Genomic DNA, 60,948 nt, shown 5'->3' with positions numbered 1-60,948 from the left:
GGTTTAAAGCAAATACACTCAGATGTTTTACTGCTACAGACTTACTGGAGGCTCTTTGGTTCGAACCAAACCCGACTTGTCTTGTGTCAGCGGACTTGAGATAGATTTGGCTGTGTGACCGTGTGAGTCAGGTTGCAGGCTGTATGCTCACCAGCCTCCAGCTGGTTGACCACCAGCTCCACCATGTTGCACTTGGATCTCAGAGCGGCTGCAGACATATTGGACACACGCTGTTTGACCTCACTTAATCAGTCAAAAAAGACACAACATGTTGGTATCCCGATTGGACCCGCAAGGAAACACACAGAAGACCTTGAAGCCTGTGTTCTACGACGCCGTTAGATTCATAAGGTCGATGCAAAGGTGGTTTCGCTCTTTTATTCTTCGACAGTACTTCATGAATACAATTGGACAGTCATTAACACAGTGATAACCTATGGTTAATAAGTTTCATATATTTACTTTTAAATCTTACATTTACACTTTGAAACATTACATTATATGATACAAAAATAAATAACTTAATAGATATATTTTTTTTTCATAGATTTACAATTAAACAATTTTTACATTACATCACACTTAACATTCTTTGATAAGCTAAACAGCATCCCTTTAAAATCTTGGTCAGCTGCTCTTTCCAGCGTATGGAATAGATCTAATGATTTTATAAGAGGATACGTTTGTTGCTAAATAGACATGTAAGTAATAGCACGTGTATTGTTGGTACATTAGACACAATGTATAACACAAATGGAAATTGCAGAGAAGGTTCTAGTTAAAACAAGTTCATATTCAGAAAATTATTAGATAGCAGCATATTAATTGCAAGTTGACATCTAGTGAGATGACAAACTAATTTAGCTCAACACCAAAAAATACATAAATATAAATACTCTTTTCTTTGGCTGATTCATGCCAGTTAAGTGCAAAACAACAATCAAAAGCTTAGCTTAATTTTTTTTTACCTGCACATTTTGACAGACGTTTGAATCACTGCTGTATGTTGGATATTACATGTGAAACTGAAAATGTCCGTCTATAATACCCAACCACTTCCAATATTCATTAAGAATAAGTAAATTAGATTATCATCAGCACGTCATACATTTTACAGTATACAACAACACAGATTTGTGTAACATTTTGTATCACAGTTACAGTTCATATCTCGACAGGACAAAAATACACTTAAAATCAAATCACCATTTTTTTTTCACTGGCACTGACGGTTCCCTCTGGGTTTCTTCCATTCTTTAAAACTTGTGCCTCTTCCTGTGAAGAAGTCTGGGTTTGAGCCTCCACTTTAGTCTGGTCTGGTGTCTTCAGCAGAACCTCCGGCAGTGTTTTCTGATTCTCGGTCAGGTCATTTGGTCTCTGAGGTGTTTTGTTTTGCCACTTTGTGTCTGTCTGTGTGTGCGTCTCCAGTGTCTCACCCTGTCTTTGCTGCGTCGGTTTGGAGCTGTGATTACATTTATTGCAGAGATCCCTCATGTCCAGGAGTCCCTGCTCCAGACTCTTGACAAATTCTGCTGAACTTGTCTGCGGGCTCTCGCGGAAACTGGACACAGAGAAGATAATGTGTTCTGACTGAGGGTTGTAACACACTCCATATCCGTTTGAAACCACCGGCCCGTAGCTGCAGAACATCTCAACAGTAGTAGGAACCTGAGGGAAGAGCGAATCCTTCAGTACTGAACTATTGACAGTTTAACGAGTGTGTTTGTCTTTCTGTTAAATATGTTACATCTCAACACTGATGATATATTTTCAGACTTCAGTGGAGTGGCCCTTTAAGACATTTTTGATTAAATATAGCTTCAGTCTAATGTTTTAATATCAGATGACAATACCTGACTTGTTGAGAGTATGAACTGATTACAGATGAGATGGGCTTCGTCTTTGAATATTTCTGGCATCTCCATCTTCAGTTCGTGTGCAATCTCACGTAGTCCCAGTAAGTGATTGTCTATTGCCATCCCTGTTAGGGCCTAAAAAAGGAGAATGAACACATGTGTTATGGCGTTTTCTTTGGCAAGTGAAGTCAATGTCGTCATAATAGATGTGTTTGAGGATCGAGAATAGTCACCCGAATAGTGTACTTTGTTTGTGCGGTTATGGCACTTCGTAACATCTCCATCTTCTCCGTATCCTGTGGTTGTAAACAAATGAGATTACTAGATTATTCAACCCCTCTACTTACTGTGAGCACAGTTATCATGTTGGTGTTCATCAACACGGACTGAAGTAGAACATCGAATGACACTCTCAAAGGCAAATTCAACCGACAATTTTATTTAACGTGGACAGTCTGACTATAACAGCTTACGTTTGTACTCAGTTTCCCATCAGTCATTGCTTTGACAAAGGCCAGAGCTTCTGCTGTGGCAGAGCGGATGTTGTCGACCCGTCCCTCCTGAAAACGCCGAATAGAAGCGCTCTCATAGGTAGACACCGGTCTGCCGTGACATCTGGAGAAACACACAAAGATAAAACGTCTTGGAGCTTGGAGCCCTGCGTCAATGTGACGCATAAGAATCAGCCCTGTTGTAGTCATCTCTTTCTTACCGGTAGTAGGCTAACTGAAGAGCAACCTGGATGTAGGCGTCGGGACTCATTTTCTGCTTCTTGATGAACTCTTTCCCGTGATCGTAGAATTTGTGGACATTCACGTCCAGGTTTTTCACCTGTCTGAGCAAGTAAGGATACATCGCGCTCCAGTAAAAGCTGAAATCATCTATTCATGTATTTGATTGTACAGAAACCAGAATGAACCCACACCTCTGTAGTTTATCAGCAGAACAGGCGAGGAGTTTGTGGATCTCTTGGGTACATTTCCAGCGGAGCCTGCGTGGTGCAGGCAGCTCGCTCACACTCGCAGCCCGGACCAGCTTTGATGGGCTGCCAATCCTAATCTCACATGAGTATATCATATCATTTGGCTTTTTTTTTCAGGATAGTCTTATTTGGATGTTCTAATCATATCACACACCTATTTCCCATTGAATGTCTTACATGTATTTGAGCAGATATTCTGTGCACTGCACAAGGACAATTCCTTCAAAAGGTGAGTGTTCACACACGACTCCGCAGCAGCCGTCAGCTCCTACAACAAACTGACACAGCCATGCTATTGTCAGTGGGATTTTCTAATTTCTCACAGACTGCAATGCTTGATTATCTAATATTCAATTCATTTGCAGGAAAGAAAGAATTTAAATGGGAAGCCTCCAATTTATCAAAACATCTCCATCAAAGTGTATGCTAATGGCTTCAGGCGGATGGCTTGTAATCCAATGGAGACGTCCACTCTGTCAGGATTTCTTTCAGTGTAAATTGTTAATTTGGCATGGGATTGGCTAATTATCTTCACTGGCACTGTGAGAAAGGAACATTCATATGTTCAGTTCTGATATTTGCATCATTTATTCAGGAGCTCCCTCGTTTATTTTCTCCGTTTATCCTTGTTTTCTGTAACTGTTGAACAAGTTCTTTAGTGTGCAACAAGTTAAGGGGGCCAGCATCATTAGTAGCCTCACTGTGCTCACTAACCTGCATTGGCTTGTCGTACCAGCGATTGCCCCCATTCTTAGCCACTCCTCCGCCGTGCAGCATCAACATGGATCGTGTTGTGTCATTTAGCTCCAGCCCATTGGCGTCATCCAGACAGACCAGACACAGACAGCGTTCTATCATGTCCAGAGAGTCCCTGTTAGTGGACTCTGGAGCAGATTCAAGGGACAAAAGTTAATTTGTTTGGGTAAATAGACTTGGAAACACTGAGATCCACCTGACTCGTACCTCTCATCAGCACACTGCGGGACTCTGCCCACTCTGCCCGTCCATCTGAAGTGAGGAGGCCAATAGGTGGGAGTAGTTCTTCTTCGCTGTCAGCCATCCTGGCGATCTTATCCAGCTGAGTCAGCAGGTCTCTTTCATTCAGTCGGCGGAAGTTGATAACCACATCCAGCACAAAGAACTGGACAGTTCAGATTGGACATAAGATGTTTCAGTGCACTCGTCCCCAAATAATAGCTGGGAAAACATAATGCAGACCCGAGCCTAGGAGAATTGTTTCTGATATCTGGTAGGATGTCGAAGGGCAGCAGAGACTTAAAGGATGATTCAGTTTTATTCAAATGACTAATTGTGAAACTTTGATAAACTGGTCTTTGACAACTTTGGATTTGTGTTTTCACTGTCTGACCTGATTTTTACAAGCAACGATGATGTGTTCAGGCTCAGGCATCACACTACTCTCCTGGGCCACCAGCGTGTCCCTCTCCGGCCCCGGTAGACGGTAGGACGAGAAGAGGCGATAGTACTGCTCCATGCAAAGAGGAGTTCCAGCCAGCTGGCCCCGAGCACAGTCCACCGGCAGAGAACGTCTACACACAGACATTACTTCATCATGCCTTTTAGTTACACATGAATCACATGTGAAAATTGATTATGTTGTGATTTAAGTTAATTTGTTCTCTTATTGTAAATTAACTTACGAATCAAGAAGAATCTTGTACTCCAAAACCCCAGAAATTAAGTGAGCAGCAAACCTAAGAAAGAAAAACTTTTAAATTGTAAAACACTTGCAAACACACACACACACACACACACACACACACACACACACACACACACACACACACACACACACAAACACACACACATATTGTACTGTATCTCTCCTTCTCATACTCTCTGTACTTCGCTGTATTACACTTACTTAACAGTATGCTATATGTTAATCATCTGGTTAAGGAGCCAGTCTAAGATCAATACCAGGTTAACCAAACCACAGCCTTCATTGTAGCTTGGACTGGCCTCGCAGCCCTCAAGGTGTTCTAGGTAATGACCCTATCTGTCAATGTGTCGCTAGGAAGTGTTCAATTTGCAATAATCAATCATAACCAGTCTAATTCATCATGTCTTTCACCAACAAAAAAATGCCTGTCAAGCAGTAACTTTTAGAGTGGTATAATGCTTCTTCCTTCACAGTTTCTGTTGTAGACAACTGCGTGACAATGACCTTCTGTGATCTGTCCTGTTCTCTCATGACTCATTACCCCCCGTACTCTGTCTCATACCTTAAAGAGTCGATGGGAGCCTTGAAGTGCTGCTGCGGGAAGACCATCACAGGACTGGAGTTGACGGGCAGAGCCATTCTGTTGTTCAGGTACATGTCCTTCAGCCAGTAGTCGTACACCTACAGTCAGACACAGAGGCATTCGATTAAAGACATAAAAATAGTCTGCCTTTTTAAATCTGTTTAAAATTGTTTAATTGTGTGACCAGGTGATGTCATTTACCCAGTTTGCCGTGTTGTCCCTCCTCTCCATGAGTTTGCTCTGCAGTAACTCCCCCACTCCTCCAGGTGCTCTGAACTGCTCCACCACATGTTGGGTCTTGTTGAACTGTTCCTCTGTGAGCAGGTGCTTTACACACCTCAGGTACTCGTCCAGTGTGTCTTTCAGAGCGGGGAGGGGCAGCTTAGGAAGACCCTGAGCAGTGTGGGACATGTTAAATAAATATGTTTGAATCCATATAATTTGTTGTTGTACTTGTTGAGAACAGCCAAAGTAATCAATCAAAAGAAGAGAATATTGAATGTAAGTGCCAAAGCATCAATTATTTATAAATATCATAAAAGTAAATTTGATGTTGAATGCATGTTAGTGTTCTTTAATGTAATTATATATGTTCCTTATTGTTTGTAATACATTATGTATCTCACAGACTCCATTCATATACAGTAGATGTACGATCAGTTCATAATTACATCTCTGCTTCCTAAGCCTTTGGAGGGCTCTTGGTCTAGAACTGGCATACTGGCGGGGGGGATGCTGCTGAGGGGGCAGCGACAGACTCTGCATCCACAAATACAATGTTATCAGTATCAAGATCATGCAAGTCGCTTTATAACATCTCTCAAGATCTAAAGGAGCTGTCTTTAGACGTTGCACAAATATTTCAGAAAAAAAGTGCAATACTACCTAATAAATACAATGCATCACTGTCACGCCTAAAACAACAAAATAATGCACACTTTAAGATGTTTTTCAAAAGTGTTTAGCAAACTTCTGTATTTGATGTTAACAAGCTGTCATCAATAACACTAATAGGCTACATTTATCAAATTTGAATAAACCATCCATAAACCATCCTTAAAAAATAGAAATGTTTTACTCACCAGAAAGAAAAGAACAATCCCACTCGTCCTGGGTCTCAAACGAGGAGTTTAGGTTTATCCGTCTAGACTTGAATCCATTTCTGGTGGAATTTCTTTTTAATTTCACTCCTTTGATCCTTGTATTATTTTGAGGATCTTTCAATCTCCAACATTGAAAGAGTGCATCTCCCTCGCTGGCTCAGGAGAGATGCTGAGAGGGTACCTCACTCTCTTGGCTGCCAGGCTCCTCCCAGAAGTCCTGCTATTCGTCGAGAAGTTTATTTGGCACTTCACATCTTCACGCCACCTTATTTACACACCAACTGAACGCCTCGTGCGCTCACACGCTGTGCCGACGAACACTCGGGGTGTATTTTGCATGAACGTTTTCCTTTGCTTTCTGGATTCTCAACACTTTCAGTCCAATTTGTGCAGATTGAGTCCATCTAACTGCTTTCGACTGATTTAATTGACGTTGTGTATTTTAAATTTATTATGATTATGATTTTAATTCTGAACCAGCACATATGCTGTGACACACTGAGGATGTTACACACAATATCAACTCCAGGATTATAAATTAAATAATTATTGTTGCAAAACCTATTTTTTTCCGGAGGAGTTGCCCTTACAATAGATGACTGTAATTAATAAGTATCACAATACATCAGTTGCAGGCCGTTTTATATGTAATATTCGATTGTTCAACTAATTCGCGTTCAAAGGCGAACATTCAAAGTGAAAAAAAAAACCAACATACTCATTATAAATACAATCGTAATTTATAAAGTAACGTCATATTATCGTAATCATGTTCACATGCAGCGGGAAACGAATGTGTCATATACCACAATTCGTGTAATTAGGGAAGTGATTTAATGAATCGCTTAATAAATAATCTCCATAAACACTATCGTTCACATAATATTGATTTAATTATTTACATGAATATACATGTATGTACAGTCGTAGATCACACAACGAGGCTATGCATTCCAGAAGTTCATCATCCAAAAACAACAAAGAATAATCAGACAACAAGACGAAGATTTCAGTTCATTTCCATCGTTACCTTTCTAAAACCGTCGTGTGTAACAGTATTGCATATTGAGTTTAGCAGCACAACTCTGGCAAAATGAATACAGATTACATTGAAAGACGCATACATTATAATTGTTCTTTTGTTAAAATACATTTACACACAATCCCTGAATATGAGTCAGTGTCTGATACAGTCATAAATACTGTTAATGAATAAACATTTATCTCAACAAATCTTTCACAATACTCTCACTTTAAGATGAACAAACTCCAGCGAGCGCATTTCTACTGCAAAAGCTTGAAGCTACTTGATTTCACAATACCCGGAAGAATTGTCACCAGAAGCTGTAAATAATTTATATCTTTACACAATCCTAATCATGTTATGAAATTGATTGGATCGGAAGAGATGCACACAATTCTACATGGGCACTTTGATACTTTAACACTCATTTCAGGGACATTTACGCAAACTCTCCTCCTGAGGATTCCTCTTCGGAATACGACCGTTGTGCAAATGTTTCAATGCCATTCTCGTCTATTGTTGTACACAAACCCTTTCTTTTCTTCTCTCGTTGCTCCATCTTAATTGTGTCATACAGTCCTGTTGGGCCATCCTCCAGGAGCATATTTCGCTCGGAGAACGAAGGTTTCATCTGTGTCACGTTCTTCAGCAGAAGGAGCGCCGGTGCGTAAAGTAGATTGGCGAGGCCCATGCCCAAATTGAGCTGGACAAAGCCCAGGTCGTGCACAATTTGTCCAGCCACCACTGGTCCCAGGGCATATGCCACGCAGTAAGAGATGTCTGCGATGGCGTACACACTGCCATACACTGACACATGTCGCACATCCACCAGGAAAGCCAGAGTTGGCAGGAGCGCCGTGTCCACGAAGGCGATGCCAAAGCAGATTCCGCACAGCGGGATCATGAGCTGCCCAAAGGTTTTACACGCTGGCACTGTACAGGAGCTTGCACCTATGATCACCATACCGATAGCCCCGTAAAACCACTGAAGATGAGGGTACTTGGCTGCTAATTTGACAGTGAGAAATACACCTAAAACATGAGGGAAGAAGGCAGGGAACCATGTCATGCCGATCTCCCACTGGCTGGAATGCATATTTTCCTCCATCCACTTGGCGATAGTTGGTTCAAGAAAGGCGAGAGGAATGTTACAAACTGTTAGAGCACCAGCCACTACAGCTATATAAGGATCAATCATCAGTTTATGTATGGGGGTGCCCACTGGCATGTTTTCTCGTTCTTGGTTAGAAAAGGGTTTCAGCACAGTCAGGCACAATATACCATCGAAGAGACAGATGCAGGCCAGAATCAGGAAGGGCACCCGCTTCCCTGCGAACTCGTAAAGGACCCCTCCAAAGGGGGGCGCCACAAGACTTCCAAAGGAGATGAAAGCCAAGGCGATACCCAGCGCTTTGCTCCTCTCTTTCTCCTCGGTGTACCTGTCTGCGATCAGAGCGATGCCCGCGGTGTCCGCGAAAGCCGAGCCTAAGCCCTGCATGCTGCGCGCCAGGAACAGAGTCGCGTAATTCTCAGCGAAGGCAAAAGTAAGGGTCGACAGAAACATGACATTGAGGCCAATGAAGAGTGGAATATCATACCCGACCCTGTCTATGAACGTGCCACTTAGCGGGTTCACCAAGAGCTGCAGGATGGCTTTGGAGGCAAACAGAACACCAATCTGTAGGTCGAAGTTCCCCTTGGCTGTTTTGTGGAAGGTGCTGTTAGTTAAGTTGCTGTGCGGAAGAACAGCTTCGGCACGATCCGCTGCGTACTGTAGCTCTTCGAGGTAATCGGGTATAATTGGCACAATGACCATGTAAAGCATGTTGTCCAACAAAAGTGCTGTACAGACTATTACTAGAATAATCCGTTTCTGCCGATCTGGGTTTTGGATCACATTGCCCAGTTGTTTAGTTCTTTCGCTCATCTGGGACAGTTTGGTGGCGGCAGATTGTGCCAAATTCGTAGTTTTCCCTTCTGTGGTCCCCTCCGGTTCCATGATTTGCTCCATTTCTGTTTCAAGTATTGTCTTTTGAGAAAGAAAATCAGCTTCCCCGGGTTGATTTGTTTATAGAATTGCGCACGCCTGGCACATCTGTTCCGTCTTTTATTTAGGTTTTTTTCCCCCAGCACCGGGAGCCTTGCTAATGAGCTAGATAACTCCCCTCTGCTTTTCCTCTGCTCTATCCCTTGCGCCTTCCGTCATTGCACGCGCTTTTCCACTCCCGTGACTTGGACTCGTTTTATCCCCGTCGTCCCTAGTTGCTTCATTGTCTCTTACTCCGTCATTCAGGTGACGCGCTGGTCCCGGGAAGCACTCACAGGTTGGGGATTCACTACAGCTCACACTGCCGGCTCCATCAGCGCACTGGCTGTTTTAGGTCCGTCTTCTGCGCCCCTTCGGCTCCCAGCTGTCTCCAGTCACCTGTAACGCTGTGAGCTAAGTCATCATACCACATCAACCGGACTGGTTTTGTCGGCCGTGGAAGGAATCCACACTGCAGTTTGTTAACTCCCATAGTGCCCCCCTCCCCACCCCCATCTTCGCCGATGGCTGTGACGCACAGTCCTGCTGCTCTCCAGAAGATAGTTTATGCTAATTGAAAACAAAATCCCAACTGCGCATTGCTGTCCGGCCAGTTGCTTCAAGACAGGACCAAGGGGACTTTCCTGCAAATTATGTTATATTTAATCTCCTCAAACACTTAAGTGCAATTTCATTATTTAATTCTAAAAGTAAGATATATAAGTATAAATCGCTAAAACTCTGACAATGCCACTTAATAACATAACGAAACTTGTAGTTATACATCTGGAGGTCAGAAGCAACACGGATACTAAGACAGAAAAACGCACTCAGATTTCCGCGTTTCTTGAGAAGAACACAAGTGATTCAGCACCACGCTCCAGTGGACAGCGCCACAAAGACGCGCTCAGCTTTAAATGGTGACATTTAAAAGTGTGATCTTTTGAATCGTCAACATTTGCTCTCTGATACAAAATAAGTATTTATGTACAACTGAAAGGATTTTATGAATATTTTCAGCTGCATTTCTGTATATTATTGGCCCTTACCGCCAACTTCCTGTTACTTTTCTGTTTGCAAATGTAAATGTGCTTTTAAAAGAATCTCGCTAAACGTTAGGACGTTCACGCTGTATAAGCTATAATATCAACACATTATCTGAAGATAAATAAGCATACCACTACTTTCTTGTACAAACTTCACAAGATACGTTTTAACCGAGACGAGAGAGTGATCTGGAGGTTTAATACAGCTTGACATCGCCATCTTCCGGTTCAGAAAAGCTTTAGCAGCTGTCACAAATATCAGCGAAAGCGATCTAGAGATAAATCTTTTTTTTTTTTTTTTTTTACAAATTAAAATCAACGTCTTTAGATTAGAAATGTCTTTGTTGGAATCAGATGTTTCCTCTGATGTTTAGACAATTGTTAGAACTACATTTCAGGAACATTGCTTTGGAAAGTGAGTGATCAACTCCATTTTTATTGTGTGTGTGTTGTGTTGTTTCTGCTGCTTCTACATGTTATCAGAGGATGCTGAACTAATTACGTTTCACGTGAATTATTAGACAGAGCAGTATTGACATCTAGTGGAGAAAAAAAAGAGTTGGTCAAGGAACTCTTGATATTGTTATTTGTCTAAATAGAGAATACAATCAGTATCGATTTAATGGTGATTTACTTTATTAATGTGATCAATTTGGAGAAAGTCAATTGTCAATTGACTGTCAATTAAATATTTGTTTTAATAAATGTATCTTAGATTTCGGTCATGTTGCTTGAATCATCAACATTATTTCCCTGTTGGTTTTCTCTTTACGTGTCATGTCTTCATTCAGCCACTAGATGTCCTCATATGACTATAAACGTTCACAAAAAAACTGTCAAAGGACAGCTTTTCTTTTATACAACTTTATTTATTTATATAGTACAACAATGTGTCCACATGAGACTATCGATAATGAGTATCTTGTGGAGAGTTTTTGTTTATCTGCCCACATCATACACCTGATGATGCAGTCAGAGACCCAGAGTCCTATTACCGTCACACCGAACAACAGTATACATCAGTCAAGACCAGAATACAACCATAAAGGATCAAAGATTCAATGTATTCATTCATACAAATAAAAAAAAAAAATACATTTCTTGCCCTTATCCTAATTATCAAAACATTGCAAATAAATATCACAAAACAAACATTAAAAAAAACAACAGAAAACTACACCAACAACTAAAAACAACAGAAAACTATAAAGCAGACTAACACCAAAACAAATTTAAGTCCTGGTTTACACCCCGCTTACAAAGTTTGGTTATGCTGTCCCAGTGGGATATAAGACTCAGACCACTTCGATAAGACCATGGTATTATATTTAAACTAAATTTTAAGATTGGCAAATTGGAATGAAGCTCAAATTAAGATCTGCTCAGATCATAATGTGACACAATCCAAAACATCTCTCTTTTGATGAGGTATTTGAGGATTTTGATGAGACCTAGTTTTTTATGGTCAGTGAAATATACTGTTGGAAAGTGCAATGTGCAATGATATATATGAATGTCAGATAACATTACCGAAGCGGTCCCGTGGTCTTAAATTGTATGCAATCAATTTAGATTCAAACCACTAAAGACGCTAGCCGTTCATTTTCGAAATCCGAGAAATCCAGCCATTCGTTTCCCTCAGGGAGCTTTTGTCTGACGTAGACGGTTTAAATGCAGTCAATAAATGTTCGGAACGTTACCAAAAAGGGGCTCAACATTTTTCAGATTTATTTTTCTACGAAACGTTACGTCACATTAGCGAGAGAACAGCTTTGATAATCACATTTATTTCCCTCAGTGAACATACTGTAACTGGAAAGCTTAAGCAGAGTCATGAAGGCAGGAACTCTGCGTTGGCTTCTGGTTCACCCCAAGAGACTGCTTTGCTGCTCGATCTCTCCACACACACACACACACACACACACACACACACACACACACACACACACACACACACACACACACACACACACACACACACACACACACACACACACACACACTCGCGCACGTTACAGTCATCTCTAACTTTGTTTAGTTGTTCTGCCAGTTACCTTTTTGGGGAATGAGAGGGGGAGAAAATCTGAATTTAATTTAATATTCTCTTTACTGCTGTTGAGGGCGGAGTCAAAACTGTCCTCATAACTGGATTGGCTTCTGTTGGGGATCAACATTTTTTTGCTATTTTCCCAGTGATTCTGCTCTGATCTGGTCTGAAAGTAGCTCAGGAGATTCAAGATCAACATGTAATTTTGTGCAGTTGCCAAAGTATTAATTTCTAACAGCCATACAAAAGCCTAAGCCACTGCAGCCAAATGTGCACACAAATACCCTGTTGGACTTGGATTATTATGATTTAAAGTTATTTTTATCAGACTGAAATCTGTAAATGATAGAAACTATAGATCAGCCAACCATTCATAAATAGCAACAAGTTGCTTGCTGCGGTAGAGAAATCAACTGAGATTTTGTTTAAATCATTTTGCCAAGGTGTTTAGAGGAAAATTACTCGATTATCAGACTTTTAAAGTTCATATTTTGTATTGCAATTCTAATCTATCTTGGTCGGAGTGGTATTAATATATCTTCCTTCAATAAAATGCAGGCACAGGCCTACACCCAAGTAAACAAACGTTAGCAAAGTACAACGTCTCATTGCGAAGAGCACAGTTTAGGTTTTTTGAATATTTAAAACAATTAAAAAAGGATGGGAAGAAAATGACACAAGAAAGAATGGAAGAAGGAAAAGAAAGCTGTCGATGACAATGATACAGTATTTTTAAAAGCATATCTCAATACAGTTGAGATATCACCCGCCCACCCTGCTGTCACCCTGCTGCCACTTACTAATCAGCTCATTCAGCGCACCTGTGAGTCAATCCCATCTCGTCAGCTCCATCCCTCTCACCTGCTCACTCTGCTGCACCTTTTCCCTCTGTAGGCCTCAGCTTCACTCACACTCACTGCCAGCGACTTCCTCGCCTTGTCTCTGTCCTGGAACACCGCCATTGTCCCCGACCACAACAACTGCCTCAGCTCCCTTTGGTCTCCTGCTGTCTCTTCCCCCCATAAGCAGATCCTGAACTGTTTGTGTTTTGTGACGTCTGCCTGAAATAACGTTTGTTGAAACGATTCACGGTCGTACTGCATGTGGGTCTTCAACACCCAATGTTACAGTTAATGTACAATCAGACATTGTGAAGATACATTTCATTAAGAGATAGATTTGGATTGCAGTACAGTGTTCATGTTGTGCGTCACAGTGTGTGAAAAAATAGTAACTCCACAATGCTGGCGGTCGAGTGGAGAGTAGGAGTGATCAAGTGGCAGTTGCAGTGTTGAGGACATCAATCAAGAGCTGGGCCTTCAAACTGACATGTGTTTGTATGTGTGTGTTTGTAAGTGTCCTGTATGGGAACTGAACCGTTCAACACAAATGAAAATGGAGAGCAATGCAAAATAACATACACACTGCATTTGAAAAATACAGAAGTGGATTGATTGGCTAATGCATGCAGTTGAATGGATCAAAAGCACAATGAAACCCATGTGTGAAATCCATTCATTTAATCGAAGCATAGTGCAGCTGCTCATGCTAACACCGTTATTAGAACTGGCGAAAATCCTCAAAAGGTCTTTAGTTGTTCATATAACCTGAGGTAGAACAAAACATGACTGTTTTTCATAATTTGATGACGGTTGTAACAAAACTATGTAATACAGCACAGCGTGATGGGATTGATCAATACATTGACTGTAGTGAAAAAGTGCAGAATAAAAGCGCTCTGGAGATGGCTTTGGGAGAATTGCTTGCATTTAGTTCAGATTTGCACAAATAGTGCTAACATCTGCTCTACAACTCAAAGCAATATGGATATCAACCTATAAAACTTGAGCCTTGAGGCTTTTGAATAAAAAGTTGTCACATAGACATATTTTAAGAATATTAAAAAATATATGCTGGTATATTGGGACCATTCATGCCATCCCATTTATTAAGCAATGTAATAGTTACGTTGTGATAAACAAACATTATGGTTTTGTATAATTGAAATTAACTATTTAGGATAAAAGAGATGAACAATACAAACTTGTCTTTAATCTCATAATAATATAAAAACTGTTTCAGGCAGGTGCTTGTGCACTGGTTGGTTCTCGTCATACAGACACAAAACATGTAACTGATATTTATTGATCTCGGAAACAGCACAAATGCATCTTTTATTTAAAAAAAAATAATGATCACAATTATGCCATCTTACATACGTTGGAACTTGAATATTACAAAAGAAATACAGAAAATGATGACTGAAATTCTCTCTCTTTGCTTGTGAACGACACGAGGCACAGTCCTTATTGGACAACAGATTAACAATAGGACTCCAAAAGGCCCTGTTGTCATTGTTTCACTGCAGTAAATCCTAACTCCAGACCCCCACACTCACTCAACATGTGATAAACCAGCAGCCATGAGAACAGGATCAAAAATCACGGAGGTCTGAAGGTCATAAACTGACCCCCACTGATCCAATTCAAAATAGATGCATCATGTATATCGGTTAAAATGTGTATGTCTCATTAATCACATTTAAATTTCTGTAGTAGCTGGGTGCCACAAGTATTTCTGCAAAATGTCCAGAGTATAGACTATAGAAGCTTTAATCTGATCAGCAATTTCCTGAAGTTGATTTAGAAAAACATTTATAAAAAGCATAGTAATAAAAGAGAGTCCTTGACCATCTATTTCAACTATGTCATCTTGTGCTCAGACGTTGCCTGTGTGTGGTGTTGTTTTATGTTTTTTTTAATGTTATTTCTGAGAGATTGTAGCCCAGCCCAATCTTTTTAACCTGTTAACATACTGTCAAAGGGGCAATACACCCCATATAAATGACATCAGCTAACTTAATAGATTGTGTCTGAGGACATCGCTCTTTTGTAAAAAAGAAATGTAATATCTCCTCCATCTTCTGTAGTTTGGGGGAATTTAGACTTTGCTAATGCAACATTTCTCCAGGGACTGGGAGCTTGAGCACTTTGGTACAAGTGCAGTGTTTCTCGGGTTTTTTTTGTTTTTGTTTTAAATATAACAATCATAACATGAAGTGAATCATAACAACACAATCATATCTATTTGAAAGGAAATAGTGATAAGCATTTCTCCTGTGTATGGCCAGATGTTTTTGATGCATTGAAAGGATCTTGGTGACATTGACGCTCAGCACTGAACAGCATGTTCTGTGTATGTGTTTCAGGGCGTGTCAGGGTGTGAAGAGTGTGAAGTGGTCACAATATTGTCCACCCTACAGTCAAAGTGAAGAGTTTAATGAATTAAAACAGCAATTTCTTTAAGGGCAGTGACGCACAGCTCCACTTTAATCTGGATTACACCGAAACACTAATCCTGTGAAAATACTGTTTCTTGAAAAAGAAAAATAGTTTTCTAATACTTAATGTCTTACTTGTGTATTTAATTGTTGTTTTAAAATGAGATGTGCATACAGTAGTGCTGCATGTCTACGGGTTACATTTAAATCACACTGTGTAAAAAGGTGTGATCTCTCAAGTTGAGTGACTTGATTGGAGGAGCAGCTGTGGTCAGCATTACCATTGATTGTCCTGTGGCTGCTCAACAAGAGCGTGTGTGTGTGTATGTAGTCATATGGGCCCGGAGGTTATATAAACGGCTTCACTGACAATCACCATCTCTAATGGTGAGAATGAATGTGTGGTCGATCTGAGGCGGAAGACTGACATTTCTCCTTGTTTTAGCGCCTGGCTGGGCTGGAGGTCCTTTACAACGTGTCAAAATCAATCATTCCAACAAAGGTGGTTCAGAGGAACGGAAAATAATGTAAGACTTTGTTCTGTCCCTCACTGATCGGCACAGGGAGTCCATACACAAGAAAGATCAGCCTCAATCAATGTGCACATTTAATTAACAAGCTAAACGACGATTGACTACCATTATTGTTGTTAACATGCAGTTGTTAGCTTAAATGCAGCCTCAGCATGATCTGCTGGTTTGGCTTGTATAGACTCATATCATATATATTGAATAACTTGCAGATACAGTTTCCGTCAGTTATTTTTCACGTGTTCGAAAATTATTCAAACTCAGTTAATATTCATTGATGTGTTTTCTTAAATTAAATATCATATTTTTTTCACAGTGTGTGATTCAAGCATGTGCTGTTACTATCCTCTGGTTTGTTTTCAATTGGTAATACAGCTATAACTGCATGCTATTTACTTCCAGTCAGCTGACTCCTAATCTCGCTTGATAAATCACTTTCTTACAGCAATGTTGGGAGCATTTAAAAACCACATCAACCGCTGGTTGGGGTTACCAGTGTCCAGTGTTACAACCATCCAGCAGCCAGAAATTTGTTTTTTTTTCTCTCCTTCATTGCTCAGGAGAATGCTGATTCATATAACTTTTCTTTTTTTTCTTGAACATTCCTCCTTCACTTTGATTCACTCTCTCCCGCACTCGTGGTCATGTTGCTGTGTAATCCTCTCAAAAAGCCCATATGAAAACTTCATTGGTTGACCAGACATAATCCTTAGTGGACTCTAAGTACCTGAATATGTTTGATTGGAATAGTGAGGGGAAAGAAGCAAACTGTGGTCTGCTGCCAGACATTTGGGGTCAAATTGAACATAACCCTGCAATGAGTTGAAAAAGTCTCCTGCCAGTGTGGTTTGAATAATTATTCTGTGAACATCATCTATGATGAGAAATCATATCAATACTGATAAACTATTAAAAAAGAAAAAGTTGTTTTTACTACAGAAATGTAATATATTACATTAATGCATCAATTATTTATTCCTCTAATCGTGTTTTGCATCATGTTCCTTAAAACTCTAAAAACACATTTGTACTGGCAGTTGATCATCTTGGCCTGCAGTGCTTTTGGAAGTGGGGTCAACATAACTCCTCCCACCAGATGACAGCTCCATATGTACATCAATGTCTGGGAACTGTGATGCTCACGTCACGAAGGATGGGATATAAGTTTCATATTGAGAAAAAAGGACAGTAATCTGCTCAGGACATCCACGTGTATGCATCATCGAGAAAGAATGCAGGGATGTGTTTATCTTGTGTTTCACGGAGAACTGGTTAAGTAAGGTCTTACATAACAACATGCGTCAGTTAAATGGATTTGTGATGCTCTTCTGTGCACGTGAAATACAAATTGTGCATGTACAAGCTGGAACTGTTGTCTATTTCCCTTTGGGTCCATTTGGGTGTTGATTGTGGCAGCTGTGAATGTTCTACCATAAGCTAATAAAACCAGGGCTTTTCAGGCATTGACATGCCTAAAAAGTGCCTTGAAATGTATTGAAATGCTAGAAATATCTCTTCCCTAGCACTCCCAAGATCATTTTTGAACACCTGCAAACTGGACAATCCTGCCCACCTGACCATAATGTGTTGTGTTACCATACGAGGAGAGAAAAGCAGCTGGACTCGTGGTAGGATAACATCAACAGATCCCTACAGAAACTATACCTCAGAATGCCCTCTGGACGACGATATGTTGTATTCAAAAGCAAGATTCATCCCTCTGAGGCTTAAACACAAGCCCTGCCCTGCTCCTGGAAGAACTGAAAACACACATGCACACTTATCTATCTATCTATCTATCTATCTATCTATCTATCTATCTATCTATCTATCTATCTATCTATCTATCTATCTATCTATCTATCTATCTATCTATCTATCTATCTATCCATCCATCCATCCATCCATTTAATCCTCATTTCAAAAGAATTTCACGACATCAGAAGTTTTATTCCTGTAGTGTTTCTCCTGCAGAATATTAAATAAGCTGCAGTGAATGAGAATGTTGCTGATGAAGGGCTGGGTTTGCCTACTGTAAATCTTTCAGCACTGAATAATTATGCAACAACCTGCTTCACTGTCAGGCTGTCATCAATTAATCTGCTTAGAAACACCTACTGGGGGCTCCTACTGTATGGTGTAAGCTCTTCATCGTGCTGGTTGAACGTCTACTTTGCTGTAATTGTATATGCAGTGATGGAAAAACTCATAACAAAAAGTTGAAAGTGTTTGTACAATAGCATAGTGTAGAAATGCATATAATGTACATATGTTTTAACAACAAAACATACTCAAAGTACACAAAAAAAGTACTGATTATGCGGAAGGATCCATTTTAGAATAACACAAATATTATAATCATGGATTCATGCATTACTTTAATTTTGTCACTGGTAAAAATCGGGTTAACTACTTTACTGCTGTGAAAGAATGTACTTTGGAATAATAATCTGGATCTGCAAAGTATGGAATTACTCAGTAAAGTTCAAGTACTTTGTAGATATTATAGTTATACTGCACCACTGAACACATCAGGGTAATTTATACTGTAACAAAGAGCATGATCTCTCTTAGTTATAGTTTGTAACATGAATTACATTGATCTTGTTGCTTCTTGGATGAAGAATAATACAAAAGAAAATTAGTTGTGGAAAAGTTTCTGGACAGTTTTCTTGCTTTATTAATCATTCAAGAATGTCTGGACATTTATCAGTTATTATTATACGTTAAACGCTCTCTGGAGGATTACTTTATTAAATTATAAACAGCAATTAGACTGACAAACACACTGCATAACATTTGAACTGTTCAAGATGTACATTATAATGTCATGAATGAATGTATGCTAATAATTATGAAGCTAGGTCTGCTAAAGTATCCCATATGTTTAAAAGGTCTCAAAAGCCATTTAGAGCATCTTAAGGAAACACAGTCCACTCTGACCCCAACTCTGAGCATGCATTAGTTGATAACATGAATTATGATCTTGTCACATACTAAAATCATATGCTACATTAATTAATATTATGGGAGTAGACTGCTTTGTTTTCCAAACCTACTGTAAGCATGTGATAACCAGTATGCTATTGTGTCTGGTTAGACTACACATTTAAAAAAAGATCTCAAAGTAATGCTGTTTTTGTTATGTGAAGAAAAACACTATTTGTATTATTTATCATTATAATTTTTTACACTACTTAAATCAATAAATTAAACCGAGTTCTAGGTCTGAGTCATAGAAGGGATTTAAATAACATTAGGCATACTCTAAACCAAGACTTTACATCTTAAGCTCATTGTTAAGAGAACACTTATGATTAATTTTGACTTATCTTATGCTACGTAGATTGTGTCTTTATTTCATATGTAAATCTGTATGCCAGAAGCATGTTAAGCTACAGCCATAGACTAATCTCAAACTTGTCGTGGGGGCTGTGTGCTGAAGAATGGATGCCTTGTCTAGAGGATTAGTGTGGTTCTGCTCTGAATATAGAGGTCACCCACAATCGTATGGAGCATGACGAGTGTGCCATGCACACACTTTCATTGACAGGCGCCATAAGCAAGGACACCTTCCCGACTGTCAGAGGTCAACCATCAAGAAACTATGACATGGATCCTATGTTAACTAATATCTGTTTAATCTAATCTAATCTGACTAATATTTGATTTGAAGCTCCTTATTACATTTTATTTTTGGGAGGACTTTTCGTATTTAACCTGGAAACCAATGGAATATTTGGACGTCACTATGACGGCTGTTCACAGAAAGCATTTCTGAAAATTACCTCAAAGTGAAAAGCATCCCTCTTCATGAGAGAGATAACATTCAGTTTGAAAACAACTACAACAGAGAAACCTTGTGTTTGTTACACAAGTAGCCGAGTCCAATGTGTGTAATACAATGAACTACTGCTGTACTTAGAAATCCCTCCCAAGAGGAATTATGTTAGACCAATTAAGTCATTTACCAATATTTTTTGTTTGTTTGCCAATTCTTATTTATGGTTGAAAAAGTCCTTTACGGAAAAAAAAAAAAGATGTGCACATACACATACGTGCACATACAGAAACACCGCCCATAAGAAACCACCATGACAATAAGCGTTTGTAATTATCGCATGCTTAGTTTATTTTGACTTGTTCTCAATTTGAGGCACTTCAATCTTTTCCCCAGTGACGAACTGCCAGATGCCTCCTCTGTAGTTCTCATTTCCCAAAGCGTAGAGGAAGACATTGAAGGTGGGAGAGGTCTTAGCCAATATGGGAGCCATCTGCAGAGACAGGTGCCAGTATGACAAGGTGGTTAATGCTTAAAAGACCACATGGATCAGATTATCGTAAAAATGCACTAGAAAACAGTTATCAAGCAGAATTGCTCGTTTAGCTAATTATTTCAAGACACTTAGTCAAGAATATATATACGATTATATTAAAATCTAAATCATTCCAATGGTTTTTGTTTGAAGAAAAACAATCTTGGTGAATATCGATGCACCGATAGGTCTGAATTACAGCGGAGTGTTTTTGTGCATGTTTGTGCTGACGGTGTACTTACCATCCTGAGCTTGGGGGAGACGAGGGTGGCGTTCTCCACGGCGGCGTAGAAACACAGGATGCCATAGGGAACCCAGCAGAACAGCATGGTCTTAAGAGGAGTGTTGGTGTTGAACTACAGTGGGTAAAGAGATAAGAGAAGGAGGCACACCACATGAATGATTAATTATGACTCTAACACAAGGAATGAAGAAGACAAAAATGCCTTGTGTCATGAGATCCAGTCACACGCCTGGGATAAAGTCTGAGAGAATAGCCGTGTCTAAGTTAAGACTGCTCAGCAGAAACAACTAGCGAGTAAAAGGGCAGTTTGTTGTAATCCAGTGGTCAAAGTGGGCTTTATTCTTTGTTTGAGTTTACACAATCAGAAAACATACAGGGTCCCCTTTAAGCAGCTTTAAGGTTGGAAACACACTGTGGCACCGTCTGATAGTATCTTATATTCTATATCAGCTTGTTTCAACTCTGCATTGAAGCTAGGGATGGTTACACTAAGTGAGCAATTCAAACCCACAACTTTCTGATTGTATGGCTGTACTTTCCATTGAATGGAATATTCTAGCCGTCTTGTTTATCATTTTATACACATTTGGCAGCTTTAATACTTTGGCATCGCTCTTTGACCTTAAAGGTTTAAACTAACTTTGTACTAAAGTTTAGTTTGCCTGACTATAGGAGTCTTGCCTTGAACAGCCAGTTACAGAAGCTTTTGAGGATATTTAACATCAGACACAACTTCTCATCACATATATAGGCCATGGGACACATCTGGGCCACTTTATCTCACCAGGTTTTGCAGCATATATTGTGTGACCTTACATAATATTTCACACTTGCATTGCTCAGGTGGAGCGCATGGTGTTGCTACTCTACAGCCTTTGTGAGCGTAAGGAAAGTGTCTCCAGCCAACTCAGATGACTGTGAGTAATTTTGCTTATGCAACATGAAGTGAGGCAACCTGATTCAGCCCCTGAGGAACTCCACTATTGAACTCCCCATTCACAGATACATTGTTCTTTTCAGCACACACCAGCTACTGTCCGCATTCCCCACTGAAGCACTCGGTCTTCCCCCTGAGGCATTGACCTACATGCTCCCCATTCACTATCTGTTGAGTCCGTCTAAATAAGGATCATGTGAGGAAGTTGTGTGGACAGGAAGAGATCAAATAGATGTCAGTATAAGGAGGATTTCTATGATTTCTTCTAATGCGCACTGATGGATGAAGTACTCATATTTGTTTATAAAGTTAATGTACTAATATCACACTGTAAAAATAGGGTGTTACTTGTAAAGGTCCTGCATTGTTACTGAAGTTAAATAATATAAGTTTAATCAGGAATATAGGTAGAAGTAGAGAGTGGCACAAGATTCAAGTAAAGTACTTCAAATTTTGACCGAAGAGTGACATTCTAACTCTGACTTCAAAGCAGGAATGATCTTGATCACATATTTGTAAGTATTTGTGCATTATTTATACTTATTTATACTTTTTCAGCAAGCATGTGATTCAGTTTGGTTTTGGAGCCACTAAAGTAAAACAGAGTCAGTCTGTCTATGTGTTGATATAATTACTATGACAAATTCTTTTGAAATCTTTGTGAATCTCTTTATACTTCTGATCCTGTTGGAGTTGTTGGATTTAGTGTTTAGTTTTTAACTTACCCTGGGGTTGCCAGTCTTCTTGAATTTCTGTGCAATGGACTGGTAAGAGGACATGACAACAAACACCTGGATGGCCATGTTGAAGATGCTCATGGGGATCAGGTAGGACACATAGTTTCTGTGAAGAACAAAATGCACATACGGCTGTAAAATCAGTATAAACCAATCCCAATGAGGGCAAGAGTATGTAAATACATCAATGGTTATCTTGATAGCATTGTGAAGAATGTGTGTGCACAGTACCTGTCTCCCTTGGTGTAGTCCAGAGTGCAGCAGGTCCTGAGGGGCTCATAGTCGTACTCTCCCCAGCCAATGAGGGGCATGGCGGACCAGAAAGCAGTAAAGAGCCAGACAAATATAACCAGAGTGATGGCGCTGCTCCACTGCAGCTTGGTCCCTGCAAGCAAGTTCAAAACATTCATCATTACTATTTCTAACACCTTCAAAAAAGGTCACACTACTGCAGAAGCACTTTGTTTTAACATGTTGATATCACAGTGACAAGCTGTCTTATAAGCACATAAAATAGTGTGAACAGGTCAGGTGTTGAGTCACTTCCACTGGCCCCTGTATCCTGCTCGTAATGGTCGCTAAAAATAGCAGTGGAGCTATAATATTTCTCAGATGAAATGGTTTCTCCTCATCACTCAAGCTTTCCAGGTTGCAGCTTTAACACTAAAAGAGCTGCAGCCTGGAAAACATTGTTAGTCATCTTCACAGCACATGATTCTTTCATGGTCAAATTTAACAACAGGCCACTTGTTGACCAGCTGGTCTCTTCAGATTAGCAGGAGGTCTTACGATCAGCTGGAGACCAAAAACAAAAACCTGTTTAATTGAGTGTCTTGTGTGTGTGAGAGAGAGAGAGAAAGAGAGAGAGAGAGAGAGAGAGAGAGAGAGAGAGAGAGAGAGAGAGAGAGAGAGAGAGAGAGAGAGAGAGAGAGAGGGACGCTCTTTCAATCTATTTTCATTATTGTTGTTGTTATTGTTTTTGTTATCTGTGTGAGTTGTATATTTTTGTGTTCGTGCTGTGTTTTGATGCTTTGGCAATATTGTTGTTGCAACGTTCATGCCAATAAAGCTAACTGAATTTAATAGAGAGAGAGAGAGAGAGAGAGAGAGAGAGAGAGAGAGAGAGAGAGAGAGAGAGAGAGAGAGAGAGAGAGAGGTGCATTTGGTTGTAACTGTGCATTTTACTAGGACTTACTTGTGCAGTACTGATGGTATCGGTCCCAGGCGATGGCGGCTATGAAGTGGATGCTGGCGAGAGCAGTCATGAAGCCCTGGAAACCATGAGTCTGACATCCATCAGAGCCATAAGGCCAGTACCTTGAAACAAAGGTGTGTTTGTAAATGTACTAATGTATTCATAATTGCCCATAAAAATGGACCAAATACACAAACTGATTGATGCCAGCAATCAATTAATTTACTATTTCAGATTATGGGAATAAACATTAATAGGACAATACACACACACACACACACACACACACACACACATATATATATATATATATATATATATATATATATATATATATATATATATATATATATATATATATATATATATATATATATATATATATATATATATATAAATCCCCAGACTGGTGAACGCTGAGAGCAGCATCTCTCATCTCGTAATTACAGTTTGACATACAGGTTTTTAATCAGCAGTGTGTTGAGCTCCCCCTCCTCACTATATCTAGATGTATTGATTGTTCAGCTCTGTGTAGATCATTCATCTCGGGAACAGGTAGCGTTTGCTCAATACATTTCCCTTGATGTACATTATTTCAGGGGGCGGTTACATCACTGACCTCAAGAAGCTGGAGAAAGCGGCGACGGTGGCGTTCATAGAGATGCCAATATCAGCCATCGCTAAACTGAACACGAGGAAATTGCTGGGGGTCCTCAGCTCTCTCACTTTGAGGAAAGCAGCGATGGTCAATGCATTTAAAAAGAAGCCCATCAGACCTTTGGTAGAAGAGAAATAAGCATCATCGTGAATAAAGGCAGTGTGCGGCGGTGAATGGAAAACCGGCAGCGATGCTTGCGTCACATGCAGCACGTTGACATTTCACAAACACGCTCCTTCAAAACGTCGCGGCCGTGCATCTTGTTTACAGATTGTATACATGGAGGTTAACATGCGAGTTTCAAGAGAAAGCCACAGCCTCTGCCTCCCACAGTCGTGCCAGTGGCCGGGTGGCGGCAGGTCCTGCCATAGGTTAACGCGATCAGCGGGTGCAGCCCTCGGATCCTCGCAGTAGTTTTGGCTGATGTCCAGCACAAAAGAGAATCACTCACCCTCCACCAGCAGACAGGATCCCAGGGAGAACACATCGAAGTCGGTGAAGCCGTCCGGTAAGGGGTAAGACGAGACCATCCTGAAGTCGAATTGATACAACAAAGTGCAGCTGTCACAGACTTTTCACTCCTACCAACCCGCTCGTTTACGATGTGCCTCAATGTTGAAGGGAGCAGGCTTTTAAAGGGGCATTTCACGTGAAAAGCATGCAGTTTATTATATAAAGCCCTCACACTCTCTTTCGCCCCAATCCGTGCAGGAATGTCTTAATGAACATAACCACACAACCCCGTAATGCGTATTTATCCAACGCAAGAGTAAAGCCCTCAATTAGTTACACAATAAGCCTTTGTGTGTCTGCGTCCGGGTGAGGATGCAGCCGCGGCCAATGTCAATGGACGAGACGACGCATTTGATGCAGCTCACGGCTTTGGGTCGCTTTAAGGAGACACAACAGGTGTCTACAGAGCTCCAGCCTCCTGTCAATCACAACGACACTCACCAACAAAACCCTCCCATCACGACATCAGTTTCCTTCCATTAACGCCAACAATAATAACCCCATTATTCTTGGACGTCCATGTTCTTGCCAAAGGCTATACACATATGTCTATATATATATATATATATATATATATATATATATATATATATATATATATATATATATATATATATATATATATATATATATATATATATATATATCTATATCTATATCTCTATATATATATGTCTATATCTATATCTATATCTATATATATATATATATATATATATATATATATATATATGTCTATATCTATATATATATATATCTATATATATAATATATATATATATATATATATAGATATAGATATAGACATATATATATATATAGAGAGAGATATAGATATAGATATAGGTATAGATATATATATATATACAGTGTCTTATATGCAAGCAAGCATTTATAATTTCCAGTTTTCCACGTCAGCTTTATGCACGGTTTATCTTTAAATAAAATGGTTCTGATGTGGTTCAATTCATTAGAGTTACCCGTTACCCAGCCCATTCACTGATTAATGATACAAAGGGATTATTGTGACACTACAGAGGATCAATGTGAGTACTGTTGATCTGTATCTTTTTTAATCCTGGGTCCCATATGGCGGGCTCTCTTTTGACTTGTGGATGTGAAACTGAACATGTCAGCACTTGTATGAACTTTTTATTTATTTATTAAATGGAATACAACTTTTGATAGCTGCTGTGACCTCAAGAGATTAAACCAATATCGCATCTGCCTGGAATGACATAGAGGACAAAACAAAATTGCAATTTTAGAACTGCAGACACAACATGTGTCTAAAGAAGCTTAGTTCAGTCTGGAGTTTCATGTACGCTAAAGATACATGTCCTACAATGAAAGCATGTGATTCAATTAAATGTTGTAAATGACATGAAATCCACCTCCATCCTTGACTCCATCCTTGATTCCTTCAATGCATTCGTCATGTTTCAGTTGCGACACCATTTGCAGCTTTTCATGCCATAGGGATAGAGGGACACAAGCCTGACATTGTTTCTCTCAGTCTCAGGATTATAAGATCAGAAATATAGGTGGAAATGTGTGAAAAGTGCTTAATCATATGGAATGCCAATGGTCAAGATCCATTATATATAATTTTTTTTATTTTTTATTTTTGGACACTTTTTAGTTGTAAAAACAAATGGCTCCAAAGAAAACAAAAAAATAATCCTTGAGCTCTTTCTTGACACAATTATGTTGTTCGTTATTGTTATTAACTTCTTGCCTTTTTAATGCAAATCTGCTATTTTAAGATTAAACACACCAATCATTTGTAAAACAACAACTCCATACCATTCAAAATAATCTCAAGAGTGTAAAGTCATACTGACACAAATAAGTGTGCAATCTTTTTGGTGACCTTTTCTGCTGAAGGCGCTTCTGCACTGCTGCAAACTCTAATGTTTGATCTGACAACTCTTGCTTCATTTGAGCCATAACACATGATACATGATACATTCTCATTTATTCTAATGTTACTTCAGTATATCTGTTCATATTGGGCTTTTTGCACACTATAGGATCACATTACACCTCAAATAAGGTCGATGTCTTCTAGCAAATACAATGTAAAGGGGCAGCGTTATTTGATTCAGCAAATAAGATTATCTACTTGCAAGGCAATAAGGAATGTTTAAGAGTGTCAACATGAGGGAACATGATTGCTCAACAGTTTAGAGCCTCAGCACAGAGCTGCACTGTAAAAAATGGCTGTGAAATCCACAGTTATTTACTGTGATTTAGCTCATAGTTATCTACTGTTTTTTTTTTTTGTTTTTTTTTACAGTAAGTTACTTGTCAATGGCTGCCAGTTAATAACTGTGAATTTCACAGCACGTTTCTTACAGTGTGTATGTTGTAAAACTATGAACAACTTGTGATTCGAAGGGATTTTTAAACAAAAAAGTGAAATAATTCTACAGTAAAGGTTGAAGAAGGAAACTTACTACGTAACTATTATTGTCACTATCAATCTATAGGATGTAATACGCGTTGTATTTTAAACAGGCATCATAGTTCAATGTGAGTCAATGTTGGTTCTTTGTTCGAACACATTAAAGAATGTTGTGTGACTCGTCATCTCTTCAGGCCAAAGTCGGCACACTTTGCAATGCCAGCCAAGTGTAACACTAAACTTCAAGTGTGATGAAATACACAAGGAACAGGTGCCAACTAACACGTGGATTTACCAACCATGAAAAACAAAAACACAACAATCTGAGGTATTTTCCTCTAGTAGTGTTAGACTACAAATGGGCTACTGAAGTGAAATATAAAGGGCACTGTAAGTCTCTTTCACTCAAACGGATAAACCTAGTTTTCTTACTTATTTGAATATTTTCTTTATTTTTACAAATGATGTTGGTTTATAAAATACTATTTTGTTTCTTGTTGAATAGTCTACACATGTAGGTTATGTGCAGATACATAAATGGGATGAAGAGTTGGTGCCAAGGAAGAGGAAGACTTTAAAGGATATACATTTTATTTGATGAGAGATATTGTGCCAAGATTTATTTGATTAATTGTTGCAAATGTCTTGTCAATGGTTCTGGTCCCAACTGGGCCATTTTCATTTATCTTACTTTACATGAAACAAAGGTATTTCAATAGTGTTTATATCTGCATTATAACTGCCGTGATACGTTTTTTCAAATAAAAAAAAATAAAAATGTCTTCAAATATAAAATGACTGCAGATTAAATATGAAATGAGCATCTGTTGAGTGTGAAGGTCCCAAGGTAAGAGCTGCAGGCTGGCATAAAGGGGCCACCTTGTGGCAGAACATAGTGCTGTCCACTTACAGATTAACAGTCACGGCAGGGCTCATATGAACAAGCTACATTTGAGGGAAAGAAAAAATCCAAACATCACAGTGGATTATGACCATTTCGGAAGTGTTTTTCTGTGATAATAAATAGGGACGTCTCTGCGCAGCCTATCGGATTCCGGGATGCAATACGCATCCAAATGAAAAGAACGCCAGTGCTTTCGCTAATCCTTGTCTATCCTTTTTATCTCGGGACTCATAGCAGTCCGATCACTATGGGACAGCGAAGCGGCGGGAGAAAGCAATGCGGATGATATTCAAGTAAATGAGAGAAACAAGCAAGTCTGTTTGACTTCAGTGGGCGCAAACTGGGCGCATGTAGCCAAGCTGCGTATGCGTAAAAGTGGGCCAAAATGTTCCTCGTCCTGCTCCTGGGGCTCTACACGGCCACAGGTGGACTTCTCTCCCCAGTGAGCTCCTGCCCGTCGCAGTGCAGCTGTTTTTACCACAACTTGAGTGATGGATCAAAGGCCAGGTAAGAAGATGTCCAAGTGAACATGACTTCCTATACAAACACATTATAAAGTGCTCTGGTTTGTGCGCAGATTTGCAACTTGTCAGGCGGTAATGTAGTCCTCAGATGTTTGCAAAGAACACGTGTACAAAAGATAATTCAGCGCGTGCATGTCAGTCCAATTTTATTTAATGCAGGATTATCTCTTAAAGGCACTTTTAACCTCCCCTTCTATGCGTTTCATACGACTTTATACGACTTTGGAATATGTCGTTTTTCAGAATTATTTGCCACGGCATTTTGAATGCCTGTGAATTTACCACATGCTTTGGTATCCTTTAGACTTCAAAACCCTAATGTCAGACTGTATTGCTATTTTTTTTTTAAAAAAAATACTTGCTTTATTATCCATTTACATGAAATGTCCCTATCCTGCACAATTTGGATCGGATGATTTAGAGGTGAACACATATTCTCCCATGATGTTTCCCTCTCAGGAGCGTGATCTGCAATGATCCCGAGATATCTCTTGTGCCTGTCGGGTTTCCCGTTGACACGTCCAAGCTGCGCATTGAGAAGACGGCCATCCAGCGGATACCGAGCGAAGCCTTCAACTACCTCTCCAGTCTGGAATTCCTGTGGATGTCTTTCAACACACTGTCCACCTTGAGCCCGGACAGTTTCCGGGGACTGCTCAACCTGGAGGAGCTTCGTCTGGACGGGAATGCCCTCGCCGCCTTTCCCTGGGAATCTCTCATGGATATGCCCAGTCTCAGACTTCTCGATTTGCACAACAATCAGCTCCCCTCGCTGCCAGCGGAGGCCACCACTTACATCAAAAACCTCACCTACTTGGATCTGTCGAGCAACAGCTTGCTGACCCTGCCCACCGAGGTGCTGTCCACCTGGCTGGCGGCGAAACCTGTGGAAGGCCCAGAGAGCTCCAAGATGATACTTGGTAAATCACCTAAAACTTACACTGCCTCAGTTCAAAGTACCAACACTGCGCAGTCAACACTGCGTAAAGGAGCGTGTGTTGTGAATGTCGCACAAAGCAGCGTTGTTGAACAGCAGCTGGTCAAAATCCCCATCAAGTCATTTGATGTATTGATTAATATGAATATTTGAAGACGGTATTTGCTTTGAAAAACGATAGCATTAAAAGACCAAAGTAACACTTTATTTTAACACATTTTGCATTAATAAGCCATATATACACAGCCTATTAGTAGTTAGCAATATAGCCCATATTGTAAGCAGATATAAGATGTAAGTGTTTATGAATGTATTTTCAACAGCTACTTCTGACACTTATTTCATATCTATCTATCTATCTATCTATCTATCTATCTATCTATCTATCTATCTATCTATCTATCTATCTATCTATCTATCTATCTATCTATCTATCTATCCATCTATCCATCCATCCAATTATTTGTGTGTAAAATGCAATATTTATTTTACACTTACTCATCTGTGTTTAACCCATTCTCATATTCACAACAGTGGACAGCTGTTCCTGGGTCAGCTCTAAGGGATAGGAGGGTGAAATGACAGCAAGACCTGACCTTGAACACTGGTCCGCCATCATCATCATCATCATCATCATCATTGGCGTAGTCATGGTCATGATGTAGTTTATGAATTAAATGTTAATCCTCTTATAAGATTAACATCCTAACATCCACACCGGCCATCTGCAGGCTGGTCTATCACTTTGCACACAGCTGGACGCTCGTCTTCCTTCTGTAACCTCACATGTGCCCTCACCATCAGGTCTCCATGACAACCCCTGGGTTTGTGACTGTCGGCTCTACGACTTGGTCCAGTTCCAGAAGTCTCCGTCTCTGTCGGTGGCGTTCATTGATACGAGGTTGAGGTGTTCAGCTCCGGAAAGCGTATCGGGGGTCCTGTTCAGCGATGCAGAGCTGCGGCGCTGTCAGCTCCCACGTATCCACACCGCTGTGGCACGCGTCCGGAGCGCTGTTGGGAACAATGTGCTTCTCCGCTGTGGCACCATTGGAGTCCCCATCCCAGACCTGTCATGGCGCAAGGCAGATGGGCGACTCCTTAACGGAACAGGTGAGTCTTTCTGTGTTGCGATAAGATGCTTTTGTAGGCACTGCAGTGCTGCTGTTAATTAAACAGAAAGCTACAAGTGGAGTTAGTGCGGTTGTAAGTCTGACTGACAGCTATGCTACAGCAATGAGTTATGCAACACCGCTGATGCTCATTGCAACATTGTGTGATCACCTGCTTGGCGTCTGTTTGCACATCAATGAAAGGGGATATTTCTCATATTTGTATTTTCTTTCTCATACATTGTCTTTAGTAACCACATTCTTCCCTCTCTGCCCCCATAGTCCAGCAGGAAACCTCAAAGGAGGGAATCACCTGGTCCATCCTCCGTGTCCCAGCTGTGTCCTATCGGGATTCAGGGAAATACATCTGCAAGGCCACTAACTATGCTGGGAACGCTGAAGCTGTCATTTCTCTCATTGTCTCTAACTCACCAAAACCAGAGGGAAACCAAACCAGCAACGACAAGAAAGCCAAAGTCAAGAAACCCAACCCAGTGGGTAAAGCTGCCTACCAGGAGAAACTGGTGGCCAGATATGTGGTTCCAACCTCCACCCCTTCGTCACCGCCTGCCCTGAATCCAGGCCCTCCACCGTCAGGTCCTGATCCTGGACTAGCCAGTTACAGCCTCGCTGACAGAGCCACCCCGGGGCCTGCCACCTCTTCCAACCCAGATGCGCTGTTGGATCTGGAGAAGACTAATCTAAGCAACCTGGCGGCCAACACTTCATCGCTGCAGCAGGACCCGGACAGGGTGGTCCGCTCAGTCAAGGTGGTGGGGGACACAGACAATACAATTTATCTGAACTGGAGAGCCCCTAAGGCCAAGAACACAACAGCATTCAGTGTCCTGTATGCTGTGTTTGGAGAGAGGGACATGAGGAAGATCAATGTTGGGGCAGGACAGAACCGTGTTACCATCGAAGGGCTGGTGCCCAGGACCAAGTACATTGCCTGTGTGTGTGTGAGGGGGCTAATCCCCAAGAAAGAGCAATGTGTCATATTTTCCACTGATGAAGCAGCCAGTGCCACTGGGACCCAGAGGTTAATTAACGTGATTGTGATCACGGTGGCCTGTATCATCGCGGTCCCGCTCACGGTCATCGTGTGCTGTGGAGCTCTGAAGAGACGCATTCAGAAGTACTGGGGGAAAAAAACCAAGGATATCCAAGATTCATACGTGACCTTTGAAACGCTGTCGCCTGGCACGAAGGCCAAAGGTCTCGAGGGGGAGTATTTGAACAGACTGAACCCAGAGGAGTCCAACAGGCTGCTGTCAGCCCGCTCCAGCTTGGACTCTGAGGCAACAGCTAAGATAGAGGGACAGCCTAACGAGTACTTCTGCTGACATCATGCTCCAGCTCCGGCTCCTGCTGCACACCATCTTCCCCGCATGCACCCGCACTCGCACCCGCATCCACGTCAAAGTCCGACCGCTAACACCTATACACATCCCCATCACCGGCCCTATCTCCATCCACATCCGCATCCCCATCACTGCCCATGCTCTCACTCTCAGCAACGTCCTGACGTCAGCCCCCCTCCCACGCGCTCCCGTACGCCCACACCGTGGGATTCCCCTCCACCCGTCCCTCCCCGCTGGATCATGCCACCAACTCCACCACCACAGAGATCCAACTTCTATCAAAGGACTTTTGCACGCTGCACTATAATGGAAATATCGGTTTAGAGGAATATTTAACATCAAAATTAACTTCTTCTTTTTCAGACATTTGTAGAATATTTAATGCAGTGCGTAAAATAATGTTTTGATCACTAAGCCTGTAAGAGAAAACATAGCAAACATTGTGATCTATCTTTTGTTGCACTTGCATGGCCCGAAGAAACCTCTGCAACCTGATCTGACTGAAAGGGAACTCATTGGTAGAAACTGTATTGTTTGTATCATTAATGTATGTGTATGAATTGTATATACTTTACTGGATGATGAACACTTACATATACAGTTAAGTCTGTGCCTCTGTATATATCTGTCATATGTTCTCAGAGAAGATATACACATAGGCATGGTTCAACACTCTGTTGTTTGGAGTAAAGCTGGAGCTGGAGAGAAGTACAGAAAGGACTGAACTATGACACAATGTAAATAAGGTGGAAATGATGCGAAGTGAAATGTTAAATTATTTCTATTCCCAGCAATGAGACACACACGGAAATATCTTTATGTACCTGTTTTGTGCCACCATCATGACCCCATTTAATGTAGATCTATTTATTCCAATTATATTATTTGAATAGTTGAATAAACTTTTATATATACATATCCAGTTAGCGGTGCTTTGTCTTCTTATGTCTACTTGTTTCATCACATCATGTGGATTGATTTTCATTTGAAAAGGGTGATACAGAATACACTCTTTATTGTATTTGTGTGGCTACAAACTTATTTCATGGAATGAGTTCCGTATTCACTAAGGTGCTCTTCAAGGTTTGTATAATACCTTTAGTTATAAAAATCTACTAATCATTAGTAAATCATTTATATGGTACTGACATAACAACTTTAAGGTTGTCAGCTTGTGAAAAAAGTCCACCAAATTTTCCAGCAGGACTTTTCTTTGATGATTTAATTCATTAATAAAAAAAAATCGAATGGAGCATTTATTTTCTGTGAAAACGTGTAGAGAAACTTGTTTAAAATCAATGTCTTAACAACTTATTAATTGATATAGCTGCAGACCTGATGGCTCTGTACTTGCAAGTATTTAATAATAGATCTCAAACTTGTATAACTTTATCATACCAATAGAATATATACTAGTCAGTATATATAATAAGAACACTCAAACACGTGTTCTTATTCATAGCAAACAATAATTTGCATTAGTTATGAACAATTGATGAAGATTGACTTATAGCAACACACAGTGGCTTAGACTAGCTGACACTGTCCTGGTGCTGATCATGCGTGTCTCTCCCAAGAATTAGATGCCACTTGTTCAGTCTGTAAGGGATTAAGCTTAATAGGCTTCACTCGTCTGCCGCACTCGACATGTCTTGAGCACGAATGTAGCTTTCAATTTGATGACATTTTGCGGACTATGGACATAATTTGTTACCTTCTAGTTATTGCTTGGTTCAACATCAAGGCGATTGAAACGTATCCTCAATGTTTACGTGGGTGCAGCTGCGTAGAAGACCGCCATGGAAGGTAAGACCTGATTCATGTAGTCCAAGCTTTACCATGGCAGACGTATTTTTAACCTTTTAACCGCGTCAGTGGCTGCAGGAAATGATTCAAGGGCATGTGGTTACATCACAACATGTTGTATTGTTTAAAAAAAAAAGTCAGAAAGTTTAGTCTAGATTGAGGACTGTAGCTGCATTTTGTGGCCCTTGTATATAGTGTTTGCAAAGTATCAGGCTCCACAGTAACCAAATGCTCACTGAAACTCTTGCTTTTAATCGTAGGTCGCTCGTATGCATGGAAGAGAGTGCGTTTGGGGCCATACCAGAGAACCTTCCGGATGACATGACCAAAATACGAATAGAAAAATCTCACTTCACTGAAATACCCAGAGGGGCATTCTCACAGACGCCCGCTTTAGAAAACTTGTGGTTGAACTTCAACGATATCACACTGATCAATTCAAAGGGCCTGGAGGGTTTGGGGAACCTAACCGAGCTCCGTCTGCAGGGGAACAAGCTGCGCTCGGTACCATGGACAGCGTTCGAGGACACGCCGGCCCTGAAGATCCTGGACCTGAAGCACAACCAGCTGGACGTGCTGCCGGAGCACGCGTTAAAATTTTTGCCAGATCTGACTTACTTAGACTTATCCTTCAATCAGCTTACGGTCATATCGAAGGAGGTTTTCCAAAATTGGCCTCTCTACCAAAAACTCCAGAACACGGAGGAGCGGGACGGGGCCGCTTCACGGACGAACGTCGTCCTCGCGCTCCACGACAACGCGTGGGTCTGCGACTGCCGCCTGAAGGGCTTCGTGGAGTTCATCAGGTCCCTGAGCCCCCCTATTATACTGATGAACTCCTACTTGACCTGCTCAGGGCCGGACTTTAAGGCGGGCAAGTTCTTCCATGAAGTCGAGCTGCAGGCGTGCGTGAAGCCCGTCGTCAGCAGCCCATCCTCCAACGTCAGCATGCCGCAGGGCGCGAACCTCACACTGCGCTGCTTCGCGAAGGCCCGGCCAGACCCCGCGGTGTGGTGGACATATGGTCTGAAGATAATCAGAGGATTTCATGGTAAGAGTGTGATGTCCACGATATGTCACCCACACGCCAGGCCTGATATCTTGTGCTAAATTAGATACTTAAACACATAATAATCGCAGACTTTATAACCCCTCTTTAGAATGAGGAGATCTAAATCTGGATATTGGCCCACCGCGCTAATCTGCACACCACCAGTGTTGATTAAGAGTGTAGGAGATTATAGTGCACTACAGCCACCTAATGTTAGCCGTGTTGGGCTATACTGTTTACTTGAGTAAAAATCTGCGTCATCAGACTTAATATTTAGAGTGCAGTATGTCATGCAGATCACAACTGCGAGTAAACAGTTCATCATTCACATATAAGAAGGTTGCGGCTGCCACTGGTGTCCTTGCTATAACTATCAACATGTTGCTGACAGGCATCACTTGGGGTTGAATGCCTCCAAACTAAAGTCAAATAACCAAATAAAAGTATTCCAAATAAGTGGGTAAGACCAAAAGCAACACTACACATTTTTGAACAAGGTATTCTTTATAAAGGGCTTATACGTTGTGGCTGCTCCTTGCTTTTTACTGGTTAATACACAATTCATTAATGATTATTATAATTCAGTTATAAGCAATTAATGAGAACACCGTTTTGGTTGCCAGGTTGGGAAATATTTCCCTTGTTCAGAGTCAATAAAAGTCAAGTAGTTTAAAAGTAATTAAAAAGAGTATCACTTGCCTCACTCGAAGACATCACGTTTGCAATTATACATGTGAATAAGTGATTAATAAAGATCGGATAAGCCGACAGCAATACTAAGTCATTTAAAATTGAAATCATTAATCAAACACTTTAAATATTAAATAAAGTATTACAGTTAATGAAGGCATTTTGTTCAGCTGTTATCCAAAAAGTCACATGTTGAATCTTCCAAGAGTGGATTTTCTAATGAATTAAAGAGCTTCACGAGTTCTGGTCTTAATAATTGATAATTTGGTCTTTCTTTAGATCGTAAATTACATTTATCCATTATTAAAGCTAAAAATTACAACCACTCACTCTTTTCGACCCAACCTTCCTCTCTTCGATAATAAAATTACACAAAGACAAACATTTTTCAACTGCACCATTTTGTTTTGCTACTTGCATTGACCATGTAACTATTATACAAAAAAGAAATGTTACAATATTAACGTTGACAATCATAAATAGTGTGTCAAAGCAAAATGCCAAACACTTTGCCTCCATGAGGATCCATTCATTGGCTTCTTTTTCCACCTCGAATTATAAAAGATACCTGAATGTGTTGAAACAATTAGTGTTCAACTTGATATGTGGATTTGTTTTTTAAATAATAAAAATAGGGTTACTGTCTCATATATTGTTTAAAATAAAAATGGATATCCCTGTTTTCCTCCCAGAGTCTCAGGAAAGAGTGGATGAAGACACCATCAGATCCCTCTTGGTGATCCCCTCTCTGCATGTGGCTGACCGCGGCGTCTACACCTGCACTGCCGTCAACTTCATCGGAAACGCGTCTGTCAGAATCCTCCTGGACGTCCACGCTCCCGACGGCTCCCAGTCATTAGTGCTCTCTGAAAACCCGCCTGCTGTCGTCGATGAAAACATCTACATTGACTTGCACATTGCAAAACAGACCGTCCGTGGTATTACCATAGAGTGGCACGCCACTTTGGACCGCCCAGCTGAAACATGGTTCACCATCCACTTTGGCCTTGCAGGAAATCATAAGAAAGAAATGATCTTCACTGGCCCTGGGATTCACTCTTACTCTGTCTCTGATCTGATGCCTGCTACCAAATATGAAATCTGTGTAAGCCTTAAGAACCAGGCACCACGTAATGGCCAGTGCATTGTGTTTGTAACAGGAAGTGACATTACAGAGATGGAACAGCGGGAGAAGCTGATACATATAGTGGTGATAGTTTTAGCCATGGTGCTAGCGGTCCCTATAGGTATGTTTGCCTGCACCACCGACACTAAGTTCGCCTGCCTGGAGGGCATCATGGAGTCCTGGAAGAACCGGCGGAGAGAGAGAAGCTCATCCAGGATGGAGCACGAGAGGCAGGGCACCTTTGACAGCCTGCAGGCTGCCAGCGACGAGGGCCTGGTTAATAAAGACTCCAGTGAAGACAGGAAGGTGAGGAGAAGGTCAGAGGACCGACAGCATAAAGGCAAAGCCGAGCACAGCAGACTCACAGCTGAGCTGTATTAAAACACTATTTGTTAAGCCAACAAGGGAAAACAGGAAACTGACCGTGTGATAGACCAAAGTCTGACTCTGAGACAGTTATTTTTGACAAAAGTAATAGAAAAAAATTACCATCTGTATGACACTGATTTTAATACTCATAAATGTAATATTCAGAAGAATGGTCATGTTGTCTGCTTTGGTTTTAATCTCATCTTTCCCTCTGTTTTAGGCTGCGGAGTTTGTTGCAAAGATGTGAATGATCCCCGTTATGTCAAGAGTGTAATTCAAGGATTTACACCCGTTTGCAGTCTGACATATGACATGTTTCTCTTGCTATTATTTATTTAAATTGCTGCTTTATATAAAACCTCTGATTGATTTAAATTAAGTGCTGATGAGGTCATCTAAAAGCTTTTCAGTTGTAGGTGCATACTTTATCTTTATATAATTCTGTGTTAGAACTTTAATGTTGTTTTATTTATTCATGTATGGAATCAAAATGGGTGAATAGTATTGCAGCTGTATATCAGCATATTTGAAGGTGTAAAATATTGTGTATGTTCACATCCTATAATGTAAATGTCTAAAATCTGATCAAATGTATTCAACTATTGTGTGAAACATATCTGAATAAATAGACGATACATTTTTATTTAAAAAGCAGTGCATGACATTTTGTGAGCAAATTAATTAAAATAATTTGACTGAAAAGTTATCCCATTAATTTTCCAGAAGCTGTGTGAAAGAGTCTCATCCAACCGGGTCTGCACAGACATCCCTATAACATATATAACAAGTTGAATGTATAAAGTATTTCTAAATATAAGACCAGTTCATTAGCGGCAGCTTCGACACTAGCTGAATTCTGGGTAATGACACACCTGGATCCTGTTGCAGGCCCTCCAGCCTCTAACAGGAAGTTGGTAATTGGCCGACATCTGATGATTTAAGACAGACTTGAAACCTGTTCTATAGGCTTTAAAAAATATAGATGTATATCTGTTTAAATAACATAGGTCACAGTGCTAAGCTTGAACTAGAATTACATTCCTCCATAACACACGTTGGACTGAAAATGGTCAGCACTGTTTCTGTTTCACGGGCAAAGGACTGTATCTGATCTGTTAGTTACCACTGAAGTGACTGAGGGAGTTTAATGAGGTATTTTTCCAAACCGTAACTGTAAAGTTTAAGATGTTAAATCCTCTCTGTGTCACTGTACATATACGTCACAGTTCTGCGTCTCCCACTTCTGCGAACACAACGGCAGCCATGCGTCATGTATGATCTCTGCTGACCAAGCGAGACAGATGGCATGTCGGATATGCCTCGGCCAATAGCATTGTTCTTTTGACATTAATACTCAAACACTGGCATCCTCTCCAATATCCCCTCCAGCCGTCACTTTATGATCAGATCACACGACCCCCTCCTCCATCTCCATGTGCTGCTTCCTGTGTTGCAAGCCGTTCATCTCTGCTGGGGCTCGCTTCTGTTGCAGGGTTTTAAACGACTGGCTGATATTGGCAGCTCTCATTTTCTGGAGCATAGTCACATCTGCTTTCTTGCTTGTACGGGCTTGTTTGTATGATTGGCAGGTGGGAAATTCATGCTGCTTTTTTGTTGTAATCCCTATGTACTGTGTATGAAACAAGACTGTGGATTTGGTAGACACTAAATATCAGTTATTTTAGCACAGAACACACAGGAATTACATCTTCATTTATCTGATCTTATTTTTCTCTGACACACCTCATGTTGCATAATGCAGCACGCTATTTGAACACTACGCCTCATAAAAGCTGCTGATCTCATGGTTAGCCATGTTCAAATATCAGGAGTCACTCTATTGTCGTACACATGATGCCTATATTAGTTTCCATATCCAGAAAAGCAAATATTTTATTTACAGTAAAAACCTATGCTGCTATAAACACATAGCAGGGTCTTTGAGCCCTGTTCATCGTTGTCTTCCATTCTAAAGCATCAATGCTCTTTGCAACTTTTAACTCTGTAATCCTCTATCAAATAGCCCAGTAATCCTAGCTGCCTCTTACATGACATAATGCATGATCATTTGGGCTGCTCGTCATATTCCCTCATTTCATTTGAGAGCATTAACAGCTTGCAAAACTGAAAACTTTTTCTGTTTATGTGTGCAACAATCTTTACCTACAATTTGGGTTTGGTTCCACGAGAATATTTCACACTGTACTGATCTGAAGAAAAAAAACAGTACATATCAAATTTGTATCTATAATCTGCGTTTTGGAGGCAGTTCGGAGGCAGTTTTCACTTCACAAAAAAATAAAGCTCCCCGGGGTCGGCTCTGCAGCATCATAACTGTAGGAAATGCGCCAGCTGAGGCAGTTCAAAGCCAGTCACACATCTTGTCAGTCCAAACTAAATCAGGGCAGATGGACTTTTGTTTTTTTTGCCAACCATGCAATATTGTACAAAGATGAACAACTTGGTCCTTGGATTAGAGAGGGTAATCTGCAAATGTCATGTTTTATGTAACTTTGAAATAGTGTGCATGTTTGCCCATGATGTCTACACAAATACCCAGTGAATGATTCAGTGTAACTTCATAATTGGTAGTGCTCACATTGATATTGGAGCTAAGGAGAGCATAAGCGCTTGAATCACGATACATATTTTCAGAACATCTGGTGAGGTTTGACTAAAAACAGCAGTAAATGTAATATTCTTGTCTCAGGCCTTCTTCATACATCTTATTTCAACACTCATCATATGCATATTCACGTTGTTCTACATGACTATAATTCTGTAGGAATTATTAGGATAAGTTTCTCTACTTATTGTGTTTTTCTTTTTCTTTTTTTTTTTACAAAAGCTTATAATTCAGTAAAACCTCCCTCAAGGCGTTAAAAGCTTCAGTTTGAGTCATACTTATTCTTATTTGAGGGTTTGGGAGCAGTGATCTCAAACCTTTTCTCACACCATCTTTATCTTTCACCCTGAGCTTTAGCAGCTTCTCCTCGTTTTCCAGAAGGCGGCAGTAGAGTATATTTGCGGGCTCATTAAGGAGGTGTTGGTGATGTAAGCTGGCATCAAAGCTGTGTTTCACAGAACCTCCAAGGCTCCAGACTAATGATCTGAGCATGTTTTAATCCAGGACAGTTGTAGCTGGTAGGGACCATCGAGGCCTCACTGACTGCATGAATATTTGTAGAATCAACTGCGTGACTCAAAATCTAAAACATGTTTCAAAAGACATTATTTATCTAAAATCAATAATCTAGATGCATCTTCATCTCAAATTGAAATTCAGCTGTGGAAAGTAAGTACATATAAAACATTTTTTCTGTAATACATTACTTTGGCAGCTGTAATTACTTTCCAGATTCATATTTTATGTACAAAGCCTATTATCATTTTACAAAAGATGAAGTACTCTTATAGATTAACCTATAACGTTAGATGAGCTCCACCTCCAACTAACATTAAAGGACTGCTTCAGTAATTTCATCAATTTTTATGTAATTTACAATGAAATAAAATACCACTGAGCCACTCTGTAATGAGGACTTCTAATTTGGATTTGCCAAAGTCAAAGGGCTTAATTGCGTATTTTACTTCTTTTACTTAAGTACAATGATACTTCATTCACCACAGTTTAAATTACAAATACATTTTATTTTTTTGTAGGAAGTAATCAAATATTTTGACAGCAAAAAAAGACACCAAATGAAACAAATAAACCACCACGAATACATTAGTAAACAAATGAGATGCAGTCTGACTGCTGCAACACAGGGGTCGAACCAGTGCTTTCCACCTGCGCAGAAGGATTAAAGGTCTTCTAACGTGATCACTTCGGTTCCCGTCCCTGGGGCTGATCTCTTTAGTCAGTTCAAGTGTCATGAAATCTCTTGTAAGGAGCTTGGTTGGATCCCAAATAAACAGTCTCGCTTGTTGAAATCTGAATGACTTCATTCTCGACAAGCGATCTGGGGTGAGAATCTTTAAGCCACTCGTGTGTCAACAAACGGTTCAAAAGGTGGATTTATCTATTACAGAATGACACAGAAACCTGAAACAAACAATGAATGGTGATGAATCTCTTATGATGGGATATTTTTCCCCCACATGAAAATTACATTGTTGATACAGAAGGAATTAAGCTGTTTCAGTGTATTTAATCTTTCGTGAAAACATACGCACACACACACACACACACACACACACACACACACACACACACACACACACGATTGAGTTTCACAGTTCATTTTCAACCTTAAAAACATCAGTCGACAGTATAATCTTAAGGTCTATTTAACATGTGTTCTAGAGCTTTTTTTTATCAGAGACCTTCAAGTTCTGGGCCAAAACGTGAAGTTTGAATATCTTCATTTTCCTGACACCCTGCAGGGACTGGGTCTGCTCATAAACATCCTGAATTCTCCAGGATGGCTACCAAATGAACCTTAAGGTAAGAATGTTTTGTCAAGCACAATCAGTGTTTCAGCATCCTCTTCTGCTCCAGCCTCATCTTGAGTTCTGAGACCAACGCTAAGTTCACAGTGTCCTGTCTGTTCATATTTGGCTTCTTTCTAGGTTTGGGTGCCACTGTTGCTGAGATGGTTGGTACCGCCCACTGCCTCTCCCCTGGGATGTAATTTGGTGGGGGAAGAGATGGGGCGCAAGGCGGCGGAGGCCATTGTCTCACAACATCGGTCACATTGTTGTTATAGTTGACATTCTCCACGATGACCTCTGGCTCTTCCTCTTCTACTCTGAATTTCTCTCCGGGAGTTTCTGGTACCTTGAAGGGGTTTCTGAAGTTCCAGGGCGGCTGTTTCGGTGGCCTCCTTCTTACGCGGCGGTTAGGCAGGACCCGGTTGGACTTTTTGTTGCGCATGAATGTTGCAGTGGAGATGATGACTGTGACTATGACCATGAGGCTAATGACACCAGCGAGCATGCCTAGGATTTGCAAAGGCTGGTTTCTATTGTGCATCAAAAATGATCCCAAAGGCCCCCCACTGAGTTGGGTCTGTAAAAGAGCACAGGGAGAATTCACATCCATGGGACTGAAGTTAATGTCATGTAAGGGGCAAAATAAAAAACTAAATCACCTCCATAATACTGTTTGTATACAAACTAATATTTGTTTCATTTCTGGTGAATGTCTTGCAAATTAAACACACTACAAATACTACTTATAGTTCATTTCCTTGTTCTACTGTTTTATATTTAGTCAAGACAAGATCAGAGAGGTTGACTGGGAAACCCATAGCTGAGACCATCCAACATCTGAGAATTTAATATGGATTAATGGGAAATTAAAACTCTAACAACTAATTTGGTTATTTTGGTGGTCACTGTGGTGTCATTATGTGAAATAAATCCCCCAAAACGGGACAATGACAACATTGTGCTCCTGTACTCTTTTACAGACACAGCCTTGTTCTATTACGAGATCCTTTGAAAACAGATTGCTATAAATTCTTGGTACCGCTGAGTAAAAACTACAGTACTGCTGTGCCGATAATCTCAAGGCAATCTTTATTCACGGCACAGGCCTCCTTACAATCTTTCTGATCTTGCCCTGAGCTTGTATTCGGGACTTTTTCACAGAGTTCCAGTATATAAGAGTTGAAATGAAGATTGTCAAAGAAATGGCGAAGGTGACAACGGTCAAACAAATCCCAAACACAGCCCCTGGACGTCTCCTTAGGCCCAAGAAGTATGAGACAAATCTGGATTTGACCTGAAAACATGACAATTGCATTTGTGTGAGATTCAGATTTCTTTTTCTGACTCCTAATTTTTAATTTTAGCCGTGATGAAATCGATCACTCTGCAGAAAAGCTGCATATACTAACTGATCAGATGTTTCAAGACTTGTTCATTTGCTTGCATTACAAACCGTTGATAGAAAGATATTCACTCACTGGGAGAAAACAATATAGAGGTTAAAGAGCAGTCCCACATACTCACCAAAATGACACTTTTCTTTGAGTTAGAGCTATACTTCAATGATACATTGTTAATGTATTTGATACATTTTTCAAATATCATTAAACAATATTTATGTATATATAACAATATAGTAGTCTGTAGCTACAACTAGAATGACATTAGATCATAATATGCCATTAGTGTTCCAAACACAATTAATCACTGATGGTCTAATGGTTGCAGCTTTAGACACATTAGTCGTGTTGCATATAGATATGACCCCTCATATGACGTATTTCTATACATCTACTTTACGGCAACTTACAGCCTCAGTGATGTCGATCTTGATGACCGCAGTAGTGCTGAAGGAAGGCTTGCCGCGGTCCCGAGCCTGCACCACCAGCGACCATGTGCAGTCGCTCTGCTTGGTGATGTTCTGAATAATGGCCATGGACTTGATGTAGGACTTGAGCATGATCTCCCCCGTGTCAGCGTCAATGTCAAAGATGTTGTTGTTTGGCTCAGCTTTCATGATGGCGTACTCAATGACATTGTTTGGGACCTCTGCATCATCATCTATAGCCTGTGTAGATGTTAATGCATTTGAGTAAGAAGATAATGGTATTGAGTTTACTCTTCGAGATTCATTTTATCTGACATAGTACATCCTGAAAGAGCAAATACCTCTATTTTCACTGGTGCTCCAATCACCATAGTCTTCTCCAGGAAGTTGTTATTGAATGCAGGTGGGTGGTCATTCAGGTCCAACACAGTCACAAAGACCTCAGCCAGGCTGTACTTCCCCTCTGCGTCCTCTGCCTTTACATAGAAGTTATACTTGGACCTCACCTCCGCGTCCAGACTCGCCCACGGCTGGGTGTAGATGATCCCAGATGTAGTCTGGATCAGGAACCTGGAAATGAGATAAGATCGTTCTCTATAATTCAAATGTATTGTGAAGGCAATTGTGAGCCACATTTTTCCACACAGTCTTGAGCATTTGCATAGAAACCTTTACTGTCTTCTAAGAGGCTTACAGAAAATGTATACACTCTATTTTATGACGCAAGCATTTTGTTTGAGAGCACCATTGTTAAGCGATGAACAGCAGAAAGACTTTACTACAGGGGTATTGTGCTTTAGATTTACCATTAGTTAGGCTACTGATAGCCCTAACCCCATCAAGATGGTCTAAACTTCAAGAGACTACTAGGAGTGTACAAATGACTAATTATTACTAATTTCTAGCTGAGCAAAATAAAAGAGATTACATTCCTGCTTGATGGCATAAAGTTGCTTTTCTTCTAAAATCAGACATGCTGCACTTGCAACTTTTAAAAACAATAGTTAATGATAATACCACTGTCAATTAACTTCAGTCAGGAAAGATTGAAGTGTTAACGTAGAGTGGAAGATTGTTTCACTGACTGACTTGTTTCGTTACTCTACAGTGACTTCGTCACAATCGGAAATAAACAATCTATTTTCTCCTTCAATCCTATTACAGGATTAACAAAGACAGAGGTCACGAAGGCAAAGCTCAAGACTGCATGCTCCTGTGTAGTAGTATTTTACAGGATATAGTACAAAATAAACAAAAAAGAAGTATATCGCCAGAAATATAAAATGTATAACTTTGCAGTAGGTTCGAATATTTTTTGCCATTTATTGCTTCAGCACCCATTTAAAGAGGCAGTTTGGAGTGACACAGTTGAAAACTGGTTTTGACCAAACAAACACACACTAAGATAAACAAAGTGCTCCAAATCTCTCTCTAATGCTTATTTCAGAAATCCACCTCCTGGATGCCATGTGACATCACATATCTGCTCTAATTCATCGCTACAGAGCTCAAAATCTCTACTGAAAGGTCCAAAAATACTCTACTACTACCTTCATTTCATTGTACACAGCAAGGGTTTATTGGGAACAGCCCAGAGGGATTCAACACGTCTCTACTAACATACACCTGTCTGTTTATGTTGCTGCTGCATGTTACAGGATAATGTTTCTTTTGCTTTACTGTTTCCAAATCCAGGTATTTTGGTCTTAAGGCATGCAGGTTTCAACCTACTTTTTTTACAATATGCAGGTTATCTTAAAGACTATCTGTAGTGATGTGAAAGGAAAGGCAAGCTGAAGGTATATTGTGTGTTTTCTTAACAGAGAACAGGGACCACTGACCTCGTCAGAGGTTAGACTTCTAACAGGAAATCTAATAAAGATCAAGATGAGAGACAATACCAGCAAATCCTCCTTGGTAGTACAGCGCATAGGACCAAACTAAACCAAGTCCTAATATGAAAAACAAATCTGCTGTGATATTTCTGAACAGTACTCTTTTAGGCATATGTGTTTTCACAGTAGGAGGTATTCGTAAGTACAGTGGTTAAAAAGCCACATCCGTTATAAATTTCAACTAAATTCCTGTTTTTCTTTTGTTAATAAATACTGAGAGCATCAACTGCTTATATCGTCATACGATGCATGTGGGACTTTTTAAATATGTTTTTATTCTCATTTCACCAGCTGATTTTCTGTATTTACGGGTTTACACACGACATAAAGGACCAATAAAAAGTCTCCACTGAGGCAACAAAAAGGTATTCTGGGACTTTGAAAACATGGTTTGCGTGTACATATAATACAAAATGTGTATTTTTCTTGTGCAGGCTGATACATTTTAAGGTGGGGCAGAGTGCTAAAAAAATGTTTTGAATCTATTTTAGTTAAAGTAATATTCTTATACTCACAAGTCAGCGCCTGATCCGTAAATGGAGTACTTCACATCACCCCAAGGTCCCGAGTCTGGGTCTGTTGCCTGTGGTTAAACAGAAAACATTATAGACAATAACGTTTTATGAGTTTGATCGAGACACTTATGTCAGTTTAATAACAGTCAGAGTAATCTGCGGTTCTTCTTCAGCAGTTTGCATGCAATATGTGGCTCAGTGAGCTATGGCATATCCTTACTTTCTATGTCATACCGCTGATAAACCTCAAAATACTGATGTTAGATTTGTACCGCTTTACTAAAGCAGGAGAGAGAACTGTCTGCCACCATGGACTCAGTGCACTGAATGAATCTGTTCTGGATTGGAAGATGATATTGCTGGGGTCAGCTATAAAAAGACTCTTTTTTGATGTCATAGGAACATCGTCATGGGCATCTGTCAGTCTGTCTGTCGCTGCAGGGAGGCCTGTTCGCTGTCTCAATATGTCCAAGGTCACTTGTTGGCTGTTCTTTCATCTGATTGAAATTGCCTGGGATCAAGGAAATGAGCCCCTGTGGCATTCGTGCAAGGGCAGGATTTATCATCAAGCCCCCCTGTTGCTTTGAGCCTCGGCAAGGGCGATGGATGATAGCAAACGTTTAAAAAAAAACAACTAAATGACACTGAAACATGTTGCTAAAAGTGTTTATTTCTGCACACATTTCTGTGCTGCAGCTGCATGTGCTGCTGAGCATTAGGGGGGGAAAAAAAATCTGGGAATTTGGTGTTACACAACAAAATGAAAGTGATAGCCATCTGGCAGCTTACCTCGCCTAGCTTTTATCTATGTTTTCACATATTATCCCAACCCTCACCGCCGAAAAAGTGGACATTTAGGGAATTAATGGCCCTCTAAGGCATTTTGTTAAATTCAGCATTCATCTTTAGCTCAGGGGGACGTACGTTGGTGTTGACATGTATTTTTAGACAGAATGAAGACTCTCTCACCGTGACTGACACCACATTGGAGCCACCAGGTGAATTTTCTGGAATTCTGGCGATGTAGTAATCTGAGGAGAATTTGGGAGCGTTGTCGTTTGTGTCCAGGAGATGAATGACGATGTCTGCTGTGGCACTGAATCTCTCGGGCGTATCGATCTCAACTGCAAGTAGCTAAGGAGACAGAATATTAATAAATCAATATATGGAAAAAGAGCAATACACAGCAGGTGCAGGTGATGTAACAGTGTTGTTGGGGGGATGTGTGCATGTTAACCTTGTATGTAAGAAAATGGTGTTTCTCATAGTCCATGGCAGCAGAGTCTTCTACTAAGATTGTGACCTGGGCCTCATTGAGTACAGTCTGAGGGACGACCCGCAGCATCCTTCCCGGTCCTAACAGTCGAAGATTAAATTTAGCATTTGCGCCCTGCAAGGGAACAACACACATCATCACATTAGTCAGAATGTCTCATTAGTGAAAATGACAGATATATTGTACATGCTTCGATCTATTTATAGTAATCTGCATTTGTCACAAAGCTATCGCAGACATACAGTTTAATCCATGAAGTGTACAGTCCATTCAATCATCATAAAAGCTTTGTATGTATTAGAGTGACGTATGAGAGATCAATAGAATATCAGTGGCAGCAGTAGTATTCCTGGTGAAGCATAATAGCGCTGGACAAAGAGAGCTTTGATGTTGTAACAGTATTATCAGGACACATTTGGTGAGCATCAACCATTTGGACGAGACTCATACAAGGAGCTGGAAACCCAAAGGGACTTGGATAAGCTGACAAATGGCACAGCTAAAGAGCACCTTTTAATTTGTGTTGGCTTACTTTCAAATTTGTGCAATTTTAAAAGGATTGTCTGTGATAATGGCAGGCTTAAAGTCATTTCATGGACGAAAAGGCACAATGAATGTTGATCAAATCAGTCTCTTATTAGATAACAATGTAATTTGGTTGGACATGAGTGTTATTGCATAATCAGTTTAACATAACTATTATAGCAATCACTGTTGCTCTCTCTTCTGGTTAACTGAGGCAGCTTTCAACGGCAATGACATCGTAGCAGGGCTAAAAGTTGATAACTGCTCAGTAAAACAGCAACTGCTTTGTCATTTTCATCGTAATCAGTCAGTGTATGAAGTAATATGGATGGAAGACAATGGTTCCCTCACCTGATCGGAGTCGTTGACAGTGATTTTCAGCCCCCGGAGTATCTCTCCCTCCGGTGGATGCTCATACATGGTCAACTCAAACATGTTCTGAGTGCCGTTCTCGCCGTAGAAAGTAGGGGGATTATTGTTCAGGTCCACCACACGGATCACTAATGTGGTCGTCCCAGAGTCCAGGAGTCTGCCTTCAGGACTTACTTCTGATGCCTGGACACCAGGGGTGAAGGTTATGCATGTCAGCTCACATCTATCACTGAGCCGGTTGGATATTTACATAATCTAGCAGTTTCACCTGACCGGTTGTACTTTGTGAACTGCAGCTTACCTTGACCTTAATGTTAAAGATTTCTCTCTTCAAGTATACGGGGAGACTCAGCAATGTGATACAACCGCTTGTTTTATTGATGCTAAAAACACCATCGTCACCTGGAGAGACAAACAACCAACAGACGATGAGCGCTGCCGAATCACTTCAAAATCAATTTAATGTTCTTCGAATGAAATGCTTACCATCCTCAAAGGAATATCGGATTGGATTTGGGTTTCCCACGTCGCCATCTTTGGCAAGAACAGTGAATATTTCAGATCCCTGAAGAAAAGTTAAACAGAAAGCTTTTGCTTTTAAATCAATAGTGAAATGAGATTAATAATTACTGGTAGAAGAACAAGATACTCCAGGATGCAAGAATGAATAAAGACCTTATTTTCCTTTCCATTAAACAACTCTTTTGTGTCACTCTTAACTTGATTTAACTCAGTATTTGGGTGAATAACACTGTCAAAAAATTATGATATACTCGTTAATATTTTCCAAAACATCAAACAAAGCAGGACATTTAATTGTTCTTGTCAAAATGTCATAATTCTAATTATTCCCCTTTGAAAGAAAGTCAGAGCGTGTAATCTTTCTCTCTCTATGACTGCTGTGACATTTTGTGACAGCGATAATGTGGTTTTCACCTGCTGTGCAAAAAGCTATGAGGAAATGTCAGCAATTAAAGCTGTGCGATATGAGATGATGCCGTCTGTCTGGTGGGGCTTTGTGTTCATAATGTGAACATAGAAATAAATTGCATTCACCATTAGGGTTCTTGCTATGCTGTATTCAATGTGATTAAGATGTAAATGTATTCCAATACAGAGGAAACGTGGCAAAATGTATTGTACAAAATGTTTATAGACTTGTGCAGTGAAGAATTGGGATACAAACTGAGATAGAAGTCAAAGAAAAAAGTCACTAAAGGGTTCTTTTCATACTTACTGGCAGTGAGATTTCATAAACGTAGCCAAAATATGGTGTCCCAATAAAAGATGGTGGAGTGTCCTGTGCATCAATAACGTTGATCGTCAGGGTCGCAGAAGACGACATAAACTGCTCCTTCCCATTCAAATTACCACCACCATCCTGTAACAAAAGAAATGTGCAGTTTATATAGGACGCACAATCCAGTCAGGAGTATACAGAAGAGTAATAGTTGAAGTTATAAATATGCTTTGTAACGTTTGTGATTTTCACACTTTAATATCATATACAGAGTTTAATTTATTTTAAGCACACAAAAAACACACACATTTGTTTACTGTTAGTGTTTCTTATGTAAAAATATTCAACGTATCCTTGAGCTCAATTTGAATATAATTCCTTCTTCACAAAACATTTGCAAAGCTGATAAAAAAATTAAAAAAAACCTGCATTGTTAACATCCATGCATGCTAGCCATGTCTTGCCAAGATAGCAGACAAAAACTCGATAGAAGGTTTTGTCTCGGAAAACAGATCCATTTAATGAGTTTTGATACACCTGTTGTATTACCTTTGCAATGACAGTGATGAAGTGTGTCTTTGTTTTTTCATAGTCCAACATTTCTCCAGATTTGATACGCAGGACACCACTATGTCTGTCTATGGCAAACAAAGTGGACTGAGGATTCTGTAACAGAGAACAGGCCAAATGCAGGATTTTAAAAGCACTCACACATAAACACACTTTTAAGGTCATATGAGTAACAGCCTGTCGCTGAAACCCCATAAACCCCATTTACAACCACGCACGTGAGATATCATGAAAAGTGGTCAGATGGTTGCATAAAAACACTCAATAGCCACTTGAATTATCGTCCGCATCATGCCGATAGTCCATCTCGCTATAGAGCTGGATGTAAAGAGCCCATATGCTCAAGGACATGACAAGCAGGTGAAAGCTGCTTTGTCCAGATGTGCAGTGCCTCAGTCGTCACTGTCACTCCAGGCCAGCTGTTCTTTAGTCCTAATAGCCCAAAGTGCAAACTAACATTCTCTGCCACCCCGACCAAAGCATCCCTCTAAGCCTCCAATACCTGACACAAATGTAATTGTGATTTAATCTCCATCCTCATAACTACTCCAGCATGTTCAGGCACATGCACACATGAGCACTGAAATAATCCAACTGATGTTAACCTTGTTATCAGTAAAACATCTATACATTATTTCCGTGACAAGCAGATTAACATTGGATTTTCCTATTGGGAGCATTTAAAACATGTTGTGTATGTGCTTATTTCTCATTTAGTTTATGTATTTATAGAGTGAGCTGTGTGTGGGGTGTGTGAGTGGGTCAAGTGATACCTGGAGGAAGTAGGTGACTGAGCCTCCGGAGCCTGTGTCTTTGTCCACTGCCTCTACGTTGTAGATGCTGCTGCCAGACTCAGTCGTCTAAAACACAGAAAAGGATTTAAGTCACACAATGTAAGGTTGTGTAATACACTGTCTTTTATTTTTTATTTTATGGAGAGAGAGATTCACTTCAGGTTCATAGTATACACTTTTGGCTTAACTTACTTCCAGGACATCAATTATTGCCGGCATGTTTTGGAATTCAGGTTTTTCATCGTTTGCATCCATTATGAATACTGTGACTCTTTCCACAACCTAACAAGAATAATAGAAAAAAACACATGAAACAATAGTTTAATTATTATATTATAAGCGATGGTACTAAACGGCATAATCGCACACTGAAGCAAATCTTTACCTTGCTTTTTCCATCCGAGATGCTGACAAGAACATCGATAGAATCTTGTTTCTGAGCAGAAATAGAAAACCAGTTGATATGAAGACAAACATGAGGAAAATGTCTTTGTTTTCTGTTTTTTAAAGATGTTAAATTGATTATTTGTTTTAGTTTTGTCTGCGACCTATGTTAAATGTACTTCTCTATCCAGCTGTTCCACCAATGTGATGTTCCCAGATTTGGGGTCGACCCTGAAGTATTCTTTGGACCCTGGATCAAAGGAAAGGCCATACCTCACCTCCTGTCCCTCAGGGTCTGAGCCATTGAGGCAATATATCTGTGTACCTGAAATAACATTTCATAATTTAGTGAAATTATCTTCAGGTGCCTACTGGTTCAGACATATTTGGAGGTGTAAAAACATACCATGTGTATAAACAGTATGTATGTACATTGCTTTTCCAAATTTAAGAATAGAAGATCACTTGCTAAAACTGTCTCCAAATTCATACACACAATCAAGGAGTGTAGTAAATCCAGTGTGTGGGCCGAACTGCTGTGGAACAAACTAGACTGAGACACAATATCCATAAGTAAAGTAATAATAGGCACCCTGACTGGAAGGTGTTCAGGGACAGCTGCAACTAATCGGCAGCCAGCATATTGTGCCTCACTTCAACAGGTTGTGCCAGCAGATGAGCATGTTAGTGTGAGTGTGTACCTGCCATACATTGCCTGTTCAGCTATTAAAGACTATTTAACATCTTAAACTCCCAAATATTGACAGACAAAACACGTCATTTTCATAATTGGTTGCTGCAATCTCCTATGTTTACGCTAAATGTGCGGCATGCCGCAGGTTGAACTTACCGACAGCCGTATCCTCTGAGAGGCTAAACAGCGCCAGGTTCCCGTTGTAGATGTAGGGCCCATTGTCGTAGAACAAAGGGGCAAAGTCTGCATATGCTAAGGACATTAAAGTAAAACCATTGTTAATAGCTTAAAGGTTTTGGAGGGGTACAAATATAGTGTTTGCTATGGCACGGGTTGTATGCTGTTGTCTATTTGTGTTTACTACAAACATTGTTTACTATTAGCTGACTGATGTTTTCTTTCTTTGTTTTGTTGTTAACTTTTTTATGGTTTTGCTATGTTTCTTTTTTACCTTTTGTGGTTTACCATAGCATTTTTACTTTGTACAATGTCTTTGCATAAAGGAAATATATACCATATTAATTTATGTAAATGCTCTGATGACGTAATTGTATGTTTATGACAAACCTAATAAAAGTTCAAAAGTATAACGTAATTTCCTTTAAAGTGAGACTAGAAAACACAATTTTCCTCCAAATTTAACTCCTAAGCTTAAAATAACACCCACTCAAACAACATGACCAGAAGCATGTGGTGGCTAATGTATATATTGTTTGTTTTTTGTTTTTTCGTCTTTTTTGTCTGGAAACCTTAACAGTTACATACAGTTAACAACTAGGGACAAAACCAAGCTCAGTCAGTTTGACTGGGATTACAGGTGAGTTACGTCAACCTTGTAAAATACCTTTTCTATACATAGCCCTGTGATCTCTTTTGGCAGAAATAGTGCTATCTAGAAAATCACGACCGAGTGAATATTGAAACCAAATCCAAACAAATTAAATAAATCTGTATGGCGGTCTTACAGAGTGAAAACACACATTTAAATATGAGCAACAAACCAGATTAGGAAAAACAGCAGTTAAGCATAAAATGAAGGTATGAAACTCACCAAAGCAGGGGTGCACAAACACAAAAAGCAGCGGCAAATGTAATATCTTCACATTCTTCATCCTAGAATGAAGTCGTGAAACCGCACCATGAAGACGGCTCCGTCGAGAGTCCTGTACATAAGAAGCAGCTCTCAGGTGTTGGTGTGCGACAGGAGAAGCCGAAAGGCAGATGCTCGCAAGATAATCCAATGACTCATCTTAAGAGTTACTCCTGTCTTCAACTGGGCTTCTTCAACCACCAATGCACTGGAGAAAGCTCTGTCAAAACTAGGATAATAACACAACTTTGCAGATGACGGACAAGTTTAATTTTCGATTTGTGGGGGGTTTTGATCAACAGCTATTACTACAAATGATAAATAAACAAACATGCACTTCTCTGATCATGGCTAGGCATCTTGGAAAAAAAAGAGATGCTTTTGTCTGGAGGTAAGAAAGCTAAACAATATTATGGCGATAGAAATGTCAACAATACTTTGTATATCTATTAATTTGTTTATCAATATATTTAATGTTTACTATGTCTATTGTGTGTTGAACCTCTTTTATTAAAAAAAAAGCCAATGATTAACTTTTGGGACTTTTTGAATAATATTTTGGGCACCGGAGCTGGTTAATCTTCTTGTTTTATAATCTAAAGCAACCCAGAAGAAATTCTGTCTCTCATTTATTCAGACAAAAAGTGGGTTAATGCAACTCAAAGTGCCTCAAATGACCCAGTTTTGACCTATTAAAACTTAAAAATGAACAGTTAGTAGCATTTATGTAGATCTACTACAATAAGTGGTATTAATATGTATATTTTTTGTTGTGTATTATCACCTGCAATAAGAATCATTGTGTCTTTGTTACCATAGAACAGGGGTCACTAACAGGCAGGCTGCGGTCCGGGTCCGGACACAGATGCCGTTGTCTCCGTACCAAAAACAAATAGATAATTAAGAAATTATTACATTTTCATGGATCACTTCTATTTAACCAGCACAGCTTTTCTAGCTTTCACAGCTCTCGTCCAGCGGTCCAGGAAATGCACCGACCAATTGCACGCCTTCTAAATCATCTCATGTGATCCTACTCGGCCAACACGACGTGTGTATATAAACGTTACCCCTCGACTCGAGTGAGATATTCACACATACAGGACCTGATAGATGGAAAAACTAATTGTACTTTTTCACTTGGTGCTCCAAAAAGAGAAATGTGGGCCGCTTAACCAGAGCCTTCAAAAACAGGCAGTAGCAGGCTCAAAAATGGACAGACTATTATATGTTTATTATTTCCACAACAAGTTCAAAAGCAGCATGTCTTATGTTCAGCAACATTAAAAGCTGCATTGTGAACTAGGAGACAAAGCACAGACATGTTGAACAAACATACCGACTCACATCTGAAATTTAGTCACAGAAAAATTAACCTAAGATCCCAATATGAACAGAACCCTAACACATCAACTCACTGACCAACAATAGTGTTAACAGAGAGGAGAAATGAGTGGTTTAGGTCAGAGGAGGGAGAACCCTGAGGTCAGAGCATATATAAGAATTATCCAAATTTACATGTGATGTTATTCCTCTTCCTGGAGCTGGCCTCCATGTTTCTACTGTAGCCCAGAAAGGACAAACAAAAAACTGACATTGGAAAAGGTCATGAGTATTGGCCACCATAGTTCTCCTACAGGCTTGACACACAGGAGAAGTTTCAGAATTTGCAAACGTATCCTTGATGACGGCAAACCCGACACACTGCACCATCAATGCATCTAAAAACATATGTCTTACTATTTGCATTGGTGTGTGTACTGCTACGTTCTGCAATCAAGAGGGAAACAACCTATTCTGAAATGTTTTCATAGACAGTTGCCATTACTATTGAAAACAAAAATAAGTCAACAGCTGTTTGTGCAACAGGATTTTACACACAATGAATAAACCTTTTACAAACCATTCTCATACTAAAATTAAATCTACTTTATAATCTGAGTAGTGCTGTAGGATCTACAGTGTATAGAATGAGCTCAGTGGCTGCTCGCTGCACAAATTGTCCTTTGAGAAAATTGTACGCTGGCACTGGGAGTAAAAGAGCAACACACACACACACACACACACACACACACACACACACACACACACACACACACACACACACACAGAATACAAACCTCCAATGTGTAACAGTGTATGCTTTATGATCTTTGGCAGCCCTGCGTACCCTTCAGGATTAAAACATGTGAGTCCAGACAGCAACATATTTAAAGACAAATCAATGATTTGTATGTCCTTTGAAGAAAAATATGAATAACTTTTACACAATGGGTCCATAATATGTTCAGCAGCAAAGATCACCTGTCAGGTTACTTCTGTATGTTGGTGGTCAAGTCCGTGGCTTCGTGTTTAATTCTCATGGTCCTGGCAGATGGCTGGTGGAAAGATTAACCCACTGTGCTCTAATCTCTCCTCATCTTGTAATGCACAGAGCCTGTCTGTGGCACACATGCTCCATCAGACACACAAGTAAAGCACAATGAGCACAGACAATGTTGCCTTTCTTTGGTGGATATGTTGCATAGTGTGCAACATTATGTGAGTTTACAAAAACATGATGTTTTTTTTATCATCTGTCAATAACAACGTGACATTTGTTAAGAAATGTTTTAACCCTTGGATGTGTGCATTGTACACATTCTATTGTAAAAGCCAGACACTGAAGCTTAAATGCGCAAGTGTCTTTGCCAGGATCACTGCAAAACATCATACAGATAAAAGCTCACTGCTCATCTGTAGTCATCTTCTTAGTTTCTAATCCTGTGCCTTCAATCACAGAGGCATGCTGACCTCTTTGTTCCTGTTGGGGACAGAGCCGCCAGGATGTCCATAGGGAAATTTCAGGGAGATGCTCATCTCAGCTTGCTGCTGCATCTGGGTTATTGTCTTCAATAGACACAACTATGAATGGTCTTAGTGTGCCTGACATTATCAGTATGGATCAGATACTGACAGGAATGCATCATGTCTCGAATCATGTTCCCATGGGCCTCTTACATCGCCTCTTATAAGGTTTAGCATCTACATGAAAAGAAACACAATTCAAGGAAACAAAAGCAGCAAAGGATGAAACATGGTACATAACATGTTTCCTTCTTTCATCTGTCTCTGGGACTAAAACACACACAACTTTTCTGATCCAACATAGACCAGCTCGACTTCTCAGGTTGGCTGGCACCAGACTTCCTAGAATTAAACATTGGCTAACATGGCTCACCTGCTATTATCTACTTTCATCTTCAAACCTGCCCAAAACGTTCTCAGGGAGCTCAGACTTTCTTTAACATGGACCACTTTCAAATGTAAACAAAACATATTTGTCTGCCTTCAATTTGAATCATACACTCATTCAAAGTGTAGTTTTCTTTCCTCCCATCTTTTTAAAAAAAAAAATGTTTTTCATTATATTTTACTTTTTGTTTGCGTTTTATTTTCCTCCCCTTTTTGTTTATTCTGTGTATTAAATGTGCTGCAAAAACAAAGTTTCCTTTTCTTTCCTTTTGTAAACAGTCATGTGATTTAAATCGTAGGAAAGGAAACAAGATATCCTCTTATTAATTGGTAGAGTGTGGCTTTAAAATACATATAATTCAGGATGTTTAAAGATAAAAAGCCTTCATAAAAATACCAGCGGTATTTTAAATAAACCCAAACCATTTGTGTAGCATATATGTTTATTTTCCCAATAATATAATAACATATTTTATTGTATTTTAACTCCAAAAGATTTGGAATTATGCTTGAGAAAATGTTTCCCTCAGCGACATTTGGGTTTGCTGTGTATGATGACGTTAGGTGGTTAAAGTTGAGAGCACATTTTTGGCCATTCATCAAGAAGCAATGTTGACAGAGAGAGCTGCAAGTGGAATTAGTTTGGCTCCAGTCCAGTTCATATCCCTGAAACGTTTCACTATAACATCAAGAACATTTTGGATTACAAGAATCCAAATCATACCAAAAATACACCCATCATATATGTGGAAAAGCATCATTGTATCAATCAATCTCCATTCTAAATAACCAATGTTTTTGTAGTGTACAACATTGGTAAAATATACATTTAAAAATCTGTTTCTAGATACATTTGATTTACCCGGTCCAAAAATAGAAAAGGAAACTTTGAATAATAGCCTACAGCACAGTAAGGATCACTCTGTCTATTAGAGCACCTGTTGTCAAGACACCCAATTCACCTCTACCATTTTGGATTATTATTGATAATCTCTACTGCGGTTTGTCAAGGGCAGAGGTTCGCTTTTAGTCCTGGTCCCCTCTAAAACTAGGTCACTCCTTTAATCTCTCCATGTCGAGTATACTGTAGGTTCACAGCCTTTTCATTTCATAAACCTCAGAGAGTGCTAGCAGCGTGAATACAGAACCACACACCATGCACAATCCTGAAAGACATGACAACTACCACATTGTAGTAGTTGTAGATTGAAAAGAACACCAGCAGAAACACAAAAAAAACCTTGAGGCCTTGGTGGTGGTGGTCACTCAGCAACATACAGTATGTGATACACCTTATAGCAAAGAAGTGATTTGGTGATGCTGGATATTTAGTAGGTGAATTTGCATGATGCTGACGCACATCATGTTGGCCTCTGGCGCTAAAGCTAAGCCTGTCCTCTTAGGCAGACAGACATACTCTGATCCGCTCCATACTCTTTTACACTGCTGCCCTCAAGTGGTGAAACACTCCTAGTATCTGAGTGAAGTATGTTTAGAAATATTTAGAAATTAATACATGTATCTGGATTAGCAGAGACCAATGTATGTACATGATAAAACAATAAAACCAAATTAGAAAATGTCAAGGTTCCTAAAGGTCATTACATTTTCTTTTTAATACAGTAGTTGGTGTTTGTGTGCAATGTGAAGCAGGTCATAACTCTAACTAAACATATTCTATAGTAGATATGTTAAGATTAATATAACACCACTTTGTGTTCACAGTGACGCTAAACTCTGCCTCAGCTTTTCATAAGCCTTCATATGCTTAAATGTCCATGCATGGGGACAGACATCGTATTATCTTATGACAAATAAATCCCTAACTTGACCCGGGAGACTATTCTGTTTCTAACTCGACACGAATGTAGGATGCAACATTCACAGCGTGCAATTAGATGATATTTAAAGAACTAAAACAGTGTACAAACAAAGGGGGGGGGGGGGGGGGTCTTTATACATAAACGCAGGGTGTTTTGGGACCACGTGACCTGGCCAACACAGGATGTCCCACGCAGGGAGCACGGGTACGTGAAGCGTGGCTCCAGTCGGCTCGCTCGCGCAGTAGCATCCAGCACATGGGGAAAGTTAGGGAAAGTTTAGAAGCGATGATATTTCAACTCAAAACTATAATGTTATAGTCACATCGCTGCATCTATATGTCGGGGACTTCAACAATTACCTCCGTGCAACAGAGTTGTTGTTGTTGTTGTAGTTAATATTTCATCAAAATTGCAATACACATTTTGTGTGTATTTCCGCTCGCCGGCAGTGTGACCTTCCTTTAATGTCGGTGTTTCTGCAAGACGCCTCCGCGCTGCCTCTCATTCATCCGGCAGAGGAGAGGAGCCCGCGTCCGAGGACACAATGAAGCAGTGTGTCCGTGTCCGACACAATGCAGCGAGATGCTACGAAGGGGACGACGCGGTTTCTCAAGAGATCAGGGACGTTTGTGCTCGATTGCAGAGAGAGATCAGCTCAAGGTTTGTCACATCCGATACGCGAACATCAGCACATCTCGGTTTCTTTCCTGGCAAAAAAAAATGACTCACAGCTTAAGAAACAACACGGTGTAGAGCTGGAAACCAGCCGGCTGCCATGCACCAACAAAACCACGCGATATGAATAACGATGAAGTGTGTCACTAGTCCCCGATGCTGTCAAACAATATCTGTGATGTGCATTTCTGATATGGTGCAGGTTTCAACGATGATTGCGCAAATACGGAGGCTGCCGTAGTCCCCTACCATCAATAACTCTCTCTATTGCAGATGTGAGTTACTCATAAAACAGTTTTACTGGTTTTATTTTGAATATTCAAAAGAATCAGAGACTAATAGTGAGCAGAAATATTCATTATTCTGTATTCATTCTGGTCCAGTGGTTGGTAATGCTGCTGAATTGAATGCCCCATCCCCCCTGATGACGGCTATAGGATTCAATAGGCACCACACAGACCCCCCATCAACACACACACACACACACACACACACACACACACACACACACACACACACACACACACACACACACACACACACACACACACACACGCGCGCGCACACACACACACAAAGGGGGGTAGTTTTGCTTATTTCCAAATGACATCCTAACTAAAATCCATGAGTCATATAGGAATGATGAACAGTATAAATTGAAACGGTTTTCAGTATTTTTTTTTATTCTATAACAGTTACTTTTACCCTATAAGCCCCCTGGAGGAACAGCAAAGCCTTCAGTGAGAATTTAGCTTCTCCATGTGTCTCCATGAGATGCAGCTTCAAGGCTTTGAAGGCAGCCATTAATGTAATTTGTAGTGAGATGATAAACAGAGTGATGTGTGTTTCTGCCTGAGCAGATAGTCAGATTTGCCAAGCGCTCCAGTGACTCCTGAATATGTAAAAGTGCTCAGCTCAAGTGCTTCAGCCTGACAGTTTGACGGCTATGGTGTATTAAGCTCAGATAATTGGGTGATATTTACTTACAGAGCACACAATCACTCCACAAAACTGTGTCTTTCTACGCTAATTATATGCTTTGTAGAAATTATTCACTGCCTTGACAGATCCAAAATGGCGTGTGTGTGTGTGTGTGTGTGTGTGTGTGTGTGTGTGTGTACTACACTTATTTTTCAGTTATATGAAAGTTGACAATGTATTCAAAATTAAGAAATGAGTTGTACTGAATCATTTCAAACGATGTCAGAATAGTTCATTTGTTCAAAGGTCTTTCTGGGGAGCAATGGCACACCAACCGTAGGTTACATGAATGTAGGTTGTCTTCCTAACTGATTTGCCTCAATATTTATGAGTTCAGGTCGCTGAGATAGCCTTTAAATGTGTGGCAGAGTAGCACAATACTCCCAAATGATGGGAAGGATACTACAGTGGAAACCGCTTACAGTGATCTGGTCTGCTTACAGTGTTCATTTTGTCTCTTTTTATACGTGACAACATTTGGAAAAAGATGTGAAAACTACAATAATTTGATTATTTTTTTTCCTTAACTCCTGCAATACAATGCCTCACGGCTGGCGCTTTGTAGACATTTAAATGATCTCTAAATGCAAAACGTAATCCCCTCAAAGGTGATGACAATTTTCCAGAAACAGCCAACAAGATTCTGGTTTTGATACCATGCTCTGATTTGCTCTGCATCTTTCTGCCAATATTTTACCAATTAAAATATGCCTCGGCTGTCATCATGTTGAGGCTTGGAACTTAACGGTTACTTAAAATCTTTTGCCAATCTGTTGATTCCTAATACTGATATGGTCGTGTGTACCTGTACAATGGTGCGCCTCAGCCACAGACTCACTTCTTGAGTTCATGTGAAGGAGAGAGGGGTGTTGAAATCACACAGCGCTTGAAGTTCTTTTTACCGTGTCCCCTGACTCTTTGCCATATGGAAGAGTTCACAGTGAAGCTCTTGTTTAAATGCACTCCCTCCCTCTCATCCGTCTTCTTCTTTATCACCGACCCCAAGCCCGACCGAGAAGCAATGCCGTCTCTTTCTGGGTTTCTCAGAAATGAGGGAAACAAGTTTTAAAAAGTGGTGCGTTGCGCAAACTGCAGGACATTCCTCTGGTTTCAGATCAATGCAACTGTTGTTTTGAGCCAAGAAATTATTTAATTTTCTCTTTCGTGTTTCTCTCCCATTTTTTAGGGTTTATGTTTTCAACTTAATCCAAAATGTCTTTTGTATGATTTCATGGTCGTGTTGTACACTGAATAAGACATTGTTTATGTCTTATTCAGCATGATACTGTATTTATCTATTGAAGGGTTCTCAAGACTTGAGCCAAACACAGTTTAGTGATATAATAAACCAGGAATCACATCTATGTTGCATATCTCTGTCTTTACTGAAGTGTTTTTCTTATTGCAGAATGAAGCTTTAGCCTCCGCATGACAAGCTATGAGCAGCACGCAGACTAGACTCTAGACGTCCAGTTACAAAGCCAGGACTCAAGAATGAAGACCAAATATGCTATTGTCTTCATCTGTATCGTGGCCCTGGTCATCATCGAAAAGGAAAGCAACATCC

General features: G+C 40.1%; 7 protein-coding genes across 7 annotated transcripts in view; 3 read left to right on the top strand and 4 right to left on the bottom strand.

Moving 5' to 3' along the window:
• Nucleotides 1-388: 388 nt before the first annotated feature.
• Nucleotides 389-5,516, bottom strand: chata (choline O-acetyltransferase a). Its single transcript, XM_068567984.1, has 13 exons — nt 5,307-5,516; nt 5,085-5,203; nt 4,500-4,553; nt 4,208-4,388; nt 3,802-3,979; nt 3,553-3,722; nt 3,016-3,116; nt 2,782-2,910; nt 2,569-2,691; nt 2,330-2,471; nt 2,090-2,152; nt 1,854-1,991; nt 389-1,668 (listed from the first exon to the last, which is right to left on the bottom strand). The coding sequence occupies exons 1-13, from the start codon at nt 5,514-5,516 to the stop codon at nt 1,198-1,200; spliced, it is 2,079 nt and encodes a 692-aa protein (XP_068424085.1). The 3' UTR covers nt 389-1,197.
• Nucleotides 5,517-7,089: 1,573 nt separating this feature from the next.
• Nucleotides 7,090-9,664, bottom strand: LOC137780029 (probable vesicular acetylcholine transporter-A). Its single transcript, XM_068568345.1, has one exon. It carries the CDS (start codon nt 9,241-9,243, stop codon nt 7,672-7,674), a length of 1,572 nt encoding a protein of 523 aa, XP_068424446.1. The 5' UTR covers nt 9,244-9,664; the 3' UTR covers nt 7,090-7,671.
• A 10,560-nt stretch (nt 9,665-20,224) lies between these two features.
• On the bottom strand, nt 20,225-25,280 carry rgra (retinal G protein coupled receptor a). The gene is made up of 8 exons (XM_068568388.1): nt 25,203-25,280; nt 24,700-24,779; nt 24,210-24,366; nt 23,591-23,712; nt 22,627-22,780; nt 22,384-22,501; nt 20,720-20,833; nt 20,225-20,435 (listed from the first exon to the last, which is right to left on the bottom strand). Exons 1-8 carry the CDS (start codon nt 25,217-25,219, stop codon nt 20,292-20,294), a joined length of 906 nt encoding a protein of 301 aa, XP_068424489.1. The 5' UTR covers nt 25,220-25,280; the 3' UTR covers nt 20,225-20,291.
• Nucleotides 25,281-28,457: 3,177 nt separating this feature from the next.
• On the top strand, nt 28,458-31,988 carry lrit1a (leucine-rich repeat, immunoglobulin-like and transmembrane domains 1a). The gene is made up of 4 exons (XM_068568449.1): nt 28,458-28,579; nt 29,056-29,516; nt 30,338-30,643; nt 30,925-31,988. The coding sequence occupies exons 1-4, from the start codon at nt 28,458-28,460 to the stop codon at nt 31,986-31,988; spliced, it is 1,953 nt and encodes a 650-aa protein (XP_068424550.1).
• A 1,714-nt stretch (nt 31,989-33,702) lies between these two features.
• Nucleotides 33,703-37,060, top strand: lrit2 (leucine-rich repeat, immunoglobulin-like and transmembrane domains 2). The gene is made up of 3 exons (XM_068568580.1): nt 33,703-33,812; nt 34,073-34,863; nt 36,246-37,060. Exons 1-3 carry the CDS (start codon nt 33,703-33,705, stop codon nt 37,058-37,060), a joined length of 1,716 nt encoding a protein of 571 aa, XP_068424681.1.
• Nucleotides 37,061-41,522: 4,462 nt separating this feature from the next.
• On the bottom strand, nt 41,523-52,690 carry cdhr1a (cadherin-related family member 1a). Its single transcript, XM_068568482.1, has 17 exons — nt 52,630-52,690; nt 51,735-51,830; nt 51,064-51,209; nt 50,886-50,936; nt 50,693-50,782; nt 50,480-50,566; nt 49,686-49,802; nt 49,134-49,277; nt 48,383-48,461; nt 48,198-48,298; nt 47,876-48,079; nt 46,961-47,113; nt 46,693-46,857; nt 45,724-45,791; nt 43,655-43,883; nt 43,296-43,553; nt 41,523-42,062 (listed from the first exon to the last, which is right to left on the bottom strand). Exons 1-17 carry the CDS (start codon nt 52,688-52,690, stop codon nt 41,523-41,525), a joined length of 2,589 nt encoding a protein of 862 aa, XP_068424583.1.
• A 5,292-nt stretch (nt 52,691-57,982) lies between these two features.
• The window catches only part of chst3a (carbohydrate (chondroitin 6) sulfotransferase 3a), an 8,538-nt gene continuing 5,572 nt past the window's right edge, over nt 57,983-60,948 (top strand). The window contains exons 1-2 of the mRNA XM_068568263.1: nt 57,983-58,385; nt 60,790-60,948. The exon at nt 60,790-60,948 is cut by the window's right edge and continues 7 nt beyond it. Of these exons, the coding sequence (XP_068424364.1) occupies nt 60,876-60,948 (73 nt within the window). The 5' untranslated portion in view covers nt 57,983-58,385; nt 60,790-60,875. The remainder of the gene's footprint in view (nt 58,386-60,789) is intronic.

This window comes from Clinocottus analis, unplaced genomic scaffold (assembly GCF_023055335.1).
Source record: "Clinocottus analis isolate CAN_PGR_092001 unplaced genomic scaffold, fCliAna1.0.p SCAF_8, whole genome shotgun sequence".
Classification (NCBI taxonomy): Eukaryota; Metazoa; Chordata; class Actinopteri; order Perciformes; family Cottidae; genus Clinocottus; species Clinocottus analis.
Note: the sequence above shows the minus strand (reverse complement) of the source record. Positions and strands in the feature narration are given on the sequence as shown.

What these genes read in the sequence shown, in the direction of transcription:
- chata (XM_068567984.1), bottom strand. Translation starts at nt 5,516, where the DNA reads ATGTCCCACACTGCTCAGGGTCTTCCTAAGCTGCCCCTCCCCGCTCTG. An exon ending in TACAAGATTCTTCTTGATTC is followed by an intron (nt 4,389 to 4,499) that starts GTAAGTTAATTT and finishes GTCTGTGTGTAG; the next exon opens with ACGTTCTCTGCCGGTGGACT. An exon ending in GGTACGACAAGCCAATGCAG is followed by an intron (nt 3,117 to 3,552) that starts GTTAGTGAGCAC and finishes TGGCTGTGTCAG; the next exon opens with TTTGTTGTAGGAGCTGACGG.
- LOC137780029 (XM_068568345.1), bottom strand. Translation starts at nt 9,243, where the DNA reads ATGGAGCAAATCATGGAACCGGAGGGGACCACAGAAGGGAAAACTACG.
- rgra (XM_068568388.1), bottom strand. An exon ending in GACTACACCAAGGGAGACAG is followed by an intron (nt 22,502 to 22,626) that starts GTACTGTGCACA and finishes TGTTCTTCACAG; the next exon opens with AAACTATGTGTCCTACCTGA. An exon ending in TCTCCCCCAAGCTCAGGATG is followed by an intron (nt 20,436 to 20,719) that starts GTAAGTACACCG and finishes CTGTCTCTGCAG; the next exon opens with ATGGCTCCCATATTGGCTAA.
- lrit1a (XM_068568449.1), top strand. Translation starts at nt 28,458, where the DNA reads ATGTTCCTCGTCCTGCTCCTGGGGCTCTACACGGCCACAGGTGGACTT. An exon ending in AGTGATGGATCAAAGGCCAG is followed by an intron (nt 28,580 to 29,055) that starts GTAAGAAGATGT and finishes TTTCCCTCTCAG; the next exon opens with GAGCGTGATCTGCAATGATC. An exon ending in GAGCTCCAAGATGATACTTG is followed by an intron (nt 29,517 to 30,337) that starts GTAAATCACCTA and finishes CCTCACCATCAG; the next exon opens with GTCTCCATGACAACCCCTGG.
- lrit2 (XM_068568580.1), top strand. Translation starts at nt 33,703, where the DNA reads ATGGACATAATTTGTTACCTTCTAGTTATTGCTTGGTTCAACATCAAG. An exon ending in GTAGAAGACCGCCATGGAAG is followed by an intron (nt 33,813 to 34,072) that starts GTAAGACCTGAT and finishes TTTTAATCGTAG; the next exon opens with GTCGCTCGTATGCATGGAAG. An exon ending in GATAATCAGAGGATTTCATG is followed by an intron (nt 34,864 to 36,245) that starts GTAAGAGTGTGA and finishes TTTTCCTCCCAG; the next exon opens with AGTCTCAGGAAAGAGTGGAT.
- cdhr1a (XM_068568482.1), bottom strand. Translation starts at nt 52,690, where the DNA reads ATGAAGAATGTGAAGATATTACATTTGCCGCTGCTTTTTGTGTTTGTG. An exon ending in CAATAATTGATGTCCTGGAA is followed by an intron (nt 50,567 to 50,692) that starts GTAAGTTAAGCC and finishes TCTGTGTTTTAG; the next exon opens with ACGACTGAGTCTGGCAGCAG. An exon ending in GAGCACCAGTGAAAATAGAG is followed by an intron (nt 43,554 to 43,654) that starts GTATTTGCTCTT and finishes ACATCTACACAG; the next exon opens with GCTATAGATGATGATGCAGA.